Raw genomic sequence first — 72,089 nt, 5'->3', positions numbered from 1 at the left:
CCGTGACTTAATGTTCATTGTGGCCCAGTAAGGAACCCTTGAACAGCTTGTAAAAGCCCTGCTCCATTGAAATCGGTGGTTAGTCTATTGCCATCATTTGGAAACATATGTCTGGACTATCCTGGGGAGCAAATATATATTTTAGAATCCTAATCTCTAACATGAGTGGTTAGCATGAAACTCATTTTATTTATTTATTTTTTATTTAATTTTAGGTGCAGCACTCGCTCAGCTAAATTCTATTTTGAGAGACTAAACTATCCACCAAGAATTGATAAATCTTTATTTCAACAACTCCACTCTTCGACAACACAGCTGAATGGTGGAGTGTGGCCCAAAATAAGAATGCCATTTATACATGCATTTGACTATAACCTAGCAATGGGGATGCAGAGGCAGGTAGATCTCTATGAGATTGGGGATAGCCTGCACCACACAGAAAATTCTAAGTCAGGCTGCAAAGCTACAAGGAGAAATTCTATTTTAATATTATATACATATACACATACATATAAACATATACATATACACACACATATATATAACCTATATGTGCATGCAAATATATATGAAAAATAATTAAATAATATCATTTAGAGCATGCACAAAATTAACTCCCAATTTGGATACTCCCTTAGCCTAGAGACAAGGAGGAGTGCCTGGGCCAAAACTCAAATGACTTGACAGATTTTGATGATCCCTCTTGGAAGACCTCAGCCTCCCAGAGCAATTTATGGGTGGTGGTATAGGGAGGTCACTGGGGGAAATAGGAGGATGGCAGGGAGAGAGAACTGGGCTCAATATGTAAAGTAAGGTCTTTTTATTTATATTTTCACAAAAGAAGAAAATTTATTTTGATGGCAAAAAACAAAACAGTAATAACTCTGAATGGATGTGACCCCTAAACTTTAGATGTTAAGAGCAGGACTTCTGGAAGGCACTGAAGTAACCGAACCTCTCCTTCTTTGGTAAATGCCATCCCTGTGCACCAAAACCATAATGGAGCTGACTACACAGAAGTTTATTCACAATTCTACCGCATCAAAATCCTTTCCTCAGAAGCAGACCACATGGAGAAGTATTCATAGGCCACACAGTGGTCTGGGAAGCTGCTGGACCACAATGGGCCTAACTGAACACTGAATGTGGCAGCACATTCCAGTCCAGCCTCCTCCTTGAGGGCCTGCCAAACAGAATTCCATGACTCCCCATCCCACCCTCCCACATCCCGTCACTCACCGTGCTTCAGCTTCTCTGTTCATCCATGAGCTCCCTCCCCTCACAATTCCCCACAGCACCACTCATAGAGAAGCAATCAATCCTCTGGCTCCTGTTCTGATACAAAACCAAGCCTGCAGCATGGCTCAAGGAAATCTCCTTCCAAACCTCAGACTGGAGGGTTGGCTCAATGTCCCTGATTGGCTAATAAGGCTTCAGTGACAAGAGCAGTTCCTCAAGGGTTAGAGTGTTCTTAAAGACACAGCAAGTCCTGCACCTCCTTTGGGCCTGGCTTCTACTCCAGACCTAGGAATTTTAGAGATCTGAACAAACAGAAACTTATTTTTTTAGAGACAAAATTTCCCTGTGTGGTGCCTGTTGTCCTCGAACTTGCTCATTAAACTGAGCTGTTCAATTCCTACATAATTATTATTATTAATATTGTTGTTGTTGCTTTCTAGTAGATTTTTCTCATTACTTGTTTAATATTAATTAATTATTTGATTATTTGATTAATTAATTCATTTCTTTTGATGTTTGAAACAGAGTTTCCCTTTGTGGCCCTGCTATCCTGGAACTTACTCTGTAGACCAGAGTCTACTCAGAGAAATCTACTTGCCTCTACTTCCTGAGTGCTGGAATCAAAGACGAAAGCCAACACTACATAGTCAGACACAAATTTCAGTGTCACTTACCCATGTCACCAATAAACGATCCAACCCACTTCCTGCAGTGCACAGGTTCTATCTCTCTTTCGTCCTCCACAAAATGTGCAGAGCTTGCTCAGACCATTACACAATGTAGACTGAAATGATTCTCTTATTGAACAGATGGAATGCGTCCCAGAATATTAAAGGTATAGAGAAATTTTTTTAGGATACAAATGATGTTTGTTCTGTGCCATCTTGCTGAGGTCTGGAGACCTGAGGGGACTTTTTACCTGGTTGTCACAGGCCTCTCAGATAACCATGAGAGAAAGGCAGGAGCCATATTACAAACAAGATGATATATCTTTCTCCTCACAGATGCCAGGGTTACAGGTCTATTGTATTGGAGATTTATTCCTGATATTTGAGTCAAATTCTTGACATATGAAGAATAATAAAAAAAAAGTGTCATCTGCATAGTAAGCTGAATACTCAAAGACAATGGTGCTGGGAAGAACGTCTCTATCTATGAGTACTATGTTGAACCAGCACGGGTTCCTCAGTAGGAAGATGAGGAAACAGCTGCATTATTCAATGTTCTCTGTTTGAACAGGATTGGTAGAACATATCTCTCTGTGTCTGTAGAAAGTGGGTTTATTGGAATGTCTCACAGGCTCTGGGGTCAGCTAGTACATCAATGGTGATGACAAATGGAAATTTGAAGAATTCGGTATTTGTTTGGTTTATGGGTGTGGGTGTATCAGCTGGTCTTCAGTACACATGAGTATTTCAAAGAAATGGGCTTTAAAGCTATAAATCGATAAACTCAGCAGGATCCACATGCCATTAAATTTGTGGGGTCCATAAAGGTTTTCTCCTTTATGGTGGTGTTGTGGTATTTTGTTTTGCCAGGTGGTGGCTCATTCCTTTATTCCTGTACTTGGGAGGTAGATATGACTGGGAGGAGAGAGAAATATAAAGTGGAAGAAGGCAAAAGTTTATTGTATCCTAATGGAAGACCCTAGGATCAGAATTTCCCACCCTTTTGGTCTGAGGATTCAGCAGAAGTAAGACCTAGGGGTGGGCTGCTCTGCTTCTCTGATTTTTCATCATTAATCACATATCTGAATCCAGGTTTTAACTATTAAGACCAAGTAGAATTAACTTTACAATTTCCAGTGTAGTGTGTCAAAGCTAAATTGTGGTGTACAAGACTAGAATTGATGGTAATAGAATTGATGGAATAAATATTTATCAATTTTTCAAGTCTATTACTATCTATTGTATGATTGAGCATGAGAGAAAATGATTTGTATGAGTATACATGTTATGGGATGTAGATAATTATGTGAAGTTGTGCATCATTATCTGACCTCTGGTCATCCCTCAAAAGAAGATGTACTGAGTCTCATGCCAAGATACACAACATGTATGATGAGCCATACTCTTCCATAGATTTCAGGGCATATGGCAAAAAAGATGTTTGTTCTGTGTATTTTGCTGAGGTCAGGGGAACTGGGTGTACATTTTATCTAGTGGTCACAGGCAATTTAGAATCCATGAGAGAAGGGAAGGAGCAATATCAGAAAGAACATGATATATCTTTCTCCTGTCAGATGCTTTGGTGATAGCTCCAATGCATTGGGAGTTTTATTCCTGAAATTCTTGAAAAATGAATAATAATAAAAACTGTTGTCTTCAGGGTAATTTGAATCCTCTGAGAGAATTGGGCTGGGAAGCTTGCTTCTACAAGCACTGTGGTGACCCAGCAGAGCTTCCTCAGGGTACAGTGAGAAAATAGCTGCATTATTCAATGTTCTCTTCTTGAACAGGACTGTTGTCAGGTTTCTAAAACAGTGGATCCATCATCCAGACTTGAGATTGCAGAAAGACTTATTTTCTTGTTTGAGACCTGGTTCCTGTTTTCTTTACTTTTGTTTTTTCCCTGCTTTTCTGAAGTCCCAGTGACAACCATGAAATAAGTGGTTTCAGTTCATCTGACATCAGTGGGAAACTACAGAACATCTCATTTTCTGAGCCAAAATCTCTCAATAGTATTTAGGACAGGGAATAATCACATCATGTGATTGTGTAGTGGCCTGTGAAAGCTAGAGAGCCACCTTGTTTTCAGGAGAAAGGAGTGGGTACAGGATGAGAGCAGTATTTGCTATTGGAGTCAAAGCCAGTGCAGTAGAAATGTGTATCTCTGCTGACCGAGAAAAGGTTTTTGTCTGGGTTGGAAGGCCAGGTCAGGAATCTTTGCGCTGTATCTTTAAGAAGGTGATCTTGTTACTCAATCATCACTAGCCAACCAGAACCCTCCTCATGATCTGTCAATAATAAAAGGTACAGGGACCTTCTTAGGCCAGATTCAGGCTTTTCTCTAAAGGAGATCTGGCACTTTATTTGTGTGTGCTGTTCTTCGATTATTGCTGCAGTAAGTTCAATGGAGAGCTTGGGAGAGTTCAGGAATCACATGGTCAGTGAGAGGCTGCTGTCCCCAGGATGGAGGAGTACATGGTGTAGTAAATGAATCATGTGTTGGGTCCTCCCAACATCTGAGTGGGAACATGAAGACAGATTTTGCTTCCTGTGGGTTTTCATGAGATATGTGAAACTCCCTGGAATCAATGATATGACTCTTGACTAAAACTTTGTGGGTTGAATCTCTTCAGAGTATTGGGAGCAGGGATCCCTGTGTAGGGCTTTTTAGTCAACTTCAATGAGTTTTTTGTACATCCTTGGAAAGACTACAGTTCTTGGAGACATTTAACAATTTATATTTTACTTTATGTGATGTGATGGAAAAATTAAAAATTGGGGTTAATGGCAAGAAGGAAAAACTACAAAGAACAAGAATCTCTTCTAGTGGATAACTTCCTGATTTCAGAGTACAGACCCCACATTATTTTCATGAGATACAGGAAAAAAAAAAAGAAAGAAAGAAAAGAAAACCTTGCAGGTGTGCCAATCAATCTTGATGCCCTTGCAATCTAACTTTGTACTCTATGAAATGCTGTAACCTTGAAAACTCTATGAGCTGAGACTAGGGGTATCAAGCCTCCATTTCACTTTTGTTGTTAGGTAACTTAGCCTTCCAGTAGAGTGAACTCCCAGACTGTTTTGTTCTTCCCAATTAAAACCTTTTGCTTTCACATTTGGGAATAACTTCATTGGACTTGAGGAAACCCGGGAGGTACAAAGTTTGTGGGCTCATCCCAGATTTCCTCCAACCACCCAGGACCTTTAAACCTGAAAGATTGAAATAGAGAAAGTAAAGACAACAAAAACAGAAGGAATGCTGGAAATGGAAAAACTGCGCAAAAGATTGTGAACTACAGACACAACATGACCAACAGAACAAAAGAGATGGAAGAGAGAATCTCAGGCATGGAAGATAAACTAGAGGAAATAGATTCATCTACCAAAGAAAATCATAAATCCAACAAATACTTAACACAAAACATCCAAGAAATCTGGGACACCATGAAAAGGCCTAGGAATACATAGGCAGCGAGGAAGGTGAGGAAGACCAGCTCAAAGGTGTCAAAAACATACTAAACAAAATCATCGAGGACAACTTTCCCAATCTGAAGAAGGACATGCACATGAAAGTACAAGAAGTATACTGAACACCAATTAGGCTGGACAAAAGTAAAAAAAAAAAAAAAAAAAAAAAAACCCTAGAAATATAATAAGGAAAACACCTAAAACACAGAATAAAGAATACTATGTGCAACAAAGGAGAAAGGACAGGTAACATATAAAAGCAAAACAATCAAAATTACAACTGATACAACTGACATTTCCATGGAATCCCTCAAGGCCAAAAGGTCCTGGATAGATGTTCTACAAATACTAAGAGTCCACAGATGCTAGCCCAGGCTACTATACCCAGCAAAACAATCATTATAGATGGAGAAAACAAGATATTTAATGACAAAGACAGATTTTTTTCCAATACTTACCTACAAATCCAGCACTACAGAAAGATTTGGAAGGAAAACTCCCACCCACAGAAGTTAACTATGCACACAAAATGTAGGCAACAGACAATCTCCCTATACAAGAAACCAAGGGTAATTGAGGTCAAATATATTCACAATACCACTGCCAACATCAAATCTAAAACAAAAAAGCATCAATAATCAATGGCCTTTACTCACCCCCAATATTATGGTCTTAACTCACCTATAAAAAGACACAGGCTAACAGAATGGATCGGAAGAAAGAATTCTGCTGCATACAAGAAAAACATCTAAGTTTCAAAGATAGACATTACTTCAGGGTAAAAGGTTGGGGAATATCTTCCAATCAAATGTACACAAGAAGCAAGCAGGCATGGCTATCCTAATATCTAACAATTTAGACTTCAAACCAAAATGAATCAAAAGAGATGAAGATGCTCATTCAGTATTCATTGCAGGAGAAATCATTCAACACAAAGTCTTAATTCTGAAAATTTATGCCCGTAATACAAAGGAACCCAGAGTAAACCAACTGCAAACATCAGATTGAAAGGACAGAAGCTTATGGTGATTCCTCTAAAATCACGAACAAGACAAGGCTGCCCTCTCTCTCAATGTCTCTTCAATATTGTACGTGAAGTTCTAGCTAAAGCTATAAGACAAGAAAAGGAGATTAAAGGGATCCATATTGGAAAGGAAGAAGTTAAACTATCACTATTTGAAGATGATATGATAGCTTAATAAGCAACCCAATAAACTCTACCAAGGAACTCCAATAGCTGATAAACACCTTCAGCAAACTAGCAGGGTACAAGATATACTCAAAATAATCAGTATCCCTACTTTTCTCAGACAACAATGAGATTGAGAAAGAAATCAGAGAAACATAACACTTTACTATAGCCAGAAAGAACATAAAGTATCTTGGAGGAACACTTCCCAAACAAATGAAAGACCTCTATAATAAAAATGTTTGGCTCTAAAGAAAGAAATTAAAGAAGATACCAGAATATGGAAAGATCTCCCATGCTCTTGAATAGGTAGGATAAATATAGTAAAAATGGCAATCTTGCCAAAAGCAATCTACAGATTCAATGCAATCTAAATTAAAAACCCACCACAATTCATCACTGACCTTGAAAGGATAATAATCATTTTTTTTATGGAAAAACAAAAGACCCAGCATAGCCAAAACAGCCCTGTACAATAAAAGAACTTCAAAGGCATCACCATCCCTGACATTAAGCTCTACTACAGAGTTATACTCCTAAAAACAGCCTGGAATTGCCATAAAAACAAACAAAAACAACAACAACAACAAAAAAAAAAAACAGGTAGAACATGGAATGGATTTCAAAAACCTGATACAAACCCACATACGTATGAACACCTGATTTTCTACAAAACATATAAAACATACAATGGGATGAGGAATACATCTTCAACAAATGGTGCTGGCACATTTGGATGATGGTGCTTAGAAGACTGCAGACAGACCCAAGTCTATAGTCATACACAAAACTATGGTCCAAATGGATCAAAGACCTCAATGTCAATCCAACCACACTGAACCTCTTAGAAGAGAAAGTAGGAGGTACGCTTTAACAAATTGGTATAGGAGACCACTTCCTGAACATAACTCCAGGGCACAGACACTGAGAGCAACAATTAATAAATGGGACCTCTTCAAACTTAGAAGGTTCTGTAAGGCAAATGACACAGTGGAAAGACAAAATGGCAGCCCACAGACTGGGAAAAGATTTTATGTAAGGAGTAAGGTTTTTCCGCCTGCCACGGGTCTGGTCCTGCCATCACGCCAGCCCCAATTAACACACAGAGACTCTATATTTGACATAATGCTATTGGCCTGGTACTAGTTTCTTATCTGCTAGCTCTGCCTTAAGTATTAACCCATTTCTGCTGATCTATGTATGTTCATGTGGTCTTCTAACTGAGGAGCATACTGGCATTCTACTTTCTCCAGACTCTCCATGCTGACTCCTCCTTCCAACTTCCTCTTTCCTCCTTGTCTCTTAGTCCCACCTATCTTCCTTTCCTATTGGCCAACATTTACAGAATGGCATCTCCCATCAATTTTCACCAATATTACATCTGACGATGGGCTGATCTCCAAAATATACAAACAACTCAAAAAACTAATCAACAAAACACCAAACAACCCTATTAAAAAATGGGGTACAGACCAGCAGAGGAACTAGGATACAAGGTATATTCTAAGAGATTCATATAAAGTCCCTCACAGAACCAGGAAGGCGCAAGTCCCCCCAGAACTCAGGGGAAGTGGGGGGGCAGCGAATGGACAGAGTAGTAGGAGAAAACGAGGGGGAGGAAAGGAAAACATGTGCGACCGGGAAGATTGAGCCTGGTTAGGAATAGAAGACAGGAAAGAGAGACACAAAGAGAGAGAGAGAACATAAAAGAGGGAGACAATATTGGTTTGAAGATAAAATTGAACACAAAGAAAGGTCGAGAAGACTACAAGACTGCTCCCAACTAACAATTTGAGCTTCCATGGAAAGGCTACCATAAATGCCCTTCCCGGAGAGTGAGATCAACAACTAACTTATCCATGGAGCCCTCAATTAATGCCTGTTAGAAACAGTAGCAAACATCCATACATAAACACTAAGTTGAAGTAGAACCCAGATGCATGTCGAGAGGACAAGACCAGGTGGCAGAAACACATAGAGACAGCTTACCTGAACAAGGAGCACCTAACGGGCCACCAGACTGATAGCTGGGAAGCCAGCATGGGACTGACTCAGGACCCCCTGAATATGGGTCTCAGCCAGAAGGACTGAGCAGTCTAAGGAACCTCAGACAGTGGAGCCAGGATGTATCCCTGATACACAAAAGGACTTTGGGAACACATTCCCCATGGAGGGATAACTGCCTTAAGCTAGAGACAGGAGAGAAGAACTAGTCCCTACTTCACATGACCTGTCAGACCTACATGACCCCAACTGCATGGCATTCCCCTACATATGGAATTGGGGTGGGGGGTGGGAGGGGAGGGTGGTTAGAGTGCATGTGAGAGGGCAGAGGGAGTAAAAGGGAGGGAAGGAGGGAGGGGGAAAGGAAGAGAGGGAGGGAGAGGGAACTGGGATCGACATGTAAAATAATAAATTAAATTAAAAAAAAATGCTTTGACTCCAAAATTAAGTTCAAGGACATGTTACTGGGAAAAGGATTTCTATTATTGTTTCCACAGAAAATGAAAAGATGTGCATTCCTTCCAGACTAATGTGGTTTGTTCAAGCCAGACCACCTGATAGGGAATACCAGGTGATCCTACATTCAAAACAGGTGGACAAAGCAGCCTTACAGACTACAGGCAGGATTTCTGCATCTTCATAGAATCCCCCATGTCAGCGCCTCTTACCAGCAGGAAGTAGTTTGGAAAGAATGACACCCAAATCCCCAAATATTGTCTATAAATGTTTGTTATTATTTAAATGGACTTGGTTATATAAAGTGAAAAAAAAAGAATAGAAGTATTGATTGAAAAAAATACTTTATAAAATCGAAAATAAAAATGGGGTACAGAACAAAAGAAATAATTCTCAATAGAGGAAACCAAAAAAGCTGAACAACACTTAAGAAAATGTTCAACATCTTTAGCTATCAGGGAAATGCAAATCAAAACAACTTTGAGATACCATACTACTCCTGCCAGGATGGCTAAAATTAAAAACACCAATGACAACTTATACCTAAGAAGATGTGGAGAAAGGGAACATTCCTCCACTGCTCGTGGGAGTGTAAACTCGTACAGCCATTTTGGAGATAGACATATACCCAAATGATCCATATCCCGGCAACAAAGACATCTGCTCAACTATGTTGATACAGCATTATTTGTAATATCAAGGAACTGGAAACAACCTAGATGATCCTCAATTGAAGAATGGATAAGAAGATGTGGCACATCTACACAATGGAATACTACTCTGCAGAAAAAAATAATGGAATCTTGAAAGTCGCAGGCAAGTGAATGGCTCTTGAAACAACCATCTTGAATGAGGTAACCCAGTCACAAAAAGATAAACATAGGATGTACTCGCTCATATATGGATTTTAGACTAAGAGCAATGGATCACCAGCCTATAATTCACACCACCAGAGGAACTAGGATACAAGGTGTATTCTAAGAGATTCATATAAAGTCGCTCACAGAAGGTTGATGGGACAAGTCCCCCAGAGCACATGGGAGGTGGGGGGGGGGTCAATGAATGTAGAGAGAACTAGGAGAAAGAGAAGGGAGGAGAGGAAAGAAATTGCAACTAGGAAGATTGAGTCAGGGTAGGAATACAAGGCAGAAGAGAGAGAGAGACTGAGAGTGAGTGAAAGAGAGAGAGGGATACAGAAAGAGAGAGAGAGAGAGAATAAAAGAGGGAGCCAGTATAGGTTTGAAGAGAAAAGTGAATCTAAAGAAAGGTCTAGAGTCCTACAAGACTGTTGCCAACTAACAATTTGAGCAACTGTGAAAAGGCTACCTTAAATGCCCTTCCTGGATAGTGAGATCAACAACTAACTTATTCACCCTCATGTAGCCCTCCTATAGTGCTGTTGGAAACAGAAGCAAACAACCAAACCTAAACACTGAGTTTAACTAGAATCCAGATGCAGATGGACAGAACAAGACCAGGTTGTAGAAACACACAGAGACAGCTGACCTGAACAAGGAGCAAATAACAGGCACCTAGACTGATACCTTGGAATCCAGCATGGTACTGACTCAGTCTTCTCTAAATATGGGTCTCAGCCAGAAGGACTGAGCAGTCTTAAGGACCGCAGACAGTGGAACCAGGATGTATTCCTCATGCACAAAAGGTCATTGCAGACACATCCCCCATAGAGGGTACTCCCTTAATCTAGAAACAGGAGAGAAGTCCTAGTCCCTACTTCAAATGACTTGACAGATCTACATGACTACACCTGGATGGCATTGCCATACATGTGGAATTGGGTTGGGAGCTGGGAGCGGAGGGTGGTCAGGGTGCATGTGAGGGGGCATAGCGTGTAAGTGGGTGGGAGGGAGGGAGGGATGGATGGAGGGAAGGAGAGGGAACTGGGATCGACATGTGAAATAAAAAATAAATAAGTAAATTAAAAAATAAATACTCCCAGGCAGAATCTTACAGGTTGATGGTAATATAGAACACCAATGTAAACAGCACCAGGTTCTCCCTGGTACAGAAGTCCTAAGCCATGCTCATCCAGGATCCAAGATGTGTTGCTGATGGACTAGGTGCATTGGGCCACCAGGTGGGCAGTCAGAGAGGAGAGGAGTTCTGAATCCCTAGGTGCTAATAACAGAAGCCGCCCCTCGCCCAGCCCTCCTCTCCTCAGGTGGCAGTGATTGTGACTGTAGGGAAAGGAGTAGGGGTGAGAGTGGGGAGGTGCAGGATGAGGGGGTGTTGGGGAGAACAAATTTGGTAAAGATTTTTGTGTCAACTAAAAAAATACAAATAACAAAATATATGGTAATTAGATGTGATGGCTATGTGCAGACTTGTTACAATCAGTCTGTAGCAAAGAAAACAAAATAAGATAACAGTGGTCTAGTAGAGAGGTCAAGTGGCCTGCAGATTTATAGGTCAATGCAACTCATCAAAGCAGAACAGAGAACATCAGAAGGAAGTTCAGGTGTTACGAGTATGATTCCACATCTCTGGGCAATAAAAGGTAGAACAGGAAAAAGGATTGGAAAGATCCAGAAAAGTGGAAAAGAGATAAAAATTAAATTATAATACTGAAAAATGACAGAAAAAAGATCTGGTGTACCCCACAAAATCCATAAAAGGAGACAACAGTTAAGAGAGCAGAGGGTGCAGAGAGGCTCAGGGGAAAGCACCAATGTTAAGAAGGTAGAGTCAGGAATTAAATAAATAAGATTTCACTTCAGGCATGCATATATGGGTAAGAGTCACTGATAAGAAAAAAGAAAAAAAGAAAAAGAGAGACATTTCTACGCTAGGGATGTCTGAGAAACTCAGAGAGAGACTAAAGGTAATGTAAAAAGTTATGGAGGTTCAAAGAAAAGTCAACAAATGTCGGCGAAATATGTAAACTGCTGTGGGCTCTCATATCTACAAATATTAATTTAAGATTAGTAATATGAGTTAAAATTTTTGACCATACCAGGTTAATAGTTTATAAGTTCTGTTTATTTCTCTCAAGAAAAATATATGTACTTGCTAAAAAGTTCTGTGTTTTTTTTTTTAGAAATCTGTTTATTGCAAGAATAGAGCTAAAAAAAAAAATGGTTTAAACATTTTTTGCTGCAATAACAGCCCTCAGCTCAAAATTTACCTCTGAGCACTGGTCATTAAATTCAGATTATCAGAAAATCAGTTGTCCTTCTAATGTAGATGACATTAATTCTGTTTATGTCGAAAGCTGTTAAAAATTGAAACTAATTAAAAAGTTACAATTATTAACACTGGAAATTAACATAAACTTAACAGGCACCAAGGTGACAATGGGTTTAAAGACATAAAGGTTGCTAAAATTATTTGATATTATAAGAAGCCATTACAGGATGTTTAATTGTTTTATAAAACAGTTTTTAAATGTTTAAATTCAGAAGGTTACATTATATTTTTGCTTTATTACATTGTTGATATTTGTACTTAAAGGGCTAAAATTTAAGATCATAGCCATATACTGTATATACTAACCAAAAGTTGAGAAGCTCATTTTTTTTTTTTATGTTACAGAGGGAAATCCATCCTTGTTTTTGCTAAATTTGGTAAGCATAAGTTAGTTAGATAAACTGAATCACATAGCTGTTTTATGTTTCCCTAAAAGGAGTTTCAAATTAAAATCAGTATTTTTAAAGCTAAAACTGACAATGCAAAGTTCTAGTTTTATAAAATCTGGTAACTATTATAAAGTGTTAAGAAACACAAGTTACCAGCCATCCTTATATATTAAATGTTGGTTATAGTCAAACTAAGTATTAATGATTAATAACAGGAATAAACCTCACTCTGTCTTCTATACATATTCTAAAAGTTTAAGCTTAAATCGAGTAACTGAAAACCAAGTTGTCTATTAAGATCTACCTAGAAAGACTTCTAATACTACAGAGATCTGTAGAATAAGGCTTTTAAATATTAACTAAAAAGCTGTAATAATTTCAGACAAGAATCACCGAATCTAACAATGACCAAAGGTCTCTAAAGAACATTGTGGGGCAGCATGGATTGTGATGACACTGACCAGGGAGCAAGATGCTGAAACACAATGCCTGCAGCATGACAGGACCCAGCTCAGACTGTGTAGAGGCTGCAGGGTACTGGAAAATTGTCTGCACCTTTGCCTAGACAATATAAGTTCAGACTTTTCCAATTCCAGGTTCCACAGAAAACAAAACAAAACAAAACCAAAAAAAAAAAACAAAAAAAAACAAAAAAAAAAAAAAACAACACTCTCTCACATTGTGTACTTGGTGAAAAATTTCTCCCCTCAATGCCATAGAAAATTGGTTATGGCTAAGAATATAAGGAATGGTCCCTGTGATTTTTTAGATTCTTTTAGATTCAAAAGTAACATATAATTTATAACATATAATTTATCCTTCTCAGATCTCTAATTCTATTGATGGCTTGGCTAACCAAAACTTTGTGAGCTTGGCAGTAAAGGCAGCCTTAAAATGGCTCCTAAATAAGGATCCAAAAATATAAAGATATATGTCTTTTTTGAACATTTGTTTATTAATTATGCATACAGTGTTCTGCCTGCATACATGTCTGCACACCCAAAGAGGATACCACATCACAATATAAATGTTTGTGAGCCACAATGTAGTTGCTGGGGATTGAACTCAGGACTTCTAGAAGAGCAGCCAGTACTCTTAATCTCTGCCACATCTCTCTAGCTCAAGACATATACTTCTTAAAGATATAAAAAATTAATTTACAATATAAAAATTCAGAGCTTAACTTTTAATCAAGTTCTAATAAGCTAATCTAGCAGGGACTCCCAGCTGTTTAGTCACAAACTCAAAGTTGTATGATTTATATTGGGTGTCATCGAAGTGTAAATATGAAGGATGTTTCATTAGGCCTAAGGCACCACTGACCAATCTATACATGGATCGCTCTTGACAGAAGAAAAAGCTTCTAACCCAAATCTGTAAATTTTGCTAGGACTCAAAGGCATAAGTTCATTCCTGTTGTTTTATAGATACCCAAAATCTACTTTTTCTACAATTTGGATTTCAGCAAAGATTGGTGATGATAATATATCTAAAACTTTTATGTCCTTTTATATAACACAGTTCATATAGGCTTCAGAGGATCAAATGTCATAAAGCTTTTATCCACTTCTTACAGGTCAAAAGGACTGCAGATAAATACAGCTTTCCTGAGGATGGAATTTTATCCCTGGTCTTGCTGTCTTTCTTGATCACCAAAGGTAAGGAACTAAGAGTTCCAATTAAATATATACATTTTAACCATTGTTCCCAGTTTAAACATGTCTCAGACGATTTGTGCTTCTGGCAGATGAGTATCAGTTGCTGACTACAGCCTGCTCCTCTATAGTGCTCTCCCTACTTACTCTGAACCAGCCCAGCCAAGGTGAATCTTCAACAGGGTCTACAAACTGATGCCTCTGATAAATGGTCCATTTCCTGAATCCCACTTCCTTTTGTTAGTATTGTCTAGCATTTTAGCCTACTTGCAACTCAGAAAACACTGCAAAAGCAAGCAGGAAGTAGTACAGGCATGTCGCTGGCACAACAGTGTTTTGATTTTCAAATAGTTGTCACCTGGAGTTCTATAGCCTATAAAGCCTCCTTGAGCAGCTTCTTACTATTATGCCTACTGGTTTCCTCAACTTCCAAGGAAGTGACTCCTGGCTGCAAAAGCAAAAGGTTTTTACTGGTAAAAATCAAACCAGCTGGGACCTCACTCTGTCAGAAAAGTAAGGTAGTGGCTTAAAATTCTGAGGGGTTTATAACAGGGTAAACAGAAAGTGAAGCTTGAGATCACTATTCTCAGTTCACAAGGTTTGCAAGATACAGACAGTTCATAGAGTACAAATTTATTTACAAGGTCTTCATGGATCTAAGTTAATAGAATCCATCATTTGTTTAGGCAAGATTGATAAGCACACCTGAAAGTTTGGGGTTTTTTCTTTGTTTTTACTTCTTCTCCTGAGTCAGGGACTTACCTATTGGCAGAAATTCTTGTTCTCATTAATTTTTCCTTCTTCCAATAAGCCCTAATTTTATAACTTTTAGTTATTAATTTTTCCATCACATTGCCTCTTTCACACAAACCTTAGATGCCCAATTTTTGGGCCTCCAATAGGTAAAAGACTTCTGGTACAGGTTACTCACATTGCCCCCTATGTATAGGACTTTACTTTGGTTTACTTTTGATATAGCATCTCAACCAGGGAAAAGGTGAAATGTATTCTTTCCTGTACTACTTCCTGCTTACCTTTGCAGTGTTTTCTTGGGCGTGAAATGGCTAAAATGCTATATAAAACCAAACAAAAAAAAAAAAAGGGGGGGAAAAAGGAGGGTGGATTCAGCAAATTAGCAAATTGCACATTTATCAGAGGCATTAGTGTATAGACCCTGTTGAAGATTCACATTGGCTGTACTGGTTCACCGTAAGTCCAGAGCAGTATTTAGGAGCAGAATGTAGTCAGTAACTGATGCTCATCTGCCAGAAGCACAAATCTGCTGAGACATGGTTAAATTGGGAACATAAATTTGAGATATATTATCATCATCACTTATTACTGAAATCTATATTGTAGAAAAAGTTGATATTGGGTATCTGTAAAACAGCAGGAATGTACTTATGCCTTTGAATCCTAGCAAAAACTACAGATTTGGGTTATAAACTTGTACATTTTTCTTCTGTCAAGAGAGATCCATGTATAGATTGGTCAGTGGTGCCTTAGGCCTGATGAAATATCCTTCATATTTACACTTCGATGACACCCAACATAAATCATAAAACATTGAGTTTGTGACTAAACAGCTGGGAGTCCCTGCTAGATTAGCTTATCAGAACTTGATTAAAAGTTAAGCTCTGAATTTTTATATCGTAAATAAATTTTTTATATTTTATGATGTATATGTCTTGGGCTAGAGAGATGGTTCATTGGTTAAGAGTACTGGCTGCTCTTCTAGAAGTCCTGAGTTCAATCCCCAGCAACTACACTGTGGCTCACAAACATCAGTAATGAGATCTGACTACCTCTTCTCGCCTGCAGACATATGAAGGCAGAATACTGTATGCATAATTAATAAACAAATGTTCAAAAATGACTTTTATGGTTTTAGATCCTTATTTAGGAGCCATATTAATGCTGCCTAATACTGCCAAGCTGAAAAAGTTATGGTCAGCCCAGCCATCAAAACTATCAGATGTGAGAAGGATATAGTTAATTAACTGTTCAATCTACTAAAAAAACTAACAAGGACCATTCCTTATATTCCTAGCCATAACCAATTGTGTATGGGATTGAGGGAGGAGTTCTTCACCAAATGCATAATATTAGAGGCTTTTTGTTTGTTTGCCTTTTCTCTGTGGAAGAGAGACATGGAAAAGACTGACCTACTTTTGTCTAGGCAAAGGTGGTGCAAAAAATATTTTTCCATCTAAAAAGACTAAGCTGGGTCCTGCCTGGCAGTAGACATTGTATTTGAGCATCTTGCTCCCTGGTCAGTGTCATAACAATCCATGCTGCCTCATAATCTTCTTTAGAGGCCTGGGGTCATTTTTAGGATCTGTGATTCTTTGTCTGATATTATTACAGCTGTTTAGTTAACATTTAAATGCCTTATTCTATATAGATCTCTATAGTATTAGAAGCCATTCTACGTGTATCTGAACAGACAACTTTGTTTCAGGTACTTGTTTTAACCTTAATCATTTAGAACATGTATAGGCAACAGAGTGAGGTTTATCCCTGTTATTATTCATTAACATTTAGTTTGATTATAATCAACAGTTAATTTATAAGAATGGCTAGTAACTTGTGTTTCTTAACATTTTATAATAGATTAAACAGCTTTTAAAAAACTAGAACTTTGTATTGTCAGGTTTAGCTTTAAAAATACTGATTTTAATTTGGAACTCCTTTTAGGGAAACATGAAACATCTATGTGACTCAATTTATCTAAATATTTTACGCTTACCAAATTTAGCAAAAAACAAGGATGCATTGCCTTCTGTATCATAAAAAATGAGCATCTCAACTTTTGGTTAGTATATAGAGCTTACAGCTGTGATCTTATATTTTAGCCCTTTGATATAAGCACAAACATTAACAATATATTAAAAGCATAAATATCCTGAAACCTTATAAATTTAAACATTTAAATATGTTTTCATAAAAAATTACACATCTGATAATGTCTTTTTGTGATATCAAAAATAAAGTGCCCTTTATGTCTTCAAACATATTATGACCTGGGTGACTGTTAAATTTATGTTAACTTATAGTGTGAATAATTGTAACCTTTTAATTAGTGTCAATTTTTAACACCGTTAGACAAAAAACAGTATTAATATCATCTACATTAAAAGGACATCTGATTTTCTCATCATCTTAATCAGATGACCAGAGCTCAGAGATGAATTTTGACCTGAGGGCTGTTAGCATTAGACCCCAAAAACATTTAAACCCTTTTTGTGTTCACTTTATTCTTGTAATAAAACTTAGGTTTATAACAGGAATCACAGATAGAACTTTTTCAGTCCTTTAACATTTAGTAATATTTAAAGAAAATATTCTTTTATCTATCCTATCTTTATGAGTCTAAAGTCCTATATGTAACTTTAATTCTAACTAAGGAAAACTATAACCTTAACTATCAGTCTTCAAGTCCATCAAAGAACATAGAAGGATAATATATAAACTCTAGAATTGAAAGAGACAACTCACCGGGACAATTCCAACATTCTTCTGTGATGTTCCATCTCCAGTCTATAGATCATAGTGTGTCTGGCAGACTTCTCAGCAAAGCAAAACATTTAAAAATGTCCCACCTGTGTTGGCAGTTTGTCAGTCACTTTTCTCCACATCCTGCAGAATGTCTAGCAGACTCTTTCATGAAGAAGGAACTCTGTAGCAATGTCCATCTTGTATCAGAGTCACTTTCCTGTGGGTCCTGCATGTCCAGTTCATAAAGCATAAAGTCAAACAGTACAGAGAAGAACAGGATTTTGTCCAAATGGCTGGTCTTGCTAAATTGGAGGCAAAATCTAGAACTTTTTAACAAGTACATATAGTTTTCTTTAGAGAAATAAAAGGAACGTTTAAACAATTAACCTGGCATGGTCAAAATTTTTAACACATATTACTAATCTTAAATTTATATTTGTAGATATCAGAGCACACAACAGTTTACATCTTCCTATGAACTTTCTACTACTTTTCTTTGAACCTCTATATCTTTTTACATTACCTTTAGTGTCTTTCTCTGATTTTCTCAAACATCGTTATCATAGACAATACTCTCCTTTTCTATTTTCCATTTTTCCTCTTATCAGTGACTCTTACTCAGAGGTGTGTGGCTGAAGTGAATATCTTATTTATTTATTTAAATCCTGAGTGTACCTTCTCAGTGTGGTGCCTTCTCCTGAACTTCTCTGCGCCCTCTGCACTCTTAACTCTTGGTTCCTGTTTCTGCTCATGAGTGTACACCAGCTCTCCTTTATTGATGTTTAATAATGATCAGGAGAAACAAATAGGCTGAATAGATGTTTATTCTGGAGAAATATTGTACAACATAGAAAAAGGAATATGAGCAGGTTCCTTCCTGGTCCCAAGGATACCTCCAGATGTACTCCTGTCCCCATGCTGCAAGCAATAGAGCTCTCTGAGCCCCCTCCTCAGACTTAGTTCCCCCAGGTAATCTCCTGCTCTGTCTCCACAAAATGTGCATGTGAACAAAGTGAGTATCTCACTACAGTTCCCCTTTTAGTCTAAGAAAAGATTTAGGCTTGATACAAAACCTATATAAAAAAACAGTGAATAACAATTGTGCTCTAATAACTGACTGAGAACTGGGAAGCCAGCATAGGACTGAGTCAGTACCACCTGAATATGGGTCTCTTCCAGATGGACTGAGCAGTCTAAGGGACCTCAGGCAGTGGAGCCAGGATATATCCCTGGTGCACAAAAGGACCTTGCGAACACATCCCCCATGGAGGAATAACTGCCTTAACCTAGATACAGGTGAGAAGCCCTAGTTCATATTTCAAATAACCTGTCAGATCCACATGACCCAAACTGGATGCCATTGCTCTACATATGGAATTGGGGTGGGGGGATAGGAGGGGAGGGTGGTTAGGGTGCATGTGAGAGAGCAGAGGGGGTAAAAGGGAGGGAGGGAGGGAAGGAGGGAGAGAGGGAAGAAAAGGGAACTGAGATCAACATGTAAAATAATAAATTAAATAAAAAGAAATTGTGCTCTAACAAAAGGAAAATTGAGAATATACAATCTTAAGACCTAACTAGTCCTAGGGTGAAGTCAAAACACTGTTTACAATAGAGTTGTCCTAAGCTGGAAAGAATAAGTCTAGAACCTGTTACATCTAACTAGGAAGAGGGAATAATAGTTGTAATAATTTAATCTTCAACCTCATCAAAGACCTGAGAAGGAAAATAACAATACTAGGGGAGGCAGGAAGTGTGGATGGGCAACTTCCAAATGGTGCATCAAGGACAGAAACAGCATGCTACCTGGACAGTCACCAAAAGGTCTCACAGCAAGGTTGGTACAGCCAGTTTTGGCTAAGGCCTAGAGTACTTGACAGAACACAACAAAGGCAGGGAGGTAAAAAGGCTGTCTTACCCTGATTTGTCAGGGCTCAGCAGTCTTCTAAGGCCTGAAATCTATTCAGCATTTTGTCTTTGAGTGTATGATAATGAATCACATAACTTTCTAGAGACTTCATTGAATCAGTAAGTCCCTTGCATTCTCCAACTACTAAAGAGTCCATATTTTTAATATTTTCATTCTTAGATAAAATCTGAATGAAATGTAAACTGCCTTCCAAACACAAAGTTCTATCTGCTAGCTTTCAATTAATCCTAAGACATGGAACAGATTCTGCTAGTCTTTGCATCTGATTTTCCAGGTTTTAACTTTATTAGCAGCTCTGTTCAACCAGGAATCAGCTGTTCCTGTCAGCATGTTAATGCATTGCATTGTTTCTGTTTTGATTTTTGAAGCATTAGACATAAAAAAAAAATTGTTGGTCATTTTTATGTTCCATGTTTTGTATTCTACCTGTCAGCTCTCCATTTGCAAGTCTAATATTCTGAATCTTTTTCTCTAAGTATTGTATGCTTGTCTTCTAATTTTAAGCTCTCCATTTTCATTTTCAATATTCTAAACAATTGTTTCCAAACATTGTATGTTTTCTGTTCTGTTTTTCATCCTTCTATTGCCATTTTCAATAGACTGAACTGTTTTTCTAAGCATTCTATGTTTTGCCTTCTAATAGCGTCATTTTCAATATTCTAAACCTTTTTTTATCCTTCTAGGTTTTCATTCTAATTGTCAGCTCTCCATTGTCATTTTCAATATTCTGCATTTGGTTTTTTAGCTCTCTATTGTTATTTTCCATATTTTGAACCCCTGTTACTAAGTTTCTGTTGGTTTTTAAAATTTTCTTATTGTTTGCTTTAAGCTCAAACCATTTAGAATATCTTAATGTTGATACCCATTGCTATTACAAAAAAAAAGTATATATTGGTTAAGACATGATTTTTCTTATGTTAAAATTCCTTCTATATTTGAAGTAAAAGAATTTCTAAAGTCTTGCATCATAAGATTATCCACCCTAGGTATGGAACAATTTATCTCATATTATATCATCTTAAATGGCGAAGAATGTTGCACTTACCTTAGGTATAATTCTGCTGTCCTCGAACTTTGATGGTTTTAGTTGTTGATCTCAATTTGTGGTAGTAGTGCCTGGCGGTGTCCCACCAAATTGCATCCGGCAGCAGACAATCCTTCTGATTGTTGTCCCTGTAGAATAGCTCTTAACAAACTAAGGCAAGTAAAATTTTGTTAAACTCATGAGTGAAAGGAGCTTTGTGCAAATTTCTAGGGCCCCAGGGCTAACAGGTATTGCCACTTACTGGCGCCTTTGGGCCACAGAAAACACACCAGCTGGGCAGGCGCCATGTGCACCACAGCTGCAAATGCAAAGTGGGGAATAGGCAAAAGATGAGAAGCAGTGAGTGCTTTCTCAGTGCCACAGTGGATGTAAAGTCATAGGGCAGAGGCAAATGTCCCACAAGGTGGGGTATAGCCACCTGGTTAGGCAAGGAACCCTGCTCATTCAGGGATGGTGTGGGAAGCGAGCAGCATCTGCCGACTTGGTGAAAACCAGGTCCGGTAAAAATCCAGAGTCTGCTTCTGACACCAGATATTGATGTTCGATAAGGATCAGGAGAAAAAAATAGGCTGAATAGATGTTTATTCAGGGAGAAATAACTTACATTATAGGAAGACGAACACCAGCAGGTTCCTGGTCCCAGGAAGCTTTTCCTGTGCTGCAGGCAAGAGAGCTCTCCCAGTATCCTCCTCAAAATTCATTCCCTGGGTCACATCCGGCCCTGTCTCCACCCCCCCAATGGGCGTGGTCTGTGTCACAGGCAGGGCCAAGGTGCTTATCTCACTATAGATAATGAATGCTCCATTTAATTCATGTCAGAATTTAGTCAACCAATGGTCGGTCAATGGCAGAGGTGTTCTATGAATATATATAAAGAGCAAATAGGAGTTATTTCACCTAATACTAAAGACATTCCATGACTGCACATATTATCTATGTTAAGAAACCCCATACTTGCATGTATTCCCTGCCTAAAGGGTGTCTATAAGCCTTTATGGGCCCAAATATATTGCTTTTAGATAGGAGATAAATAACCATAAAGGCCCAGACAACCTATGGTAGGAAAGATAATATCTTATGGACCATAGTTGTTATTTGAGCTCTCTGTACCCATGACAACTTGGAATGGGTTCCCGTATAGGATTTCAGATGGGACCGGCAGGCAGAATGTGTTCCAGAACTGTCAAAGCCACTCAGGGAAGCTTTATATGGAATGAGATGATGAGATCCATCTTTAACTACTTGGTGGCAGTGCCCATGTTTAATATCACAACTAAGGAGGCTGTCAGTAATCAAAAATGAAATACATTAATAAAACAAAATATGTAAGGAAGACTCAGATACACCTTTATATGAGTCGCACCATCTGGTAGTCTACTGCATGTCTAAATAGAATTGAAGGAGGAAGCTCTTCTTCTGTTGCTGTTTCCCCTAGCTATGGCTACCAAGTTTATTACTTTACTAGTTTTAGAGCTTTCTTCTTTGGACTTGACAAGTATAATGATGACCAGCTGAGACATGCACCCTGGTGAACTAAACAACTGCTGTAGTCTTCAGGTGCCCATTGTTAAGCAGCCATTTTTGGACTACCTGGACTAAAGCCTATGAGACATTATAATAAATCCATGTATTACATATATGGAGAAATTCATCCTACCATCCCTGTCCATGCACAGAACCTCGAATAATGCAATTAGTTTTTGCTTTCTTTTGTTTTGAACCTGCTACTGACCATGTGTTGACTAACAATATTGCTCACAAATACAAACTTCCTAGTTTCATTCCTCTCCAACTATTTCTAGGAAGACTACTGTTTTCATTACTATGCATTTTCCAACCATTTGCTCTGAGTTTCAGGGATAAAACTCCTACATTTTTAGAGCCATCATCCAGCTTTCTAGGAGGAGAAAGAGCTACTATCTTGTTTGTCATCTGGAGACTGCTTCTCTTTCCTGATTTTAAGTGCCTGTGACAACCAGGTAAAGAGCAAATTCAGTTCACCTAAACTCAATGGTAAGCTACATAACAATTATCCCTTTTTGTATCCCTAAGTCTCTCTGTAGTAGTTTGGCTGCAAATCATGTCAAAGGAGAAACTCCTGATTAACAAAGTGCCCCTAGGCTCATCCTCATATCATAGAAGAGGTCATTCTCAAGCTGCTTAAGGGGGAATTACTGGAACGGTCTGCCAGATGGTTGAGTTTTCTTCTAGAGAAAATCATAGTTCCGCCAGATGGGCAAGATGAACCCAGAGGAGAACTGTTTGAAAAGGTAAACACTGTTGTGTTGATGGTTTTACTGAGCAAGAAAGACATCTGTTTAGGTCCTGACTCACAAAGAAGGAACATAGCTCTTTCTCAAACCCACTAATGAGCTTAGTAGAGCCAGTATCAGCCTGGGCACCTAGACTTAGACACTCAGGTATTGAGAATGAAATAGATCCCTTCCTTTAACATGCTTTGGAGAGAATGTAATTGTCAGAATCCAGAGCCTTTGTGGTGAGGTTGCTTCATATCCTGTGAACACTACTATTCCCACCACATGGAGCTGGGGTTATTGGTCCCAAGTGTGCTGAGGGTTTAATCACTAAAGTTCCCCAGATGCACTGTGTTCTCCTCATGATGCAATGCTTGAGTAGCCTTCTCATGAGCTGGTGTCATTGAAAGATAACTCCGACTGAATTCCTAAAATCTCCCATTTTTTCCATCTCCCCCTGAAAGGAGAGAACAATAAGCTATTCCTCATAAGAAGCGTACTTAGAATAAGACATAGGTTAAGTAAGACCTCCCTTTCACAGGTTTTATCATTTCTTTGTTCTGCCTTTCCTCTTTTCCTCTTGTTCTGGTCCTCCACTCCAAGCCCTGTCAGTGAAGTGTGAACCTGTGTTTCATGTTACTCATGTATTATTAAATAATTATAGTACTAATTTTTCTGTTGAAAATTTTAATTGCATTCCTGGCCTTACTTGCTGTTTCTTATTACTACTTAAATTCTTCAAAGTGTCAGTTGTAATCTGACCCTGGAAGAACTTAAAAATGGCAGTACCTTTGTAATGCTAAAGTCTGTTTTAGGATCCAGGTTGTGGTGGTGCTTGCCTTTAACCCCAGTACTAAGGAGACACAGGCAGGCAGATTTCTGTGAGTTTCAGACCAGTGTCATACACACAGGTAGTCTCACTACAACTAAGGTTATTGCACAGGGAAACCCTGTCTCAAAATCTCCCAACAAATCTGTTTTAGGCTCTGTCCCCTTTGCCCATTAGCCAGAAAAGAATGCATGCTATCATTATAGAGATATTCTTTACATATCTCTTAAGTCTATGGAGTTATTTCTCATTGGAAAGGCAAATATAGAACAGCTGCTCTTCCAGTTTTTCGAATTAGGTTTCTGAGACAGGCACATTTTTTTGACATAGGTGTCCTTGATCCCAGTTTGTTGCTTCCAGGCCAATGTCCTTGCTGATCTCTTGATTATCCCTTCTTAAATAAGTGAATTTATTCCTTCAGTACCTGTTTGTGGACCAAGCATCTTAAACATTTTATATGTGGATACCAATTATTTTCACAGAAATATTTAATAAACAGAAATCATTAATCTGTAACACTGCAATTTGATTTAAAATATAACCCACTCCAAAATAAATCACAAATGATGTAAAAATACCAGAAGATGAAAAATTATGTCCATCGTGTTTTAAAATTGCCCATTTATATCATGGACATCATGGAGTCGACCATGCATTGCACTTACAGGAAAAACAAAATCATGTGTAGCACACTTTTTTTTCTTCAGACTAGAGTAAAATGAACAGTTTTGTGTGTGTGTGTGTGTGTGTGTGTGTGTGTGTGTGTGTGTGTGTGTGTGTATTTCAAAGGGAAACAGAGTAGGTAGTCAGCTGCTTAAGTTACTATCATGAAAAAGGCCCTGCTTGAGGAGAATGGGCCGATGATGTCATAGGGAGTGGTACTATTAGAAGGTGTGGCATTGATGCAGTTAGGTTGGCATTTTGGGAAGAAGAGTTTAACTAGTTATGGGCTTTCAGGGTTTCCGTGTGCTGGATATGAGCAGGTGTGTAAGATGACGTACTGTGGCCTGTGTATCAAGATGAAACCAGCATGACATTCTTCTTCAAATCATTTTTATTGTTATGATGACAATGGAATGGACCTCTGAAACTGTGAGTCACTCCAATTAAGTGTCTTCTGTATAAGATCTCTCTTGGATAGAATAGTGGTGAATATATCATCCCTGCCTGTTATTTGTTAGTCTGGGTTTGAATTCCCTGACTGGGAGAGGATTACTCAGGAGGCAGAAGCAAGCAGATCTCTGTTAGTTGGAGATGAGCCTGGTATATAAGACTAGTTCCAGGACAGACTCCAAAGCCACAGAGAAACTCTTTCTCAAAAAACAACAAGACTTGTGGAATTTGTTTGTGTTTATACATAGCAATAAGAAAAAAAATCTTAACTAATGAATATTCAGTGATTTCTTTAAATCCACAGGGTGTATTAATTCATGTCACATGAATGAAGACAGACTAGATTTGTGTGATCAAAATTTTGGAAGGTTATATTTAGCTGGGGCATGACATACAGGGTTAGGTATGAAAATTGCATGGATCACATTTTATCGTGCCTGTGCTACCCTGTGCTGGGAAGAAACTATTGCATCCTTCAGCATGAGGCTTGGCTGTTCATTGAGAAGCAAACACAGATCATTTATTGACTGTTTACCAAACACTGTGGCTGGTATTGGGGACTGCAATTAAAGAGAGGAATATGAAATAATTGAGTTCATTTAAGAACTTTGATTTTGCTGTAGACACTGTGCAGAAAGAGGTGGGGGACAGAAGGAACATGAGCAATTTTGTGCTCTCCATCAGTGGAAATTAGCATTGTGGAAACTGTAATCAATTTTAGATTTGCAAAATGCCTGACTGGCCATTTCTTGGTGATAATGGACAGATGTTTTCATGAAAAGAAATTGCAGGCTCTCTTGTAGGAGCTCCAAATGTAAACCACCGCCACACAGCATGGTGAGTGTCTGGGATGGTGTGCAGGAAGAGCAGCTCTGTCTAGCTGTCATTGCTGCTAGGATTGTGAGGGACCATGTGATTTGTGCTGCCCAGGGCCAATGACCCTTGTGCTCTGAGCCTACTTGTATATATGTTCCCTGAGGAGAGTGAGATAGCTGTGATATCAGTATCCATACTGGTCGGTGGTGCTGCAAAACTGTAATCCAAGCACTTGGGAGGTAGTGCCAGACAGATCACTGTGAGTTCTAGGCCAGGCTGATTTTCAAAGAACATTCCAAAACTACAGAGAAACCCTGCCTTGAAAAAACAACCCAAACCAAAAGAAAACAAAACAGAAACAAATATTCGTTTCCTCTGTACATCACAGGCTTGCTTTTGGCACTGGAACATACAAGGGAGAAACTAATAATTTGGCTTCTGGAATTTAGGAGTATGGCATTCCACATTCAGGTTTAAAAATCAGTGGAAATAGGAGATGGGGATCATCCTTCAGCAAGATTTGACCACAGTGCTTTTAATTTTCCCTTACCACCATTTCAACCAGGAAAGTTGAAATCAAATAACTCTATTGTACTTAAGACATTATCTTTCCTGCTACAAGATGCCTGAGCCTGGATGGTGAAAGTCTCCCATCTAAATACCAATAGATTTGTGCCCAGTCAGGTTTACACACACCCTTCAGGCAGGGAGTAAGTGCAGCTATACAGTGCCTTAAGGGAGATGGTATGTGCAGTTATGGAGTGCATTTAATATGGGAATCAATTACTATTAGCCATTTATACATATTAACAGAAGTCCTCTGGCATTGCCCTACCTTTGGTTGATGACTTAAATTTAGTGAATGAATAAAATGGAGCTTCATTTTTTAAAGGACCACAAAATACCATCATACTTGGACACATATCTTACAGGCTCCACAAAGTTGATGCCATATGGATCCTACTGAGTCTATTCCATAATAGCTTTAGAGAGCATTTCTTTGAAATACTTCTTTATGCTGAAGACCAGCTAAGACATCTAGACTCATAAACCAAGCAACTACAGAATTCTTCAAATTTCCATTGTTAGGCATTGTTAGAGTATGTGGCCCTCAGCTTCCAAGACAGCCCAATAAATCCACTTTCAACAATCACAGTTTTCCTCTACAGAAAATTATGTCTGCCAGATGGAAAACTTGAGACCAGGTGACACGTTTGTGCATCACAGGGTTTCTTTTGTGTTTTGTGGGAACATTCACTGGTAAACTGTAAGTTTGGCTTCTGGAATTTATGAACATCTCATTCAACATTTAGGTTTTCTTACATGATTTACTCAAAGTTTAGAAACTGCTAAAAAGAAGTGATGGGGATCTTCCTTCAACAATAAGTGATCAGAGTGCTATTAACATTTTCCTACCTCCCACAACAATGGTGTGATTCAGGAAATTTGAGTTTCTGGGAACAAATGGAATTTCTGATCTACAGAACTTTCTAGGTGGGCATGATGTTGAATGTGTGGATTGTGCGGATGCCTCATGCTGTTTCATGATACATGCGGCAGGTACAGATATTAAATTATTCTTCTATGTTTTTTTTCCCTCTGGGCATCAACAGGTCCGTGTTTACCTTAAACCACGAGGGGACATGAGAGTTTGCAGTAGCAAAGCAAGAGATTAACCCCATTTGTATGTGGAGTTTTAGACTATGGCACATATCTGTTGGGAAGAAATCTCAGTAGCTTGAGGGTCAGAATCAGAACACTTTAAGGCTTCTTCTTTTTTAAAGTTTTGGGAGTCGTGAAGTCTAGTTATTTACTTTGTAAACACATAAAATCATTGGTAGCTGTGTTACACTAGTCAAGACCTCATTTTACAAGGCTGACTTTCCCTTGACCTCTTGAGAAATGGTTGGTTATATTTTCCTGCATTTCTTTTTCCATTTTTCTATACATCCCCTTTATTCATTCCCAAATACTTTGTACCTTCTCAATCGCTGTAGATTTGTTGTGAGTATAAAAGTCACACTGTGTCAGTGTATGCACTATTATTTGTAATCCTGTTGATACTTACATGTGTTTCCAATTTCATATAGGTCAGGAATTAGATGAGGCGTTGGAAATTTTATTTGTATTTTAATGAATTTATATTGCAAATTTACCTTCCATGGTATCATAATGTTGTGGCATCCATTTCCCAATGATTATTCATTGAATTCTTTATTTATATGGGCTTAGCAGATGGCACAGCACATAATCTTCTGGATGACCTGATTTCAGATCCCACCAACCAAACACAGAAGTTCGTAAAAACCTCTTACTATAGATACAGGATATCTAACAACCACTTCTATGGTGTGTCCCATAAACACACAAGGAAAACATCTCTCTTACAAATACTGTATATTTTGTGTAAACATTTCTTTTTACTTATGAAAGACCCGCAGATGGCATGGACTCTCACACCCCGACTCAGGAAAGGCACCCCCCACCAAATCACTCACGATAAGTGGTCTTGATGCAAAAGCATGAGGTTTTTTATATTCCAGTGCACTGGGGTCCACAGCCATACTCCACGTGGGGTAGAGGACTGGGAAACCTGAGTACAGTGTTTAGACAGCTTTTATAGGGTTACAATAAAGCCCACACATCATAAACCAATCATCTCATAGCATCTGGTGTGGATCAATTAATTTGAAGTATCCAAGCCTGCACTTAGCCCAGGAAGTTCACTCACTCACTCACAACCCTGTCATAAACAGTCAAGAATGTGACCTTTTGCGTACTCACTGCTAGGGGGCAGGGTCTATGGAGATTTAGGCTAAGTTTTTCCATCATTACACTATGGCAAATGAAAATAAAACCAGTCGCTTTGGGTGCATGATACAAATAATACACTGCTTCTTTTTAAATGTTATTTTTAAAATTTAGTCTTCATTTTAAATACCATCCATAGTTCACCTCCTTCCTTATCTTCCTTCCCCAATATCTTCCCCTTCATAAGCCCCATCCAGTTCTTAGAGGGGATAAGAACTTCCTTTGGAAGTCAACAAAGTCTAGCATACCAAGCTGAGGAAGGCTCTAGGCATTCCATCCTGTTCATGACAGAACAAGGTGTCTCACCATAGGATGTAGGTTACAAACAGCCAGTTTGTCAACTGGGATAGCTCCTGGTTTCACTGCCAGGGTCCCTCGAACAGGTCAATTCAAATAACTATCACTGACATTCACAGGGTTTAGTCTGATGCAATGAAAATCCTCCAACAGTCAGTCCATAGTCTGTGAGTTCCACTAGTGACAGTAGTAGGGGGTGTGGCATTGCTGGAGTGGGCTTTACCTAGTTAGAGGAAGTATGTCACTGGGTGTGGGTGGAGTCAGGCATTGATGTTTCTTGCATATAGGATGCTGGCCAGTGTGTTGGTGAACATACTGTTGCCTCTGAGTCAAGAGTTAATGACACTAACCTACAGCACCACATTCACCTGCAGGGTGCCATGCCCCAGCCATAATGATGATTAACTAAATCTCTGAAACATTAAGTGAGACAACTCAATTAAATGTTTTCTTTTTAAGAGTTTCCATTTTTTGTAGTATCTCTTCACAGCAATAAAACCCTAAAAAGACAGATGTGGGTATCAGGGGCTGGGATATTGCTGTGAGAGGCTGGCCCAATCATAAAATTTCTTTGATGTTATATGAGTATAATAGATCTACTAGCTTGTGTCTCCCTTTATGTCTATTCATTTTGTTTGTTTTTTTTTCCCTCAGTGCTATATGATTTTTAGATTTTAAAGGGCCAAGAAAAGTTCTATGTGAACATCAAATTCAGTTTCCTTCTAAGGTAACTTGATGAATACATTATAATGTCCATGTCATGAAATAAATGTGGGGAGTGCCAGAATTATATGACTATATTGTCAAAGAAGCAGACATTTACAATGTGTTTATCAAACTTCCTGTTTAACAAAGATATGGTGTAGAACCCTTCATGGACCCCCGAGGGACGATGAGCAAGCCTGAAGCTGTTGGCTGGAACTCCTTTCCCCAAGGCTGTTTTGGAACTCTTCCCATTTTGATAACACACCTCAGGACACACATCTCGTAGGGAGGAGCTCAGCCTAAAATTCCTGTAATTTTCCATTGTGCTGTAAGTTGGTATTTAAGACCATTCTTTCCCCTCAATAAACTGCATTCAGCATTTGGTGTTCTGACATTGCCATTGAACCAATGATCCCCTGTCTTGACTTTATTTCAATCTCTAGGCCATCACCTGATTTGTGGAACAAATCAGGGCATGGACAATACCAGTGGATCTTGCCCACCAAGATTTGGAAAGAAAGGATCACCTAAGAAATCACACTCAGAGGCCGGCCGGCAAAATTAAGTGAATGAGGGTGTATTGAAGGATGGGTGCCAGTTACCCTAAGGAAAGTCTCAGTGGACTATTAGTGGCCCTATTGAAAAGACAGGGCAATAGGATTAAAAAAAGACAGCTAAAGAATTCATTGCCACAATTAAAAAGAAAAATGGCAGAGATGAATAGGACCTTTGAGGAATTACAATATCTATCAGGGGACAAGAGGGATCCCAACTAGGAGATGATAGTCATGCTGTAACTGATGAACTGGATACTTTGGAATCAGAAACTGAAGCTGGTGAGCCCATATTTCAACTCCCAAGGCACAACCCCTTTTTGTGATTCTGCTTCCTTTTGTAGGGCCTCTACACCTCGAGGGTTAGAGGAAGAAGCCAAAGATTTAATAACCAAGGTAGAAGTGTTAGAATAGGAAAGACAAGTGTTTCCAGTGATTGAGACAGTCGATCCGCAGGATAACAGAGTGAGGGAGCACAGCCCATTAAATTTTTAAGGATATAAAACAGCTTAAAGAGGCTGTCACTGCTTATGGGCCCCATGCTCCTTTTACTCAGACAATTTTTGAGTCTTTCACAGGATTAAATTGTATTGATTGGATGCAGCACTGTAGAGCCTTGCTGAGTGGGGGTGACTATTTGCTATGGAGAGACAAATTTCAAGAATTTTGCAAGGAAACCATACAAAGTAATGTTGTTGCTGGATTTCCTGCTAGGAATTTAGATATGCTCTCAGGCACTAGGCAATATTCTACACTTGTAGCTCAAATTCTTTTTGACCCAGTAGTCCATGCACAAAATGCTGTTGCTGCTATTAGAGCTTGGAAAGCCCTGCCTAATAAGGCTGCAGGAGATAAACTATCTAAGGTATTGCAGGGACTGTCTGAGCCCTATTCAGATTTTGCAGACTGCCTCCTACAGCTGCCAGGCCACATTTTTGGTGATGATGGAAATGCCATGCCCATAGTTAAACAATTGGCATTTGAAAATGCAAACAAGTATTGTAAAGAGGCTTTACATCACCATAAGGCCAAAGGTCTTAATGATTATATACATATATGTCGGTACATAGATTGTCATCACATTATGGTCCAGGTTATAGCTTCAGTTATTAAAAGAGGTGGGGACAATGGAGGAGCCAGGCCAAAGACTTGCTGTTGGTGTGGACAACAAGGACATTGCTGTGGCTCCAGAATGTAGTACTCAGTTTCTTAAATGGTCAGATAATGAAGGACATACAGGTCTTTTTCAGCCTTTTGTGTTAAGTCATATCCCTGTTAATCTTTGGGGGAGAGATGTGCTTCAGGCCATGGGAGCAGTCCTTACTACTGAGCCTGTTAAAAATATGATGGCTAACCAAGGTTATGGACAAGGAAAAGGACTGGGTAAATTCCTACAAGGTGACCCACAGTCTGTTGGACCTAAAAATTTAATTATCATAAGAGCCGGAGATTGCACTGGGCTGGGAAATTTTCCTTCTCTTAATTTTAAAGAGCCCTAAAAGAGTTATCTCTGCGTGGTGTTGCCTCAAGGAATGGCCAATAGTCCCACTATTTGTCAAATTTATGTATCATTGGCCATTGTCCCCATTAGAGAGAAATTTCAATCCCTGTATATTTTACATTATCTGGATGATATTATTTTAGGCAGCCCAGATTCTAAGGAAATGAATGAGGATTTTGGCGAATTGCAACATAATCTTCAACTAGCTGGCTTAAGAATAACCCCAGAAAAGGTGCAACAAGAATTTCTCTATCAATACTGGTCATCAATTGTTAAAGACTACTTTAAGGCTGGATAAACTGACCACCTTTAATGATTTTCAAAAATTATTGGGAGACATAAATTGAGTTCAATCTAGTTTAGCCCTAACCACTGGGCACCTTAGACCATTATTTGATATTTTACAAGGAGATTCTGATCCCACTTCTCCACACACCTTAACACATGCTGTGTGGAAATGCATACAGCTTGTGCATAAATGCCTCCAATCTGCACATTTAAATTATATTGACTATTCTAAGAACTTGATGTTATTAGATTTTGCTTCAGCATATTCCCCTACTGTGGTATTTTGGCAAACTGGTCCTATATTTTGGGTGCATGAACATTCATCCCCAAGAAAGGCAGTTAAATCTTATCCCCAGGCAATCCTTTCTATTATTCAAAAGGCATACAAAATGAGCCTTCAAGTTTTTGGCAAGATGCTGGATGTAATTGTTAGTCCCTATACTCAACAACAGATAAAATGGCTTCAACAGTTTGATGAGGATTGGGCACATTGCTTGTGTTCCTCACCCTGCCACTTTGATAGTTATTTTCCTTCCAGTAAGTTAGCTCATTAAAAAAAAAAATCACCCTGTGTGTTTCCTCAAGGTTATTTCCCGAAATCCTCTGAAGGGGGCCCACAATGTATTTACAGATGGCTTTTCAAAAGGCTTCCCAATAGCTTTTTCTTTTCCCATTATCAAACGCTCTATACTTAAATTGAAGTCTGCACAATTTGCGGAACTATCTGCAGTACAATTAGCCCTTCAACATTTTTCTAATGAGCCATTTAACTTATACAAAGACAGTAAATATGTGTATCCTATATTGGCTCCCTTAGAAACTGCTGCTTATATAGCTCCAGTCTCTCATGTACAAGAACACTTACTAGACATACAAAGCCTACTATGGAGGCACTCTCCTCCAATTTTTGTAGGACATCTCCAAGCAAATTCTTATTTGCCCAGCCCTTTATGTGAAGGAAATGCCATTCCTGATTTTAATACTAAACCAGATAATGCCATCATGATGATGAAACTCTCTCATCATCACCAATTAATGCAGGGTCACTCAAATTCCATTTTAAAATTGCTAGATACCAAGCTATTGATATAGTTAAGAATTGTCCCCTATGTGCAGAGTTCTTACCTTTTCCACACCTTGGAGTTAACCCCCATGATGTCACACCTAATGATATCTGGCAGATGGATGTTACCCATGTTCCTTCCTTTTGTCGACTACGATTTGTTCATGTATCTGTGGATACACATTCTTATCTCATATTTGCCTCTGCTCATACTGGAGAAAGGCTTAAGGAAGTTAAAAGCCATTGTTTATAAGCCTTTGCTTATATGGGAATGCCCAGACAATTAAAAACTGATAATGGCCTTGCTTATACTAGTCAGAGTTTTAACTCTTTTTGCAAAAAAATTTTTTTTTATCCCACATAAGATGAGTATCCCTTAATATCCTCAGGGTCAGGACATGGTGGAACGTGCTCATCGCACAATTAAAGCCTACTTCATAAAACAAAAAAGGTGGAATTTACAGGGTCTTCTCATAGTCACCTTTCTCTTGTCCTTTATATTTAAAAATTTTTAACTATTGATGGTGCTGCTCGATCTGCAGCCGACAGTCATTGGCGCCCTCAGTCATCTGACTATGGTTCAGTTATGTGGAAAACTGTCCCTACTGGAAAACTGTGCGGCCCCAACCCAGTTCTAGTATGGGCCTGAGGGTCAGTTTGTGTCTTTCCACAAGATGCAGCTAACCCTGTTTGGGTGCCTGAGTGGCTGATTCGCCATATGCGGAGGGACAGTGATTGTAACAGCCAGATCGAAGGTCCAATGGGTCTTCAAGAATCTACCCATCCTGATGCCTGTGGGTCTGAGTAGCCATATGTGGCATTTTTTTCTGACTATTAATTATAATTTGGATCCAGTGGCTATAAATTTACACTTTGATCCAAAGGACAAGAAATTCACCTTTATCTCAGGCATTGTATTCTGGTTCCGTTCTTTTTTTGTAACTAATGCTACTAATTTTGGAGAAAGTTTCATTTTTCTCAGCAGGTCTGCCAACTATAAAAGCTGTCGTGGGCCACGTACCCAGGTGTGGAGCAGAGAGGAAAGGAGATTTTATGATCATGACTGCCAGTGCTGCCTTCACCACTGAAGCAACAGTTTCTACCATAGCCCTCTCCCAATCTGTAAATACTGCAACTATCAGGTGATTTGGCTTAAGCCTTAGCCACCCAAATCACACTTATTATCTAGTACAAATTGGCATTTTTAAACTAAATTTACAAACTAACGTCTTGTAGGAATACTTGAATTTTTGTGAGGAGCTCCTAATGGCTTCTTGTTCTCTGTCTTTTACACATATCTCTGTTAATGCATCATTTTTCTCCAGAAATCCTGGAGTGATCAGTTTTTAAGTTATACACATGCTTTACCCATGCAGATCATTAACATCTATGAAACCTGAGTGCCACTTGCCAATGCAGAAGGCCTTTTACAAGGACTTCAACATGTGAGCAGATCATTGGGGTTTGTAGCCCTTGCACTTGGTGCTACTTTGCCACAGCATTAGAGAGGCCCAGGCCAACTTTCAAACAACACAGATACTGTCTTTGGCTCAAGAGAAAATGCCTCTGCCCACTTGTGTCTGACAAACTATTCACCAGTGATGGGTAAGGCAGAGGGGGCAAATATCCAACCAAAGACAGGTAGGTTATGTGCCTGGGTGACCTCTCCAATTATGGGATGAAAGACCCTCAAGGAGTGTCTTCCCTCAGGAGAGACCCCGTGCCCAAGGATCAGTCGAGACCACTCGTTCGGATGCAATCAGCAAGAGGCTTTATTCAGATACACAGGTATCTGGGGCGACAAGATCTCCTTGAAGACTTGCGCGCCGACAGGCTGGGGAAAGGGATTTTTATAGAGACAGGGGAGCAAAAGCACAGGTACAGAAGTGAGATGCATGGTTACAGGGATGCCATTGGTCAATTCAAATGAGGCCAGGGTTATTCTGAGGACAAGTTCCCTTAGTACATAGTAACCAGGTGAATAGCAACCAGATGAATAGCAACCAGATGAATAGCAACCAGATAAATAGCAACCAGATGAATGGCTCTATCTAGGGTACACAGGGTGTTTTTCAGGTACTTTCCGTTCCTGGCTGGCACAGATATCCTTTTTGGCAGCCCTAGCTTGCTGACCGTGTCCTGAACCCGGGGCTACGTGCACAAAGGTTCCTGCATAATGGTGCTGCAGCAGCTAAGCTAAGCTAATACAATATGATTGGCGGGGGTCTTTCATTCCCCCATTACTCTTCTGGCTTTGAATGGAATCTTCCATTCATGTGGTCTATGTTAGTTCTATGAAGTCAGGGTCGGATTGGTCTATTTGTTTTATTCGCTGATACTGTTGGGTGAGAACCAGAGCCTGGATGACAGAGTCTATCCTTCATGAATTGGACCAAGCGGTTGAGGATGCAAGGTCCAAACAGGAGGATTAGGAGTAGGATGATCAAGGGACCCATCAAAGAGGACAATAGGGTGGTGAACCAGGGGGACCTATTGACCCATCCTTCAAACCATCCTTGCTGAGATTCGAATAGCTTTTGTCTTTGTTTTAATCTTTCCCTAAGTTTTCCAATGTTGTCTCTTACTAACCCGGTGTGATCTGCATACAAACAGCATTCCTCCTTGAGTGCCCCGCATAATCCTCCCTCTCGTAAAAATATCATATCTAATCCTCTCCTGTTTTGTAGGACCACCTCTGAGAGGGAGGTTAACCAATTCTTCCAGTGCCTTGATGTTAGTGTGCATGGCAGCCTGCAGTTGTTTAAATTGGCCGGTTTCTATAAGAGCGGCAGTGCCTGTACCCACTCCTGCTGCTATTCCCCCCATGGTGACACCTCCCAGTAACAAGGCCAGAGTTAGAGATACTGGTTCTCTCTTAAATCGGGGTCTCCCTTCAAAATGACTGTAAATGTATTCTGGATCATGGTATGTTATTTTGGGCCATAATTCAACCAGAATACAATAATCATTGTATTCAGTACTTGAACAGACACACATGGGATCAGGCCGGTGCTACATGCCCAGTAAGTCCCATCGGGGGCTGCTAAGTAATAGGCTCCTGTGGACATATGTTGGGTTGTTTTACATAAGGCCTGGTGGGTTTTGGGAACAGTCCCTATACAGAGTCCCTGCCCAGATGCTTCAGATAGGGTCAGCTTGTGTTGGGGGGGGGTGGAAATGCAGCTGGTGGGTGTGGTGGAGTGGTTGGTGTAATTACCTAGAACGGCCATCCCTTCATAATAGGGAGGTCTTGACATCAGACATAGCCAGCAATCTTGTGTCCTGTTCGGATCTGTGAGGTTGAGAGCCAGATAGTCTCCTTGTATCAAGTTGAGTAGTCTATCCCCAGTCCCAGGTTGGCGGGGAGCCAAGGTAGTGGTAGTAGGGGTATGCACACTAGGGATGCTATTGCTGACTAAGGAGGCTGTTGGGGCAACAGGGGGCAATAAGGGGGGTACAACTGGGGCCAGCTGGGAGGGTGGTTTTTGATCTGCTATGACCATATTGGGTCCGATGGAATGGGTTGCTGTGTTCACTTTAAGTTTAATTTTGAAAGTAACACCTTTATCTGTCCCTGGGAGATACCATCTGAGACCCCAAGTGTACCCCTGTTGCCATCCAGTGGCCTGCCGTCCTGGCCTTGTGAATGCGATCCTGAGAGGTAATGACAGTGGTTTCTTCCAATTGGCATTTCCATCAGTTCCTCTCTGGTAATAACAAGTGTGTCCATCATAGTCAGGTAGAGTATATTTTCGTTTGTCTGTGATCAAATCCCAGGAAGAGGAGGGCCGCCAGTAGGCGTCCCCAGTGGTCTCACAGCCCCATTCATAGCAAAAGTATGCCTCATATCCCCCACATCGGTAGGCTGTGGCTCGATCTCTATTATCTCGGGGGCAAACATAAAAACCCGGTTGGGCTAATTTGCATCTAGCGGTGGGGCTGCTGCATCCATGGGCTGTCATCTGTTGGGGTCTGGCTCCCATGTATGATGATTGTAAGTTATGGGGACCCATAGTTGGGATAACCCAAGTGTCCAGGCCGGCAGCCAGTTGGCAAAAGTCGGGGGTGAATGTAGGCCACCAGGTGTTAAGCGCATGGTTGCCCTGAATTTCCCAAACAACCTCCCAGCTCTGGGACCAAACTTGCCATGTCAAAGAGTACACTTGGTGAGGGCTTCCTTCCTGCATCGCAATTCCTAGTCCCAACAAGGCCCATAAAATGGTTAAGGGGCCCCACGGGTAAGTCTTAGCTTTAGCGGGTTTTGGGTGCGCTGAATTCTCCATGGTGAGGTCGTGGTCAGTTTCTTCTCTCCCGTGGTGTGGTCGGCCTTGACGTGGGAAGTGTGGATTCAGGCTGCGATGCCGTCAACCTTTAGTGCCATCGGGGTAGTCAAGAGGACAGTGTATGGTCCTTTCCACCGGGGTTCCAGGTTCTTAGTCTGGTGTCTGCGTACCCATACAGTGTCTCCTATCTGGTAGGAGTGTGGTACCACCGGCTTATCTAGCTGCTCCCGATAGGCTGCTGCAAGTGGTTTCCAGACTTCTCTCTGGACAGTCTGTAATGCCTGCAAATGAGCTTCCAGAGAATGACTATTAGCAAAATCAGCAATGTTGGAATCCAAGAAATTCATAAATGGGGGCGGGGCCCCATATAATATTTCAAATGGGGTGAGTCCATGTGGGCCCGGCGTGTTTCGGGCCCTGTATAAGGCTAAAGGCAGGAGGAGCACCCAGTCTCTAGAGACAGTTGCAAGCGTTAATTTAGACAAAGTCTCCTTAATTGTTCTATTCATGCACTCTACCTATCCTGAACTTTGGTGTCTGTATGCACAATGTAATTTCCAATCAATGCCCAAAAGCTTAGCCACCAACTGACTTACCTGGGAGACGAAGGTGGGCCCATTGTCAGTACCCAGGATCTGGGGCATCCCATACCTGGGGAAGATTTCTTCCAAGAGTTTCTTGGTCACAGTCTTTGCCATTTCATGTTTTGTGGGGAAAGCTTCTACCCATCCAGAGAAGGTGTCTATGAACACCAGTAGGTATCTGTATCCATATAATCCAGGCTTTACCTCTGTGAAATCGATTTCCCAATGGGTACCGGGATGGTGTCCTCGAACTCGGATCCCTGGTTCGAGCTTAGTCCTGCCTGCATTTACCTGGGCGCAGGCTTTGCATTCATCAGTTACTTTTTGTATGGCCCCGTCTCTATTTAGGAGGTATTGTCACATCTCCTGGCATTCTAGGAGAGTCTTCATCTTTTTGGGGCTCAGATGGGTTAGTTTATGTAAACAGTCTATCAGTTCGTAGGTTTGTCTCATGGGTCTAACGATTGTTCCTTTGAAAATCCAATGTCCCTTTTTGGGGTCATAAGTGGCCCCCATTTTCTTTAGGAGATTTATGTCCTCTTGGCTATATGACAGGGAGCGTCTGAGTCCCTGATTCTCCCCTGGGCACGTCAAAGGAAGGGCTCGGGTGGTGCTGAGGGAGTTTAGAGCAGCCTCCCTTGCAGCTGTGTCTGCTAGTCGGTTCCCTTTTGCCTCCGGGCTATTGCCTCTTTGATGGCCAGGGCAATGCATAATGCTCAATTTCTGAGGCAGAAACAAGGCTTTTAGCAGTGCCAGGATCTCAGCCTTGTTTTTAATTTCTTTTCCTTCTGAAGTTAATAGTCCTTGCCTCTGGTAAATTTCCCCATGTATGTGGGCAGTGGCAAAGGTGTATCGGCTATCTGTATAGACGTTCAGTCTCTTACCTTCTGCCATCTGAAGGGCCTGGGTTAGCACGATGAGCTCAGCTCTCTGGGCTGAGGTGCCTGCAGGAAGGGCTTTTGCCCAGACTACCTCCGTCTCTGTGGTCATGGCTGCTCCCGCCTTCCGCTCCCTGCTCACCAGGATGCTGCTGCCGTCCGTGTACCAGGTGTAGTCTACATCTCGGAGGGGTTAATCCCTCAGGTCTGGTCTGGTCCCGTGCATTTCTGCAAGGATCTGGAGACAGTCATGCAGTTCTGGCTTTCCCAGCAGGGGGAGCAGAGTGGCGGGGTTAAGTGCAACCACTGGACTGAATTGGACTCGGTCCGCATCCAGGAGCATGGCCTGGTAATGAGTCATGCGGGCGTTGGAGAGCCAGCAGTCTGGAGGTTGTCTAATCAAGGCTTCTACTGCATGGGGTGCTAGGATAGTTAAAGGCTGACCCAGAGTTAATTTGCCGGCATCCTTGACAAGGACTGCAATGGCTTCTACCATTCGCAAGCAGGGTGGCCAGCCCGACGCTACTGGATCAAGTTTCTTGGATAAGTAAGCTATTGGACGCTTCCAGGGGCCCAGTTTCTGAGTGTGAGTACTCCTTTAGCATAGCCCTGCCATTTGTCCACAAACAATTTGAAGGGTTTGGTGGTATCAGGGAGGCCCAACGCTGGGGAGGCCAGCAAGGCCTTTGTAATATCCTGGAATGCCTTCTGTTGTTCCTCTCCCCAATTAAACAGAGTCCCTTGTTTGGTGAGAGGGTATAGGGGTGCAGCCATCTCCGCAAACCCTGGAATCCAGAGGCGGCAGAACCCTGCAGTCCCCAGAAACTCCCGCAGCTGGCGGGGATTTTTAGGGGCAGGGATGTCAGTAATAGTCTGTTTACGTGCCTCAGTCAGCCATCTCTGTCCATCCCTTAATTGATAGCCTAGGTAGATGACCTCTTTTTGGCATATTTGGGCCTTCTTTGTGGATGCCTGATATCCTAATTGTCCTAGTGTCTGCAAGAGGGCTTCTGTGCCCTCCCCTGCACTCCTGTTCTGATTCTGCCGCCAGCATCAGACATATTGGAGCAGTAACAGGGCAGGATGCTGCACCCTGAAATCTGCCAGATCTTGATGCAAAGCCTCGTCAAAGAGGGTTGGGCTGTTCTTGAACCCTTGGGGAAGCCTGGTCCAAGTTAATTGGCCTGAGAGCCCAAGATCTGGTTCCTTCCATTCAAAGTCAAACAGAGATTGACTCACAGGATGCAGCTGTAGGCAGAAGAAAGCATCCTTTAAATCAAATACAGTGTACCAAGTGTGGGAAGGTGGCAGTGTGCTCAGTAGAGTATAAGGGTTGGGGACCGTAGGGTATATGTCTTCTACCCTCTTGTTGACCTCTCTTAAATCCTGCACTGGCCGATAATCCCCAGTACCAGGTTTCTTTACCAGCAGTAGGGGAGTATTCCAGGTTGAGCGACAGGGGGTGAGGATGCCCTGGTCCAGCAGCCTCCTTATATGAGGTTTTATTCCCTGATATGCCTCATAAGACATGGGGTATTGCTTAATGGAGACGGGGGCAGCTGTAGCCTTTAGTTGTATTATGAGCGGAGGATGTCGCAGTGCTAATCGCATTCCCCCAGTCTCGGCCCATGCCAGTGGGAATTTATCAAGCCAAGGAGTCATGTCAGGTCCCTGGGGTCTTTGAGTTTCATAAAGTCTATATTCATCTTCCAGATGCAGTGTGAGAATCTGGAGGGGGGCCCCTTTGGGGCCCATTATGTTAGCCCCTCTATCTTCAAAGTGAATTTGAGCCTTTAATTTAGTGAGGAGGTCTCTTCCTAATAGTGGATAAGGGCAATCCGGGACATGCAGAAAAGAATGTGTCACCTTACCAGTAGCCAGCTGTACTTTTCGATCCGTCGTCCATCGGTATCTCTTACCACCTGTAGCTCCTTGGACCCAGGCCGATCAGAAACTGAGTGGTCCCAAAGTATGGGTTAGGACTGAGTGCTGGGCTCTGGTATCTACTAGGAAGGTGACTGGTTGCCCCCCAACATTGAGAGTTATCCTGGGCTGGGGGGGGGCTCCTGGCCTCGACTGTCCTAATCCTCCAGGGTCAGAAGGGAGGTCGGGGGCCTGGGCTTCTTCGGCCCCCTGGGTCGCTTTGGACAGTCCTTTACCCAGTGTCCCCATTCCTTGCAATAGACACATTGGACATTCTCCACTCGGGGTCCCTTCCAGTCTCCCCCTGTCTTAAGTCCTTTTCTATCCTGACCTGAAACGACGGTGGCCAGCAGTTTGCTAAATTCTTTGTTCCGTTTCCGTTCCCTAGCATTCTCTCTCTCCTCAGCTCCCTTTCTAAATCTCTCCTCTCTCTGTTCTGACTCCTTACACGGCTGTTCCTCTCTTTCCTCAATTGTCTCTCTCTTATTAAAGATGCATTCTGCTTCTTTTAATAAATCCTGTAGGGAGCTTTCCTTGAGGTTATCAAGCCTCTCTAATTTTTTTTCTGATATCAGGAGCTGATTGCCAAATAAAAGTCATAGAGACATTGGTAGCCTGTCCTGGATCCTCTGGATCATAGGGAGTATACATACGATAGGCTTCTTTAAGTCTTTCTAAAAATGCTGACGGAGTTTCCTCCGAGCCCTGTATGACCTGCTTTACCTGGGCCAAATTGGTGGGGTGGTGTGCTGCCCGTGGAGACCCGCTATGAGCAACTGGTGATAGAGGCGCAGGTGGTTCCTACCTTCAACCGTAGTGAAATCCCAACCAGGGCGTTCCAAGGGGAAGGCAGCATCAATTTCATTAGGCAATAGCGTGGGGCGGCCATTTTCACCGGGAACGTCTTTCTGAGCCTCGAGGAAGACCCGCTGTTTCTCTTCAGAGGTCAGCAGGGCCTGCAGCAACTGCTGGCAATCATCCCAGGTGGGTTGATGAGTATCTAGAATGGACTCGATCAAAGAGGTTAGGGTGGTGGGGTCTTTGGAAAAGGAAGGGTTATTATTTTTCCAATTATAGAGGTCAGAGGCCGAAAAGGGCCAATACTGGGGTTGGCCGTTTGGCCATGTCCGGAGTGGGAGAGCGTGAGAAGTGGAATCTGGCGGGGGCTCCCGCCGACCTCTCAGTCGCCCGGCCATCGGCGAAGGGGCAGGCGCTTCCGGGGTCGGGGGTCGCTCGGGAGGCCCCGGACCTGCAGCCGCAGCTTCTCCTTGTTGTTCAGGTCCCGGACCCTGGTATGGGTGAGGTTCATCAGAGAGTAAGTCAATAGTCAATAAGAGGAGAGTCAGGACTGGGCGGTAACACCTCAGTGGGTGCTCTTTTGGACTTCTCCTTGACTGCCTTAGAGCTTCCCAAAGGTTTCCTTGTCACTGTACTCTTTGTGAGGGTGGGATAAAGGGAGGATGTGGTCGGGGTGGTAAGAGGAGGGGGAGGTAAGGAAGGAGTGGTAGGAGTCAGGGAAGGACGTGCGGGGGTTGTGAAAGGCTTAACCCAAGGTGGAGGGTCAGAAGCCAAGGCTTCCCAGGTGACGATGTAGGCAACCTGGTCCGGGTGGCCATGTGGCCCTGGATCCATCACTCTGGCTTTCACCTGTGAAATAGTATCAAGGTTAAATGTTCTGTCTTGCGGCCAGGCAACATTAAAGGTTGGCCACTTGGACTAGCAGAGAGTAATCCATTTCTTCTTTCGGACATCCAATGACTGGTTGTTGGCTGTGTCTTGGATGTCGCCCCAGTGCTGGAGAGTGAGACTTAAGGGGGTTGTTATAGACTGTCCCATCCCTTCAGAGAGGAGGGTGTCAAAGATAATGCCACCAAACAAGAGACAGAGACAAACACAAAACAGATGCGCAGCGCGGCTCCGGCATAAAATCGAAAGCAAAAATACAGACGGAGACTCTGAAGAGGGTCCGGATCCCTCGTCTCCCAGAAGAACCACATGCCCCTCGGAAGAGGGCTGTGCCCCAACGAGTCCCACTCTGGTAGTAGGTTCAGACAGATGAGTCCCAAAAAGTCGGGCCCCAGATACCCCTGGAACGTCTTGCAGGGCTGCAAGAGAGAAGTCCGAGTTCGTCAACTCCTTCTCTATTCAGCCAGAATACTGACTGACTCAGCTGAATCGCACAGAATTCAGATTCGCAGCGCCATAGACGAACAAATGAACAATGAACACGAACGAAGTGCTGGCCAGCTTAACACCCGATGGTGGGTCAGTGGTCCCTGGGTGAGGGTCTCCTATCTCGGACGAGCCCCCAAATGAAAGACCCTCAAGGAGTGTCTTCCCTTGGGAGAGACCCCGTTCCCAAGGATCAGTCGACAGCACTTGTGTGGATGCAATCAGCAAGAGGCTTTATTCAGATACACAGGTACCTGGGGCGACAAGATCTCCTTGAAGACTTGCGCACCGACAGGCTGGGGAAAAGGATTTTTATAGAGACAGGGGAGCAAAAGCACAGGTATAGAAGCGAGATGCATGGTTACAGGGATGCCATTGGTCAATTCAAATGAGGCCAGGGTTATTCTGAGGACAAGTTCCCTTAGTACATAGTAACCAGGTGAATAGCAACCAGATGAATAACAACCAGATGAATAGCAATCAGATGAATGGCTCTATCTAGGGTACACAGGGTGTTTTTCAGGTACTTTCCGTTCCTGGCTGGCACAGATATCCTGTTTGGCAGCCCTGGCTTGCTGACCCTGTCCTGAACCCGGGGCTACGTTGCACAAAGGTTCCTTCATAATGGTGCTGCAGCAGCTAAGCTAAGCTAATACAATATGATTGGCAGGGGTCTTTCAGGGAAAGGAATTATGCTGACGTCCTCTGCCACCTAAGGCAGGTGTTAGTTTACATTTGAAAAAAGGGGGGGGACCTGTAGGGCCCTGCATGGACCCCTGAGGTGCCTTGAGCTAGCCTGAAGCTGTTGGCAGGAACTCCTTGCCCCAAGGCTTTTTTGGTACTCTTACCATTTTTTGATGACACACACCTCCTGACACACACCTCCTGACAATACACACCTATTAGGGAGGAGCCAAACCTAAAATTCCTGTAATTTTTCCACTATGATTTAAGTCAGTATTTAAGACCATTCTTTCCCCTCAATAAACTTCATCTGACATTTGGTATTCCAACATTGCCATTGAATGAATGACACACTGTCTTTTTTTTTTTTTAATTTCAATCTTTAGGCCTTTACCCAATTCATGGAAGCGATGGTAGTGCAGACACTACAAAAAGTAAGTTGGTGTTGAGTACAAAGACTTTTCTACACAAAGACTCCTGATTGAAATGCTTTCCACAAGTGCAGCCCATAGACTGAACTATTCATAGGTCAACATCCAGAACTGGGGTGTTGCTAGGACCACATGTGACCTCACAGAATATGGTGACAGGTTCCCAACAAGCTTGCAGGAGGCCTTGCCAAACTGTCTACTATGACCTCCCTAGTTTCAGGTAGCATCCTCTCATTCACAATGCTGTGGCTTCTGCACTCTTCCATGCTCAGAATTCTTCACAGCAACAATCAGCACAGAAGTCAGTCCAATGGCGCCTGTTCTGCTATAAAACCAAGCCTGTACCATGTCTCTAGGGAGTGTTCTGAAAAGCCTATGACTTGGATGGTGGCACTGATGCCACTGATTGGCTAGTGAAGCATCAGTGACAAGAGCACTTCCTCTAAGGTTAGAGTGTTCTTAAAGTCAAAGCACAGGGGTCACTGACACTGGCTTCTACTGCAGACCTACACTTTTAGAGATCTGCAGAGACATTATTCTATCTATCTATTTATTTATTTGTTTGTTTGTTTATTTATTTATTTATTTATTTTTGCTGTTCTGAGACAGGTTTCCCTGTGAGAAACCTGCTGTCCTTGAACTATCTCTATAAACCAGGCTAGACTATCGCATCCCAATTATTATAATTATTGTGATTACTGTTGTTGTTTTCAGTAGATTTTTCTCTTTAATTGAATTATTTATTTATTTTTGGTTTTTATACACAGTTTTCCACAATGCCCTGGTCCTTAGTCTGTAAACCTGGCTGGCCTTGAAGTCACAGAGATCTGTCTGCCTCTACCTCCTGAGTGCTGGGATCAAAGGCATGGGGCACCACCACCTGGTGCATAAGGATTTTTAATGTCACTTACTTGTCTGCAATGATGACTCAGCTCTTTTCCTGCAGTGCACAGGTTCATTCTCTCCTTTGTCCTCCACATAAAATAAAGAGCTTGCAGAGATGATTATATAATGCACACTGGAATGATTCTCTTACTTAACAGATAGAAATGTGCTCAAGAATATTAAAAACTAAAGAGAGATTTAGAACACCAAAAGAAGATATTTAATCTGTGGCTTCTTGCTTAGGTTAGGAGAAGCCATGGTACATTTTACCTGGTTGTCACAGGCCCTTCAGACAAACATTAGAGAAATGCAGGAACCATAGCACAAACAAGACGATAAATCTTTCTCTTGCCAGAAGACTGGATGATAGGTCCATTGCATTGGGAATTTATTCCTGAAATTCAGCACAAATTCTTGAGAAATTAATAATAATAAAAATTGTTGTCTCCATGGTTAGTTGAATACTTGGAGAGAATGGGGCTGGGAAGAAAGCCTCTATGAGAACTATGGTGAGCCAGCACAGCTTCCTCAGTGGGCAGATGAGAAAACATCTGCATTATTCAGTGTTCTCTACTTGAACAAGACTGGGTTCATATTTCTAGAGAAATGCAGCCTTCACCCAGCCTTCTGATTGGATAAACACGTATTTTCTTCTTTGAGATCTGGTTTTTGTATTTCTACCCTGTGAGTCTGAAGTCCAAGTGAGAACCATGCAACAACTACCTTTAGTTCATGGGATTTCAGTGTGAAACTACAGAATAAATATCTCCTGTTGTGTCCTGGAATCCTCTTAATTTGGGACAGGGAATAATCACGTCAACAACATTGCTTACTGTCCTGTGCAAGCTAGCTAGCCACATTGTATCCAGAAGGAAGAAAAGAGTACAGGAAGATAGCAGGGTTTGCTTTTGGAGTCTGGGACAAGTGCTATATAAATGCATATCTCTGCTGATCTAGAAAATATATTTGTCTGGGGTGGAATACAGTGTCAGGAAACATTGTACTGTGTCATTAAGGACTGTGTAACCTTTGTCACTCAGGCGTCAATATCCCTTCAGGTAACCTGTCATTATGAATATTTATAGGGCATATTTGTGTTTGTATGGCTTTTTTTTTTGAGACAGGGTTTCTCAGTAGCTTTGGAGCTGAAAGGCCCACAGAGCACATATACACTCATGCCCAAACTCAGGCCCCCCGAAATCACTCATGAGAAGTGGTCTTGATGCAAAAGCATGAGGTCTGTTATATTTCAAGAGCATTGGGGTCCGCAGCCATATTCCACGAGGCAGTAGAGGACTGGGGGAACCTTGTGTACACGATTGAGACAGCTTTTATAGGGTTACAACAAAGCCCACACATCCTAAACCAATCATCTCATAGCATCCAGTGCAGACCAATCAATTTGAACTATCCAGGACTGTGCTTAACCCAGGAAGTGGGTGGTGTGACAAGACTCATTTCCTGTGTTCACTCACTCACAGGTGATGTCTTAAACATCCCTGTCATAAACAGTTAAGAATGTGACCTTTTGCCTACTCCTGGGGTCAGTGGAGACTTAGGCTAAATTTTTCCATCCTTACAGAGCCTGCCCTAGAAGTAACTCTGTAGACCATGGTGGCCTCAATCTCACAGAGATACACCTTCCTCTGCCTCTCCAGTCCTGGGATTAAAGGTGTGTGTCTCCAACTGGTACAGGCCCCATCTGGGTGCCAGTTTCACGTTTGTCTCTGAAGAGAAGGTGGTACAATGTTTTGTTTCTGCTGTGATTAAATTACTGCCACAGGGAGTTGACTGGATATATTGGAAGAGCTGCTAACCATGACATGGTGAATGAGGGGCTGCTGTTCCCAGTTGGGGAGGGGCAGATCCTGACATTCCTGACCAATTTGAATCTGAATGGGAAACTGCAGACAGTTTCACTCTCCTGTGATATATCACAAGGTCCTTGCAATTTGCTGTGCCAAGCTGTAGGCCTCTGAATCACTTTGCTCTGTGGGATGAATGTGCTCAGAGCATTGGGAGCAGGGAACTGTGCGTAGAAACATGTCTCTACTCAACATCAATCTGTTTCAGTTGCATCCATGGAAAGGTTGCCAACCTTGGAGAGGCCTCATTTCTCTAGTATCTGCAAGACATTTAGCACTTTGCATTTTGCATTTATTTGTTGACATGCATTACTGTGGCTGTTGTAAAAGGCTTCCCTTTTGTTCAGTGTACTCTACTTACATGCCATGATGTAGATGAATAAAATTGTTTGCATAAATGATTTACTAAATGGTGGAAATAAATAGTAAGTCTCACAAGGTAGATTTTAGCTTACAGACGACTGCCTCTAAGACACTCCAAAGACAATTGTATAATAACCAGTTCTGCTAGAAATCAGGATGTTAGAATACACATTTATTTAAGAGGATTGTCCAGACATTTGGGTCCAAACTGTTACCAATGAGCCACCATTGACTTATAATCTGTTATTATGCCCATTGATCTATGAAAAACAGGCCTCTAACAAGGTGCTCAAGGAGGCATTACACTGTCAAAAGCAACCTTAAAGCCATTTGTGCCATGAAGTTACAGTGTTCTTCTTGAGACAAGCATTGTTATTCCAGGTGGGCAATAGGACACCAGGTGAAAACTATTTGAGAATCAAATCATTGTCATGTTAAGGACTTGCCCTATCATGCAGTTCATCACATGGCTTTCATTTAGGCACTCAGTCATGGAGGAGGAACATTTTGGGAGGCTTCCCTAAGGGCCTAATATATTGACAAAAAAAAAAAAAAAAAAACAGAGCTTTCTCTAAAACCAGGAGTGTGCTTGGTAGAGCTGGTAATGGTCTGCAGTCACAGCTTTCATAGAGGGTTTGCTTCAAATGCTGAGAACCTAAGCTTTCCAACCATGTAGAGCTGTCATTATTGATGGAAATGCCATCTTGGGCTTAGTCAGTAATGTTCTTGAGATACCCTGTGTTCCTCTTGTATAGTGTTATTCGATTATCTGCCTCCAGAATTTGTCCCATGGTCTGATGCTTCCTGCTACTTCATAGAAGTTCCCTATTTTCTTCCATTCCTCCCACCCCCCCCCTTGGAGTAGTATACAAGGTACTATTCTGAAGAAGCTTAAATCCCTGCACTCTGAAGGCAGAGGTTGGCAGATCATAATGAGTTCAAGACCAGGTCAATGGTGTATTTAAGAAATCACTTTAGGATGTTTCCTCCCATATATCTCAGTGCCTACAACTACAAGTTCCCTGTCTCTCTTTAATTTGTTCAAAGTGTAACTTGGACCATGGACCCAAAAGACATTTAAGGAAGATTGTGTATGTGGAATGCGAATGTATCTAATCTGGGTCTACTTTGAGCATTAGCTAGAGATGTACTCATGCCATCATTAAAGAGATTTTTCTTTATTAATCTCCCAAGTGTGTGAAGGGATTTCTCCCTAGGAAGGGAGAACAGCTGCATTTTCATCCTGATAGAAAATAATGTTGCTGAGGCAAACTCTCCATGTTGAATCAATTGGCTTTGACTCAAGTCTGTTACTCTCCAAAGCAATGAACATCTGTGCTATATATTACATCTCCAAAATTCTTAAGTAACTATTCCACATAAGAGATTTAAAATTTTCCACTTTTCCTCATGAAGTCGTACACAATGTGGTCATAGGAAAACAATTCACATGTAGAGCATTTTTTTTCTGCCTCCAGGCAAGAGTAGGAGGCATGGTTTATTGTGTACACTGTAGGAAAAATTGAGAAAAAATTCAGGTGATTTAGTAAGCTTTATGAGAAAGGACCAGACTGTGATAGGGGTAGTGATTCTGTAATTTCTCAGCAAGTTTTCATCCCTGTCATGTGTATGAATACAGATAATTTTGGGTGCACAGATTTGGAAGGTTATTTTGAGGCAATTAATATTTAATTGGTAATGAGGAAACTGTCATGTGTCCAATCCTGCTTGACACAGTTATGTCAGGTCAGAGGTTTGAGAAACAGATCATTGACTTTAAATGTATGTGTCAGGTAACAGTTCTCATACAACATCTACATATGGGCATCATCAATCTATCTATTTGTTTCTTTGAGACACACTCTCTGTAGTTTTGGAGCTGGTCCTGGAGAAATCCCCTTGCATGTGCGCACAGGCTTATTTATGCCAACCACCAGCCGGATGCCAGTGCCATCTTGTAATGGAGAATGTAGGGATGGCTCCCTACATCTCCCCCTTTTTTCTTATTTAATGATAAGGCTTTATATTTTCACAAGCAAATAGGTCACCTATATGTTGAAGGATAGAGGCAGAGGTCGTACCTTCCCAAATAAACATTAAGACCATGTATAAGAGTCGCCATCAGGCTGTTAGCTTGACCTGAGGCGCTCTCGACCTGTCCTCTACCGTTTTTCTGGGAAAGTGGAACTAGGGCAGGCAACCCTTATGCAGGACAACGTGCCTCCCAGAGAGGCCTGCCTATTGAGCAACTCTCTGTGCGATGCCTTGCCCAACATCCCTCATGGGCTGCTCAAGCCAGACACTCTACCCTGTGCAATGAGCCTAGGCTCCGGGTGTGCAAGAGCTTTCCGGCCGGTGGCCTATTGCTTAAGCATATACAGCCAAACATCAGCTGACGTTCCACTATCAAGTGCGGCAAGTGCCTGGGCGATAACCACCTTATCTCTTTTTGCCTGATTCCTGAGTTTTGCAAACCAGCCAAAGAAGCAACAGCAGACCACAGCAGATGGCTGCAAAGAATAACCCCACCCCCACCCATTTCTTAAAATAGGAAACAGCCAAGGCAATCCAAGATGATAGGCCCTCCGTCAGGGACAGATCGAGGCGGGTGGAATTAATCTGGATAATAGCGGTCCTCAATTCTCGGAGGGTCTGTTCAAATTCTGTGGTCCAATTCTGTAACATGAACTGAGAAAGACTCTTAGACAAATTAGCTGCTTTGGTAAAATTTTCATATTGAATGGAGGAGACACATAAACCAGGGAGCTTCTGCTCACAGCCCAATTGGGCCAATTGCCATAATATGTACTAAATCTATACATTGGTTCACCAACATCAAGCCCCCCTGAAATTGAGTATTGGCTGAAGTCTGTTTATCCAGAGCCTCCGAAACTGTCCTTAGGTAAAATGGCTAGACCCAGCTCCCTATTGGTGGGGAAAGACCTGAGCATTATACATCACCGGCGTTGGAAGTGGGAACGTTGACATGATTCCCCAACGAGGCTCCCCTTGGACAGCTGGGATGCTGAGTATCATCAGTGACATCAGGGGGAGCAGTCGGCTCCCCTTTTTCTTGTCCTCGGGTCTCTACATCTTTCTACTCCAGGACCATCCGAGTGAGTCTTTCTGGGACCCAGAAAGGATTTTCTTCATTCTGTGGGAAAACACAAACAGATCCCCTGGATCTTATTAGAATAGGATCTGGGCCTTTCCATTCATTGGTTAACACATCTTTCCATTTTACCAGTTTCTTAGGTCGACATGGGTCTGAGCAATGTCGCTCTGCCGCAGACCGACCATGTTCATCCATGTTTAAAAATTCATGGTGAAAAGTGCCATTGCTATAGCTAACCGTGGCATGGGGGGCAACCCCCCCCCTTTTTGCTTATTCCCCCTTTTTGCTTAAGGAGATATGATTTGAGTGTGCGATGTGCACGCTCAATAATGTCTTGTCCTTGAGGATTATATGGCAAGCCCGTGACATGTGTGACTTGCATTTGTGCACAAAACTGTCTGAATTTTTGAGAAGTATAGGCAGGCCCATTGTCAGTTTTTAAACATTTAGGCTTACCCCAGGCACTCCATGCCTCAAGACAGTGTTGAATCACGTGGGAGGTTTTCTCCCCAGTGAGTGGTGTGGCATGGAGAACGCCAGAGCAGGTGTCTATTGATACATGCACATATTGTAACTTTCCAAAGGATGAGACATGGGTCACATCCATCTGCCAAACCTGTAAGGGCTGAATGCCGCGAGGATTAATTCCAAAATGGGGTGCAGGCAGAAACTGACAACAGTGTTGACAATTGACAACAATCTCATGAGCCTCCTTCCTAGTGATGGAAAAATAGCATTGCAGGGTTTCAGAAGTCACATGAAAATTCTTGTGAAATTCGGTGGCAGCCTCTAGTGGCGGGGCTAGAATCATGGCAACCAATCTAGTTGCTTTGTCAGCCAAATCATTACCTAAGGCCATGGGTCCTGGTAGCCCGGAATGTGCCCTTATGTGAGTAATAAAGAAGGGCTGCCCTCTAGCAAGCAGACAATTTTGGATGTCCAGAAACATGATTGCAACCTTGCTGGTCATTTTTATAATGCCAGCAGTTTCTAACAATTTTACAGCGTTAACTACATAAGATGAATCTGACACGATGTTCAATGGACCCTGAAACCTTTGTAGTACTTCTAAAACTACCATGCATTCCACCACTTGAGGCGATGTTTCCTGAAATTGTTTGGAGTATATTTTGCCCTCCACCACAAAAGCTCCCAATCCTGTCTTAGACCCATCAGTATACACCACCAGTCCATTTTTAATAGGATGACTTGAGGTAATTTTTGGAAAAATCATAGGCTGGTTAAGGGCAAATTGTAAAAGTGGATGTTTAGGATAATGATTGTCTATCTTTCCAACAAAGGTTGTGACCAAAATAGCCCAATCATTTGAAGTAGCGGCAAGGGTGGCAAGCTGTACAGCATTATAGGGTACAATCAGCAAATTAGGTTCAATGCCGAAGTGCATGAGGGAGGCCTTTAATCCTCTCATGGCCAGTTGGGCCACCGCTTCTGGGTACCAATCAATAACTTTCATGGGAGAAGCATTAGGGTGTATCCATAATAAAGGACCTTGTTGCCATAATACTGTGGTCGGAAGCACTTTTGTCCTGAACACGCATAGAATAATCGGTTTATTTTCCTATATGCGTGACAATTGAGCCATCTTTATGGCTGCTTCCACCTTTAGTAAAGCCTGTCTTGCGGCGGGAGTCAATTCTCTTGGGGATGCAATGTGGCCATCTCCCTCCAACACATCAAACAAAGGCTTAAGCTCGGCGGAGGGAATTTTTAGAAAAGGTCTGAGCCAATTTATGTCCCCCAATAACTTTTGAAAATCATTAAGAGTATGTAGATAATCCTTTCTGATTTCTAATCTCTGTGGTACAATCTTATCTGGAAAGATCTTGGAGCCTAAAAAATGTCCAGTATCCGAGATTTGTACTTTATCTGTGGCTATATATAGGCCTCTCTTCTCCAATGCTTGCAACAATACAGGATATGCCAGTTTTAAAAGATCAAAATCTTTATGACATAGCAAGATGTCATCCATATAATGCAACAGCATCAGAGAAGGGAATTGTCTTTTAACTGGGACAAGGCTTCATACACATACAGCTGACCGATGGTTGGACTGTTTGCCATGCCTTGTGGTAAGACCTTCCACTGAAACCTCTTTTCCGGTTCAGCATGATTTATAGATGGTAAAGTAAAGGCAAATCTGGGTCTGCCATGCTCATGTAAAGGTATGGAAAAAAAACGATCCTTAATATCCACAATCAATAGCGGCCAAAATTTGGGAAGTGTGGTAAGCACCGGTAGACCGCGTTGTATGGGGCCAAAAAGCTGCATTTGCTCATTAATAGCGCGTAAATCATGAAGCAAGCGCCATTTTCCAGATTTCTTTTTTATTACAAAAATTGGAGTATTCCATGGTAAGGTGGAGGCCTCAATATGGCCTAATTTTAATTGCTCCTCTATAAGCTGATTCACCGCTTGTAATTTTTCAGAGGTAAGCGGCCACTGAGGAACCCATACCGGATCCTCCGTTTTCCAAGGTATGGGTCGTGCTGCCTCAGTGGCGCCTAGGAAAAACCCAGACCCTGTCTATTTCTATTGGGGTTAGGAGCAATGGGCTCAAGGCGCCCCTGTTCATAGCGACCCAAACCATTGCCCTGCCGATATCCCATCTTGCCCATGATCCCCTGAGTCTGTGGTGAATATTCGTTTGTCAGCATCAGTCCCGTCCCGTGTCTTGCATGACATCTCGTCCCCATAGATTCACAGGCATCGGTAATACATAAGGAGTAAATTGCCCTTTTTGACCCTCCTGGGTTCTCCAGCTAAGGGGTGCGGCACTGATAGTGGGGCAGGACTTATAGCCAAGACCCTGTAAAGAGTGTGACGATTCCACCATTGGCCATGTCTTCAGCCACCAGTAGGTGGAGATAATGCTCTTATCAGACCCCGTGTCCAAAACGCCTTCAATTTTCTTTTCATTTATCCAAAGTGTAGTTTTTGGCCTACTATTTAAAGACATGACCAAATAGACAGAGTCTGTTCCTGAGGATCCCATTTGTTTTGGGACACCATCAATGGGCCCATGTTGGTTATCATCAGGTAGGAGCAGCAATTGTGCAATCCTGTCTCCCTGACTGATGGAGAAAACCCCAGTAGGGCTTGAGCATAGTGCCTGTATCTCGGGGGTGTGGTCATCATCCACAATTCCTGGATGTACTATGAGCCCCCGTGCTATAAGGGAGCCTCGCCCAAGGATCAATCCCATAGTGCCTGAAGGCAGAATAATTGATTCTAAAGGCACGGGCTGAATACCCATTTGGGGCATTAGTAAGATTGAGGAGGTGGCACGCAGGACCATTCTGATGGGTCTGCTTGGCCGCACTCCTGGTTCCCTTCTAGAGATTTGACAAATCGTTTCCCATATCTTCGAGGGCCCTGGGACCAAGGGCCCATCTGCCCGTTTTTTGACACCTCAAGGGTCGGAGCCTCTGTCGGAGGGAGGAGTCTCCCTTTAATGTCTCTAACAGATCTGCATTGCTCCGCCCGATGGTAGCCTTTGTCACATCGGGTGCAGAGGCTCGCCCTAGGGGCATTGGACATTTTACAGTCCTTTTTTATGTGCCCTGGTTTTCCACATCCAAAACATGTCTTACCGGGAGGTTTTTTGTTCTGCCTTTGCGCCTGGATAATTGCCGCCGCTAAACCTGTATTGCTCAGAGGCCCCCCCTATCTCCCTACATACCCTAAGCCAATCCTGTAGCCTCTTATTTTTTCGAGGTGCTATAGCGGTGTGGCAATCTTGGGTAGCTTGTTCAAAAATCAATTGTTCTAGCAGGGGCATGACTTATTCAGTATCCCCGAAAATGCGTTCTGCTGCTTCTGTCATCCTGGCTACAAAGTCTGAGAAAGGTTACTGGGGGCCCTGCTTGATCTTAGTAAGCTGACCACTACCCTCCCCTTTACGGGAGAGCGACTTCCAGGCCTTAATGGCTGTAGCTGAAATTTGTGCATAAGCTCCCCAATGATAATTCATTTGATTATTAACATGAGGGCCCTGCCCAGTGAGTAATTCAAAAGTCCAGGCTTGCTGCTCCGGAGTTACTGCAGCAGCATTAGCTCTTGCCTGTGTTTGGGCCGCCTCATGCCAGAGGGCCCTCCATTCCATATATTGGCCCATGCTGACCAAAGCTGCTTTTGCAATCGTCTCCCAATCTGCTGGAGTCAAATGATACAGGGCCAATCTTTCTAGTTGAACTATGGTAAAATTTGCTGTAACTCCATATTTTCTGACTGACTCCACCAATTCCTTTATTTGATTATAATCCACTGGGGCGGCCACTCTCCCTCCGTCCGCATTCTCGAAAACTGGAAATGTGAGGTGTAACGAAGCCAGCTTTCTTCTGACCCCTGACGGGATTAAGGAGAAGCCTTCTCTACGGGATCCTCGGGTCCCTCGGTTGTCAAGCTCATATGGAGGTGGAGGAGCAGAAGGCAATAAAGCAGAAGGCTTCTCGTCCCCTTTCTTAATAGTAATAGGAAAGCCAAAATCATTATCGGGGTGGTACCTTTCCCCTTCATATCTGGCGGCCTCTTCCTCCAAGTCCGCCCCCTCTTCCGTGTCCAAGACATCAGACTCTTCGGACTCAGAGGGGCCTTCAATACCTGGGGCCTCCAGATATAACTTAGGATAGAGGCCGCTTGAGCTCTCCCTTTTCTTTAGGTCTTTCTTTTTAGACCTCCTATGGGATTTCTTTGGTTTCTCCTCATGACTATCTTTTCCAGAGGGTCCTTTTTCACTTTTAGTTTCCTTTTGCGCGCACCCATCCTCTCACTTTGTTCAGCTTCTGATAGATTATCCTGAAACTCGGTTAAAATCCCTTGTCCCTCCGCAATAGCAGACTTACAATCCTCATCCTCTAAACAATTTTCTATCATTGTCCAGATGGCCATAGCGCTAGGCCCAAGTTCTCCATTGGCCCAAGCATGCTCAAGATTCCTTCCTAACTTCCTCCATGAGGCCAATGAGAGAGAGCCCGAGACCGCGAACCAGGGAGCTACACTGTCTACATCCTTGACAAATCGCTGTAGGAGTCGGTGAGATAGCTTCAGATCCCGCTGTGTAAGGATTGATTGCAGTGCTGTAACAGTGGAATGCGAAGAGCCCATGGCTGTGCAACGGATGCCCACGGCTTATCTACATCCGTCTTACAAGCGTTGGCACCACGCAAAACCAAAAGTGGATCTGGAGCGCCTCGCTTTTTTATTTACAAAAGACTTAAGAGGCGCAGTGTACCACGGCTTATCTACGTCCGACTTAAGTACAGAAATCTCCTTAGCAGCGGCCTCGATGGTAACAAAAGAGGATCAACAGAAAGAGAATGAAAGCGATACTAAAGCAAAGATGTTATGAGGATCAGTCATACCTTACTGAACTTACCTCCTCGCAGTTCTGAATCCTCCCAACTCGAAAGTTGGGGGTTTCGATGGTGCTGACGATGGATTGGTCGAGTTCCCGGGTTTCGGCACCAGTTGTCCCGCGCTACCATCTCGCCAGCAAGAAAGACGCGGCACACAGATAGGATACTTCTGCGATAATAGCTTTAATGCTTCTTGAGAGGCAGAGCATAAGCTTACACCAACTGTAGAGCAAAGGCCCCGAGAGCAAAACACTCACCCTTATATAGAAACTCAGCCTCGCTTAGGACGTGTCACTCCCTGACTGGTTGCTCACTCATCAGGCCGAATGACGCCACAGGAGAGGCACAGGAGAAATCCCCTTGCACGAGCGCACAGGCTTATTTATGCCAACTGTCAGCCGGATGCCAGTGCCATCTTGTAATGGAGAATGTACGGACGGTTCCCTACATCTCCCCCTTTTTTCTTATTTAATGATAAGGCTTTATATTTTCACAAGCAAATAGGTCACCCATATGTTGAAAAATAGAGGCAGAGGTCGTACCTTCCCAAAGAAACATTAAGACCATGTACAAGAGTCGCCATCAGGCTGTTAGCTTGACCCGAGGCGCTCTCGACCAGTCCTCTGCCGTTTTTCTGGGAAAGGGGAACTAGGGCAGGCAACCCTTATGCAGGACAACGTGCCTCCCAGAGAGGCCTGCCTATTGAGCAACTCTCTGTGCTATGCCTTGCTCAACATCCCTCATGGGCTGCTCAAGCCAGACACTCTACCCTGTGCAATGAGCCTAGGCTCCGGGTGTGCAAGAGCTTTCCAGCCGGTGGCCTATTGCTTAAGCATATACAGCCAAACATCAGCTGACGTTCCACTATCAAGTGCGGCAAGTGCCTGGGCGATAACCACCTTATCTCTTTTTGCCTGATTCCTGAGTTTTGCAAACCAGCCAAAGAAGCAACAGCAGACCACAGCAGATGGCTGCAAAGAATAACCCCACCCCCACCCATTTCTTAAAATAGGAAACAGCCAAGGCAATCCAAGATGATAGGCCCTCCGTCAAGGACAGATCGAGGCGGGTGGAATTAATCTGGATAATAGAGGTCCTCAATTCTCGGAGGGTCTGTTCAAATTCTGTGGTCCAATTCTGTAACATGAACTGAGAAAGATTCTTAGACAAATTAGTTGCTTTGGTAAAATTTTCATATTGAATGGAGGAGACACATAAACCAGGGAGCTTCTGCTCACAGCCCAATACTAAATCTACACGTTGGTTCACCAACATCAAGCCCCCCTGAATTTGAGTATTGGCTGAAGTCTGTTTATCCAGAGCCTCCGAAACTGTCCTTAGGCAAAAAGGCTAGACCCAGCTCCCTATTGGTGTCAAAGAATCGGGGAAAGACCTGAGCATTATACATCACCGGCGTTGGAAGTGGGAACGTTGACATGATTCCCCAACGAGGCTCCCCTTGGATAGCTGGGATGCTGAGTATCATCAGTGACATCAGGGGGAGCAGTTGGCTCCCCTTTTTCTTGTCCTCGGGTCTCCACATCTTTCTGGTCCAGGACCATCCGAGTGAGTCTTTCTGGGACCCAGAAAGGATTTTCTTCATTCTGTGGGAAAACACAAACAGATCCCCTGGATCTTATTAGAAGAGGATCCGGGCCTTTCCATTCATTAGTTAACACATCTTTCCATTTTACCAGCTCCTTAGGTCGACATGGGTCTGAGCAATGTCGCTCTGCTGCAGACCGACCATGTTCATCCATGTTTAAAAAATTCATGGTGAAAAGTGCCATTGCTCTAGCCACCCATGGCACGGGGGGCAAACCCATCATTATTCCCCCTTTTTGCTTAAGGAGATATGATTTGAGTGTGCGATGTGCACGCTCAATAATGTCTTGTCCTTGAGGATTATATGGCAAGCCCGTGACATGTGTGACTTGCATTTGTGCACAAAACTGTCTGAATTTTTGAGAAGTATAGGCAGGCCCATTGTCAGTTTTTAAACATTTTGGCTTACCTCAGGCACTCCATGCCTCAAGACAGTGTTGAATCACGTGGGAGGTTTTCTCCCCAGTGAGTGGTGTGGCATGGAGAATGCCAGAGCAGGTGTCTATTGATACATGCACATATTGTAACTTTCCAAAGGATGAGACATGGGTCACATCCATCTGCCAAACCTGTAAGGGCTGAATGCCGCGGGGATTAATTCCAAAATGGGGTGCAGGCAGAAACTGACAACAATGTTGACAATTGACAACAATCTCAAGAGCCTCCTTCCTAGTGATGGAAAAATGGCATCGCAGGGTTTCAGAAGTCACATGAAAATTCTTGTGAAATTCCGTGGCAGCCTCTAGTGGCGGGGCTGGAACCAATGTTTCATCAAAAGGTGAGTTTGCTTTTGGTGACTTCCTTCAGGAAGGTGATAATCCATTTGTTAGAGTAGACTCTGTGATTATTGGATTTCAGTCCATCTCTTTTGAGGCAGCCGCCCAACATTAAATGTGTGATATCTTCTAAAAACCCTGCATACACAATGACAGTTCAGAACTTAAACATGTTCCTACTCTGCTCTGCTATTAAATAACTGACGAACTTGGGAGTTTCCCACAATCATGTGGGAGTCAACAGAGAGTCAATTGTGTGGAGTATGGCAGACCATTTCATCCTCTGATTATGTTGTTATTTGATTATTAAAATACGACATTAGATAATCCATAACCAGTGGATTGTGGTGACGCGATGTGGGAGGCAATTATTATAGACCATCTTAATATCAATTATGTAGTTAAAATATTTAAATTAATCACGACAGCATCGATCACAACCCTGGTTTGGAGCCACCTTAGGGAAGTAGATGATGTTACATGAACTCATTATTTGATTATTAATTATATAACTCAATGTTTATATCGTCCATGACACCTGGAATCTGGTGCCACAGATCATCTAATTACATAATTAATGAATTTAAATTGACAATCTGTGTTAATCCCCAAGATAATGTAAACATTTGTATAGTGATGTAAACAACAATCCCCCATTGCATGAAGAGACCTGTAAAGCTCCCTCTTGTGGAGATAATGTGCAATATCTTCACATTGTATGATTCATTGAGTCATTGATTCATTGATGATGCTGACATCCTTCATGACTGGAGTCTGGCCATGCTTCCCTGCCAGTAGAATGCTACATCCCCTATTTATTGTGACAGTTAGATATTACTGACTTATTTAATTCTTTAAATTATGTAAATAAACCACAGACAGAGCCATCACCGAGTACAGTTAGGGTGCAAAAATCTGTCAGGGACAAGGTTAGGAAAGTTGTAGACATGAGCAGAGTATTTTCTGAATGATCTATGCATCTTCCAGAGTACGAGGGATGCTTGGTGATTGAGTCCTGAAGGTTGCACGGTGCCCTCTGAGAAGTACAAGGACTTGACCAAGGCTGGCACGGTGGTCTGGCTGTTGACTACCTGTTCTTCCTCCACATCTTCACATCGGTTGTGTTCTACCATGAGAAGAAGGAGTGGAACTAGGAGGTCGGCTCCATCACCGAGACCTGGCAAAAGGATGACGACTCAGACTCAGAACACGGAAGGACATCTCTCTCTCAGCTATGCTATCGATGCCCCTGCTGCAGCCATCTTTTCTGCTGTTATCAATATTGTGGCTACTACTGCTACGCCAGGATTGGGCCCACTATCTCACTTCCTGCCACACCACAACAGACATTCAGGCGCGTGTGATGAAGTCGGGCCAAAAGAATTCATCAGGCAAGACAGTATGAATATCTGACGATTAACTGATGGCATGTTAAAAATGCATGATGACATCATACAGTTTCATACCTGGCAAGTCTGCCCAGGAATTGATGATACAAAAAAAATATGTCAACGACTTACATATTTAAAGATGTAATTATTAAATTCTTTCATGATATAATCTGGGATCCCTGAAGTTTGGCGCCACCTTGTGTGACTCAAGTGTGACAGACCATCTAACTATCTGATTATTTTATTATTCATATCTGTCTTCTACTCCAGGGAGAGTGGAGTCTGTATCCACCTTGGTGTTAAATTGTATCTTGTGCATTCTTTCTTTTTTTCTTTATTTCATTCTTTCTTGCTTCCTTTCTTTATTTAAATCAACGTTGAGATCATTTTGTTATCTCTCTAGGGGTGAATTATGAAAAACTATCTCTTTATTCATTCATTTTTTGTTCAAATCTATGATTAAGAACTCAATGTCACTTCAGTATTGAGCAATCATTTAGGCTTCACGCATAAAACACCATCCACTTGTTTAATGTTTATTCATTTAGTTATGAAAATCTGTCATTATTTATTCAGTGATCACTGGAGTTTTCAGCCTCCTTTGGGGAGAACGTTGTAACAGACCATCACGTCATCTAATACTACACTTACTTCTTTAACTGTTAAACTAGGAAATGAAGTAATAATTCATCATTTAATTTACGTATTTAAAATACAGGTAATGATATGGACCATAAATCCCGTTTGGAGTCATATTCTGGGAGTTGATGATGTAATATCATCTTATTATTTCATCATTTAGCTATGTAAATAGATCTTTACATCATCGATAGGTTTAGGACTTTGGTGCCATCACATCAGTGTTAATATAAAAGGCCCACTAATTAATTTTCAATTTAATTTTTTAAAAATGTCATTATTCCAGTAAGAGATCAGTCTGACTACTCCATGTGGGATCTAAGTATGCACCACCATGTCATTTTTCAATCATTTTTCATTATATTTTCATTATTAAAATCGATGAAGATGTTGTTCTTCTTGACTGGCGTTGTGACAAACCTCAATGGGAGTTAATCATGTGGCATTATTTAATTATCTAAGTACTACTTCAGTGAAAATCACTGGCAACAGATTCCAGGTGTCATGGATGATATAATCATTGTTTTATACAGTTAAATAAACAAACAGTGAGTTCATGTAACATCATCCACTTCCCTAATGTGTATCTAAACCAGGCTCTTGAACGATGCTGTCGTGTTTAATTTAAATATTTTAACTACAAAATTGATATTTAGATGGTACATCATAATTGTTTTCCACATCGTGGAATCCACTGATCATGGATTATCTAATGTCATATTTTAATAATCAAATAACAACATAATCAGATGATGAAAAAGTCTGCCATACTCGACACAATTGACTCTCACTGACTCCCACATGATTGTGGGAAAATCCCAGGTTCATCCCTTATATAATGGGAGAGCAGAGTTGTGAAATGTTTAAATGCTGAAATGTCATTGTGTATGCAAGGTTTTTAGAAGATCCTACATATTTCATGTTGGACGGCTGCCTCAAAAGAGATGGACTGCAATCAAATAATCCCTAAGTCTACTCTAACAAATGGATTATCACCATCCTGAAGGAAGTTAACAATGACAAACTCATCTTTTGATGTATAATTGTCAGTCTTATTATCTTTGTTTCCATAGTATTAATTCTTAGAAGAGAGAGAATTCATAAACAGAATAAATAGAATGTTCTTTGATAATTAGGTAATCTAGAATTTGGTGACCAGTAAAAGTTGTAGGCAAATTTCCAGAGATTTGGCTATGACTTGCTTAGGGGAATCAAATGCTGTCATTGAAAGATTTAAGAGATAGATATCTTGTGAGACTGTAATGTCCCATGATAACATTTTCTCGAAGCTGCTCTCTGGTCCTTGGCCCATGATAACAGAATACAGAATGCAAGCAGGGTTGCCAGGCAACATTTATGAACCAATATTCTGTCACATTCTAGTGCCCCTCCCAAATGCTAAAAGGAGCATACCTAAAGATGAACTAAACTTACAGCCTCACTGAGTTTCTCACAAAAACAAAGCAGGGCTCTTTCTCTTGGGTTCTTCATGTTTACCTGTCTCTCAAGCTACAACATGACTATAGTGCCATGAGCATGAAAAGGAAAGCATCATAATGCCATTCAAGTACAATGATGAGTATTTTAAACCGTTTTTGTATGCTTCAATTTTCTAATTCCTAGAATGGATACAATACAATTAATCGCCTCTAACATAAACCTTTCTCTTTATTGAAAATAAAATAATCCCTCCTCATTCTCTGCCCTTTAGAGGAGCTTGATCCCATGGTTTTTCAGCATTGTTTACATTTGCTTGGTCCAGAAAAGCAAATGCCAGGGCCAGGGCCCAGGGCCCAGGGCCCAGGGCCAGGGCCAGGGCCTGGGGCCAGGGCCAGGGGCCAGGGCCCGGGGCCAGGGCCAGGGGCCAGGGCCAGGGGCCAGGGCCAGGGGCCAGGGCCAGGGGCCAGGGCCAGGGCCAGGGCCAGGGCCAAATAAGCAACATGAAATGATTTTTCAGGCTGTTGCTTGTAATCACATGAATACAGGATGTGTGTATTTGTGTGTGGGTATATGTGTGTGTGTCTGAGTGTGTGTTCGTTTGGAACAGAAGACATCCTTGGGACCTATTCTCTCCACCATGAAACTTACAAATTTAACCTAGTTACCCTAGACTTGACATTGAAATTGGTTTCATCCCTATTACTCTTCCTAACCTAGTGTGATTGTTCCTTGATATTTTGTTTAGTTTATTTTTTAATAAAACTTTACTACAAACATTTGTTTTCATAATGTGAATTGTGTCTGTATGAATGTGTAAAATTCATGTGCCTGCCTGCAGAAGGCAGAAAAGGGCTCTACATAATTGAAGCGAGATCTAAGTTTGTAAATGCCACTAGCCATGAATACTGATAAATGTACTCAGGACTTTGGGAAGAGAGCAAAGCATCCTTAGCTTTGACCTAGTTCTACTCCCCAGATTTAAATTTGCAATTAACAGTTCTTCTATTTCTTGAGTAGTTTAATTGAATGTGATCTTTTTGATCAAGCACATGCCTGTGCACATGTGCTACCCCACAAACTTTAGCAATCCATACATCATTTTCAGGAGCTGGTTCTAGCTTCTTAAATTTTAGGTCCCTTGAATTGACCTCAAGTGGGAAATGGCTTTCAATGTAAATGACATTTCCCTTTGATTTACCTCAATTGATCTTAATTTTAATATTTTTTTTTAGTTTAAAATACAAAGTACATGGTTTCATCATTTCATCTTCACATACTTGTGATTCTATGCTTTTCTTGTTTTCTTCCCACACTGCACTCCAATTTGACCCTCACCATCTGAAGCTGATTCTTTTCTTCTCCTAATTAGTTCTAAAATTTATTTACTAGTCATTGCATGTGACCCGGTTTATACATTTAGTATCTACCAAAATAGACTTCAAACAAAAGTCAATCAAATGAATTTCTGAAGAACAATCCATACTCAAAGGACAACTCCACAAATATGATATTTTAATAATTAATATTTGTGTTCCAAGCACATGATTAGAAATTATGCACAAAGGAGTAGACAGGAAAACATTGTTAAATGAGTGTTAAATTAACAAAATATAAACTGTAAAGAACTACAAATGCAAGCATAACCAACAGAATACAGCAGATCAAAGAGGGAATCTCAGGCATTGAAGATAATCTAGAAGAAATCAATTCACCGAGGAAAGAAAATTTAAATCCAACAAATCCTTAGCACAAAACATATAGGAAATATGGGACACAGTGCAAAGACCAAATCTAATAATAGACATACAAGAACGTGAAGAAGCACAGATCAGAGGGGTAGAAAGCATATTCAACAAATTCCTTGAAGTAATCATTTCCAGTCAGAAATACGTGCCAATGAAAGTACTAGAAGCATACTAAACACAAATAGACTTAAATATTAAAAGTCGCCAAGGAACTTAATTATCAAAACACCTATCATACATAATGACAAGAGAACATTAAGAGCAAAACAATAAGACCTAGTAACATATAGAGGCAGACCTATCAAAATTGCAACTGAATTCTCCATGGAATCTCACAAGGCCAGATGGTCCTGGATAGATTATGAACAAATAATAAGAGTCCTCAGATGCCAGCCCAGGCTAAAATAATGTGCAAAATTCTCAATCACTATAGACAGCAAAAACAAGATATTTAATGTCAAAGCCAGATTTCCTAACCATATTTCCATAAATCCAGTCCTACAGAAAATTCTGGAAAGAAATTCTATCCAAGCAAGCTAACTACAATAATGAAGACATAGGCAAAGTTAATATCAGTTTACAAGAACCAAAAAGAAAAAGTGGGCGAGTATACTCACAATACCACCACCACCAACAATGAAACAAACAAGAATTAACAATCTATGTTCTTTAATTTCCCAAAATATTAATGGTCTTATTGCCTATAAAAACACACAGGCTAACCGAGTGTATAAGACAAATTCCATTCTTCCAGTGCATACAAGAAATGCATCTAAGTTTCAAAGACAGACATTACCTCACTGTAAAAGGTTTGCAAAATATCTTCCAATCAAAGGAATTCTAAAAGGAAGCAGGTGTAGGTATCTAAATATTAAAACGTTTAATTTCAAACCAAAATCACTCAATAGATGAAGAAGGTCATTTAATAATCAGCATGGGAGAAATCCATCAATGTAAAGTCTCAATTCTGAACATCTCTGATCCAAATTAAAAGGTACCCATATTCTTAAGAGAAACACTAGTAAAACTCAAAGCTCACATAAAACCTTACTCATAGTGGGAGATTTCACCACCCCATTCTGAACACTAATCAGGATTACCAAACTTAAGTTTAACAAACAAACACAGAAACTAACAAATGTTTTGTCCCACTTGGTTTTAGTAGTCATTTATAGAACATCCAATCCAAACACAGAAGAATATAACTTCTCCTCAGCTACACATGGAACCTTCTGTAAAACAGACTACATACAAGGCAACATAACAAACCTCAACAGATAAAAAATAAAATAAAATTGAATAGCCCCCTATATCTTATCAGATGACCATGATTTTGAGTTGGAATTCTTCAAGAATACAAACTGCAGACACCTACAAATTCATAGAAATTTAATAATGAGTAAATTACCATTCCCTGGTCCAGGAAGAAATAATGAAATAAATAAAAGATTTGTAGAATTCAATGAAAATGAAGACAGAACATACCTGAAAATATGGGACACTTTTAAAGCAGTTTTACAAGGAAAGTTCATTGCAATCAGTGCTCATGTGAAGTAAACAGATGATAGTCAAATTATATAATTAAGAGCTCAACTGAAAGACATAGACCAAAAAGAAACAAACTCACCCCAGAGGAGTACCTGCCAGTGAATAATCAATTTGAGGGCTGTAATCAATAAAGTAGGAACATGGAAACCAATACAAAGAATGAATAGAACAAAAAGTTGTTTCTTTGAAAAATAAACAAGATAGACAAATCTTAGGGGCGAACAAATCAAGAAGCAGAGAGAGAACATGCAAACCAGCAAAATCTGAAATTAAAATGGGGATATACGAACAAACACTGAGGAAACCCAGAGAACTTTCAGGTCATATTTTGAAAACATGTACTATACAAAAGTAAAAAAATCTAAGGGAAATGGACAGATTTCTGGATTGTTATCACTTATCAAATTCAAAACAAGGATAAATAAGCAATTTAAATAGATTTAGATCACATACTGAAATAGAAATAGTCATGAAACTCCACCAAAGCCCCCCCCCCAAAAAAAAAAAAAAAAAACAAAAACAAACACATAGACACAAGACCAAAGGACTTCAGTGCAGAATTCTACAAATATTTCATAGAAGTGCTAATACCAATACTCCTCATATTGTCTCACACAATAGAAGCAAAAGGTTCATAACCATTTTTAATTAGTTTTCAATTACCTTGATATGCAAGCCTCACAAAGACACAACTAAGAAACAGAATTACAGGCAGATATCCCTCATGAACAATGATGCAAAAGTATTCAATAAAATACTGGAAAATCGATTACATGAACACATCAAATAAGTCCTCTACCATGACCAAATAGGCTTCATGTCACAGATGCAGGGATGAAATTCTATCAATTTGATCCATCATATACATAAAGTAAAACAGAAAAATCACATTATCATCTCACTAAATGTTGAAAATGCCAGTGTCAAAATCAAACACCCTTTTATGATAAAGTCCTTGGAAAGAACAGGGATAACAGAAACCTACCTAAACATAATAAAAGCAATATACAGTAAAGCAACATAGAACATTAACCTATGTGGAGAGAAGCTTAAGAGAATTCCTCTAAAATAAGGAACAAGACATCTTTCCATTCTCTCCATAAATCTTCAATATTGTGCTTGAAGTTCTAGCTACAGAAAGAAAACAAGAAAAAAAAAGATCAAAGGGACACAAATTAGAAAGTAATAAGTCAATTTTTTACTATTAGCAGATGATATGATAGTTTACATAAGTGACCCAAAAAACTCTACCAATGAACTCCTACAGATGATAAATACCTTTCAAACAGTGACAGTACACAAGACTAATAAAAACAAACAAAAAAAAAATCAGTAGCCTTACTATATACAGAAGATAAAAGGGATGAGAGTCACCACCCTTTACAATAGGAAAAACAACAAATAACATCTTGGGGTAACTATAACCAAACTAGTAGAAGGCCTATATTACATGGTCTTGTGTCTTTAAAGAAGGAAATTAAAGAAGATACTAGAAAATGGAAAGATCACCCATGATCTTGAATTGGTAAGATAAATATAGTAAAACTCCAATTTTGCCAAAAGCAATCTACAGATTCAAAGCATTCCCAGGAAAAATCCTAGCACATTTATTACTTCACTGACCTTGAAAAAACAATACTCAACAGTATATGGAACAACAAAAGAGTCACAATAGTCAAAACAATGCTGTATAATAAAGGAACTTCAGAAAGCATCACATTCTCCGACTTCAAGCCCTAAGCTCTATTATAGAGCTAAAGTACCAAAAAGCGCACTTGATATTGTCACACATATAGAAAGGTAGACAAATGGAACTGAAAATCTTGATATTTACCAACACACCTACAAATTCCTGAGTTTTGATGAAACAGGAAAAATAATACAATGGAAGGAGGCAATCATTTTCAACAAATTGTTCTGGCAAAACTGGATGATGATATGTAGAAGACTACAAAGAGACCCATGTGAATCGCTATACACAAAACTTAGAACACATGGATCAGAGACCTAAACATTAGTCCAGCTGCCCTAAACCTCTTAGAAGAGAAAGTTCGAGGTACTCTTGAAGGAATTTTTACAAGAGAGTGTCGCCTCTACTTTGACCAGCAAAGAAAACACAACGTTCAGACTCTTCTTTAAGCAGTTTATTCAGGAACCTTGTATAATCTTCTGACCCAGGGGGCAGCCCAGCCCACAGCTTAAAAGCCCTTGGGCAGTCAACCCCAGAACGCCATGCGGTGAAAAACAAAAACAGACAGGTACATATACACAGAAGCAAGCCAGATTCTCAGCTTTTAGCCAAATATGGAATTGTTTAATACAGAGAGTACTCGCCATCGGGAAGGTGGAGGGCAGAAACCAGTGCCATCTTTAAGGTGCAGCACTTCGCAGCTCTCTACAGGAGAATTATTACTAGTCATAATACAAAACAGTGGGATCAATAATTAATAAATGGAACCTACTGAACCTGAGAGTCATATGTAAGGCAAAAGAAACAGTAGACAATGTACTGTAAAGAGGCTTTATGTCCCCATCAGTCCAAAAGTCTTAATGACTATATACACATATGTTGGGACATAGATGGGCATCACATTATGGGCCAGGTTATAGTTTCAGTCGTGAAAAGAGGGGAGAACAATGGAGGAGCCAGACCAAAGAGTTGCTTTGGATTTGGACAGCCAGGACATTTCAAAAGGAACTGCCCCCCGGGTGTGGCAATGCAATTGAGCCCTAGACCAGGGCTGTGCCCATGTTGCTGTAAGGGTCAAGGAATGTAGCAAGTTGGAGCAAGGAATGTAGGACAAAGACAGACACTCTTGGTAATCCTTTATTGGCTCAGGGAATCTGGAAGCAGGGCCAGCCTCGGGCCCCTCAAGCTCAGGTGTATGGGGCAATGGATACACCTGTAACCCACCCTATACAGATGATCAGATGATCCCTCAGAGAAACCCCTTTATGTCCAGGACCTTATCTGAGGTACCCCAGGAAGCGCAGGATTGGACCTCTGTTCTGCCACCCGTGCAATATTAACACCACAAATGGACACTCAAGCCTTGAGAACAGGAGTCTTTGGGCCACTTCCCCCAAGAACAATAGGGCTATTGTTAGGACACAGTAGTGCCTTGTTGAAAGGAATTAGAGTTATTCCAGGAGTAGTGGATTCAGACTTTCAAGGAGAAATAAAAATCATGTTTAGGGCAGAAATGGGGGTATTAATGATACCACAGGGTGCTCAGATAGTGCAATTGGTTCTTCTCCCTAGGTTCAAAACCAACAATCCCTTTTTAAAGGACATCAGGGGATCTGCTGGTTTTGGGTCCACAGGCCCCATGGGTGCCTTTTGGGTTTCAACTCTTGAACAGCGCCCCATGCTCACCCTTACCATACAAGGTAGATGATTTTCTGGACTTGGGGACACAGGGGTGGACTCCTCAGTAATAGCAAAAAAACATTGGCCACAAGCATGTCCTCTTCAGCCAGCCTCCACTCATTTACAAGGAGTGGGAACTGCTGTACTCCAGAATGTAGTACTCAGTTTCTTAAATGGTCAGATGATGAAGGACATACAGGAATTTTTCAGCCTTTTGTGTTATGTCATATACCTGTTAATCTTTGGGGGGAGAGATGTGCTTCAGGCCAAAGGAGCAGTCCTTACTACTGAGCCTGTTAAAAATATGCTGGCTGACCAAGGTTATGTACAAGGAAAAAGACTGGGTAAATTCCTACACGGTGACCCTCAGTCTGTTGCATCCAAAAATTTAATTATCAAAAGAGCCGGAGATCGCTCTGGGCTGGGAAATTTTCCCTAGGGTCTATTGCTATGCAGCCTGGTCCCATTTCTATTATCTGGAAAACTGATAACCCACTGTGGGTGGAGCAATGGCCCTTATCTATTGAGAAGTTACAGGCTGCACATCAACTTGTAAAGGAACAATTAGAGGCAGGACATATTGTTACTTCCACTTCCCCATGGAATACCCCAATCTTTGTTATAAAGAAAAAATCTGGAAAATGGAGACTCCTACAAGATATCCGAGCTGTTAATGATTGCATGTAAATTATGGGAGCAACACAACCTGGCTTTCCTTCCCCTGTGGGTATTCCTCAAGGCTATCATTTATTAGTTATCCACCTAAAATATTGCTTTTTTTTAGCATTCCTTTGCAACCTCAGGATAGTGAGCGATTTGCATTTAGCATTCCTTCTATTAACTTTAAAGAGCCCTATAAAAGATATCAATGGGTGGTCTTGCCTCAAGGAATGGCCAATAGTCCCACTATTTGGCAAATTTATGTATCATTGGCCATTGCCCCCATTAGAGAGAAATTTCAATCCCTATATATTATACATATGATATTCTTTTAGCCGGCCTGGATTCTAAGGAAATGAATGAGGCTTTTGGAGAATTGCAACATAATCTTCAATTAGCGGGTTTAAGATTAGACCCAGAAAAGGGGCAACAAGAATTTCCCTATCAATACCTGGGTCATCATTTGTTATTTTCTGGTATCCGTCCTCAAAAGATTACTTTAAGGCTGGATAATCTGACCACCCTTAATGATTTTCAAAAATTATTGGGAGACATAAATTGGGTTCGATCTAGTTTGGCCCTACCCACTGGGCAGCTTAGACCATTATTTGATATTTTACAAGGAGATTCTGATCCCACTTCTTCGCGCACCTTAACGCCTGCTGTGGGAGAATGTATACAGCTTATGCAAAAATGTCTCCAACCTGCACATTTAAATTATATTGACTATTCTCAGAACTTGATGTTATTAGTCTTTGCTTCAGGTATTCCCCTATTGCGGTATTTTGGCAAACTGGTCCTATATTATGGGTGCATGAACATGCAGCCCCAAGAAAGACAGTTAGATCTTATCCTCAGGCAATGCTTTCTATTATTCAAAAGGCATACAAAATGAGTATTCAAGTTTTTGGCAAGATGCCAGATGTAATTGTTACTCCCTATACTCAACAACAGATACAATGGTTTCAACAGTTTAATGAAGAGTGGGCACATTACTTGTTTTCTACACCCTGCTGCATTGATAGTCATTTTCCTTCCAGTAAGTTAGCTCATTGTTTTAAAAATCACCCTGTGTGTTTCCCCAAGGTTATTTCCCAAAATCCTCTGAAGGTGGCACATAATGTATTTACAGATGGCTCTTCAAATGGTTGTGCAGTAGTTGTTTCTTTTCCCATTATCAAACGCTCTATACTTAAAGTGAAGTCTGCACAATTCGAGGAACTAGCTGCAGTACAATTAGCCCTTCAAGATTTTTCTGATGAGCCATTTAACTTGTACACAGATAGTAAATATGTGTATTATATATTGGCTCCCTTAGAAACTGCTGCTTATATAGCTCCAGTCTCTCATGTACAAGAACATTTACTAGCCATACAAAGCCTACTATGGAGGCTCTCTCATCCAATTTTTGTAGGATATCTCCGAGCGCATTCTGATTTGCCTAGCCCTTTAAGTGAAGAAAATGCCATTGTTGATTTTAAAACTAAAAGAGGTAGTACAATCATAATGATCAGAGAATCTGGTTATGAAGCAGCCTGCAAAGCTCATACAACCTTCCACCTTAATACAGGGTCACTTAAATTCCATTTTAAAATTACTAGAGACCAAGCTATTGATATAGTTAAGAATTGGCCCCTATGTGCAGAGTTCTTACCTGTTCCACACCTTGGAGTTAACCCCTGTGGTGTCACACCTAATGATATCTATCAGATGGATGTTACTCATGTTCCTTCCTTTGGTCGACTACAATTTGTTCATGTATCTGTGGATACCCATTCTCATTTCATATTTGCCTGTATTCATACTGGAGAAAGGCTTAAGGATGTTAAGAGCCATTGTTTACAAGCCTATGCTTATATGGGAATGCCCAGACAATTAAAACCTGATTATGGCCCTGCTTATACTAGTCAAGGTTTTAACGCTTTTTGCAAAAATAAAAAAAAAATTATCTCACGTAAAATGGATATCCCTTATAATCCTCAGGGTCAGGCCATGGTGGAACATGCACATCTCACAATTAAAGCCTATCTTCATAAAACAAAACAGGGGGAGTTTACAGGATCTCCTCATAATCACCTTTCTCTTGTCCTTTATATTTTAAATTTTTTAACTATTGATGGTGCTGCTCGATCTGTGGCCAACAGGCATTGGGGCCCTGGGTCATCTGACTATGGCTCAGTTATGTGGAAGAGTGTCACTACTGCAAAATGGGGAGGCCCTGACCCAGTTCTAGTATGGTCTCAAAGGTCAGTTTGTGTGTTTCCACAAGATGCAGATAACCCTGTTTGGGTGCCTGAGTGGCTGATTCAACATGTGCAGAGGGATGGTGATTTAACAGCCAGAAAGAAGGTCTGATGGGTCTTCAAGAATCTACCTATCCTGATGCCAGTGGGTCTGAGTAGCCATGGGTCTGAGTAGCCATATGTGGCCTTTTTTCCAGACCATTAATTATAGTTTGGATCAAGTGGCTATAAATTTATACTTTTATACAAAGGACAAGAATTTCAATTTCATCTCAGGTACTGTATTCTGGTTCCATTCTTATTACTGTAAACAATGCTAATAATTTTGGAGGAAGTTTCAATTGTTCTCAGCAGGTCTGCCAAATGTAACAGCTGTTGCAGGGTCATACCCAGGTGTGCAGCACAGAGGATAGGAGATTCCGGGATCATGGCTGCCAATGCTGCCTTTACCACTGAAGCAACAGATTCTACCATAGCCCTCTCCCAATCTGTAAATCCTGCAAGCACAGTAGATCAACTATCAGGTGATTTGGCTTAAGTCTTAGCCACCCAAATCACACTTTATTATCTAGTACAAACTGGCATTTTTAAACTAAATTTACAAACTAACTTCCTATAGGAACACTTGAATTTTTGTGAGAAGCTCATATGGCTTCTTGTTCTGTCTTTCACACATATCTGTGTTAATTCATCATTTTCTCCAGAAATCCTGGAGTGATCAGTTTTTATGTTATACACATGCTTTAGCCATACAGGTCATTAACATCTATGAAACCTGAGTGCCACTTGCCAATGCAGAAAGCTTTTTACAAGGACTTCAACTTGTGGGCAGATCATTTGGGTTTGTAGGCCTTGCACTTGGTGCTATTTTGCCATAGCACTAAAGAGGCCCGGGCCAACTTTCTAACAAGACAGATACTGTCTTTGACTCAAGAGAAAATGCCTCTGCCCACATGTGGCTGAACAAACTATTCACCAGTGAAGGGTAAGGCAGAGGGGGCAAATATCTAACCTAAGATAGGAAGGTTACGGGCCTGGGTGACCTCTCCAATGATGGGTAAGGAATTATGCTGATGTTCTCTGCCACCTAAGGCAGGTGTTAGTTTATATTACAAGAAAGGGGGACCTGTAGGGCCC

The 72,089-nt window shown here is 41.3% G+C and overlaps 1 protein-coding gene and 1 pseudogene across 1 annotated transcript; both read right to left on the bottom strand.

Moving 5' to 3' along the window:
- Nucleotides 1-37,199: 37,199 nt before the first annotated feature.
- LOC127214606 (uncharacterized) lies at nt 37,200-42,642 on the bottom strand. The gene is given in 6 exon segments (XM_051174947.1): nt 37,200-38,349; nt 38,416-39,308; nt 39,311-40,670; nt 41,369-41,934; nt 42,194-42,292; nt 42,517-42,642. Coding segments are annotated over 6 exon segments (4,194 nt in total).
- Nucleotides 42,643-53,442: 10,800 nt separating this feature from the next.
- LOC127214605 (endogenous retrovirus group K member 6 Gag polyprotein-like) lies at nt 53,443-57,295 on the bottom strand (annotated as a pseudogene).
- Nucleotides 57,296-72,089: the final 14,794 nt, after the last annotated feature.

The sequence above is a fragment of the Phodopus roborovskii genome, unplaced genomic scaffold (genome assembly GCF_943737965.1).
Source record: "Phodopus roborovskii unplaced genomic scaffold, PHOROB, whole genome shotgun sequence".
Classification (NCBI taxonomy): Eukaryota; Metazoa; Chordata; class Mammalia; order Rodentia; family Cricetidae; genus Phodopus; species Phodopus roborovskii.
Note: the sequence above shows the minus strand (reverse complement) of the source record. Positions and strands in the feature narration are given on the sequence as shown.